General features: G+C 43.3%; 1 protein-coding gene across 1 annotated transcript; it reads left to right on the top strand.

Annotated features, from left to right (window-relative positions):
* Positions 1–37,903: 37,903 nt before the first annotated feature.
* ADRA1A (adrenoceptor alpha 1A) lies at positions 37,904–69,076 on the top strand. The gene is made up of 2 exons (XM_073324998.2): positions 37,904–38,819; positions 68,556–69,076. The coding sequence occupies exons 1-2, from the start codon at positions 37,937–37,939 to the stop codon at positions 69,074–69,076; spliced, it is 1,404 nt and encodes a 467-aa protein (XP_073181099.1). The 5' UTR covers positions 37,904–37,936.
* Positions 69,077–72,089: the final 3,013 nt, after the last annotated feature.

Here is a 72,089-nt window from a genome sequence, read left to right as displayed (position 1 = left end):
AATCAAAGACTATTTGAAGTTGAAAGACTAGCATCATTAAGTGATCAATATCCATTGATGGTCAGAACTTGTAGAAAAAAATAGTTCTCTTTGGTTTCTTCTTTCAGTGGTAAAAGTTTGAGCTGAGATGTGTAAAGTGATTTAGAGATGTTAGATAATCTGCCTCCTACATACAACTCAATCTGATCTCTCACAGTTAGAGATTGATTTAACTAGGGGCACCAGGGTTTAATAGCCCTTTGAAGATTTTTGTTATTATTTACAATAACCCTGAATCAGAACCAGTGCTGACACTATCCTCTGTGAAAAGAAAAAGTTAAACTATGAAGAATTAAATGTCACATATAATTTGTTTTCTTATATCACCGCCACGTTTGACTCAGCTGTCAAATATGTTAAAGAAGAATCAAGACCGCTCTGACATTATTTTTGGGAGACTGTCTGCTTCACTGGCGATGGGGTACAGTCTTTCACCTCCAAGGCTAATAGTTCAAACGTTCAAAGTTACAGCTATGGAAAGCTCAGGTTCTGTGGTCTAAATTTGCTTGTATTACTCCTGTGCTTTTTACTATCCCTCAGAAGCTTGTTTCTCTCACCAACAGAAGTTGGTCCAACAAAAGATATTATCTCACCCCCCTTGTCTCTCTAATATCCTGGGATCGATACAGCTACACTGCATACAAAATCTAAGTATAAGACAAGAAACTACAGGTGGATGGAACAAACAGTTGGGGGAAGCTCAAGGAAACAATACTGGTTATTGTTTGGACAGTGGTCATAGCACGCAACCTGTGTAATCATTATTGATTTTTTAGTAGGCATCGCAGCAGATGAAAGTTTTCAGGAGGGATTTAAAGGAAGACAATGAGGTGACCTTGTGGATGCCTCCCATGCACGGGGGTGGGGTGGCATAGGAAAAAGCACGAAGGTGCTTGTTTGAAAATATAATGGGAGCAATCAATACTGGCACGACTGGCTGATCCGAGACTACAGTTGACATCACAATAGCGTAGATAAGATGATAGGTAAGGCAGGGACCATACAAAAGGTGTTAAAAGCCAGTGAAATTGTTTGTAAAAAATCAGTAAGTGATAGGAAAAATCAGCCCTACCACATCCTATTCTTCACCGCTGATATGAATGAGAGTTTTGTCATTTATTTGGATGGGAGCAGGCTCCTAGATCTTGCCCCAAGGAGTTGACAAGCTACGACACTTGTTCAGAAAAGCATCCTTACTGAGGAAAGCATTTAAGTACGTGCTTATGTCAAAATGTTTTCAGCTGACATGAAGCATACACAAAAGTGCTTTTCTGAATTGGGGTCTAGTTTATCAGGTAATCTAGGTTTCAAAGCGGCACAGGAAATTGGTGGTGGAGAAATCCTGCTCAATCACCTTGCCCATCTCTCCAGTCAGATCAGCTTTTTTCCCCAAAAATGTATTCAAGTCCTTTTTAAGCCTAATTTTACAATAATAGGTAATAAAAAGAATTCTCACCAGTTTCAGGTATCGCTCACTTTCTCTCTCTGGATTTACGACATCATGTTATAGCCTCATTTGCTTCACATGTCTAATTAAACACTTTTTTCCCCTCCTCCAAGTATATCCACTCACTTCTCCATCCATGCCGGGAGTAAATAATCCAGCATGTCTTTCCTACCCACTCTCTCAGAAGAAAACGTCTTACAGGCCGACACCGCAGGGCTTGTTTATTCTGAAGGAGTTTGTTGTCGTGCAGTCGACTTGTTGTTGGACTTATAAATAGAAGTGGCCACGGTTCAAACCTGCAGTGTGAAACCTCAGATAAGAAGTAAAAAAAAATTCTCCATGTAAAACTGAATAAAAACTGTGTGTCTTGCAAAAGCCTCAGTCACGGACCAGGACTCCGTTTTGCTAGGTGCACAGAACAAAAAGACTGTCCTGGCCCCAAAGAGCTTACAATCTAAGTACAAAAAATCAGTTTGGTTACATTAAGCATTATAGATGATTAAATCAGCTTGCGACATACAGAGTAACAAGAAAACATTTTAAAAATCCATTAGAAGCAAGAGGAAAACCAGTGACAGGGAAGGCCCATTACACGATGAGGAGGGAAAGACAAGGACAGAAAATGCAGCAATGGCCAAAGTGTTAAATGCCATGTTTTGTTTTAGTTTTCACCAAAAAGGTTCGCAGCGATCAGATGAGTAACATAGCGAACGTCACTGTAAATAGGGTAGGATCTGAGGTTAAAATAGGGAACGAACAAGTGAAGAATAACTTAGGCAGAACATAAAAGGTTGTTATAAAGAGGAGGGTAATTAATTGTTCTCCTTATCCACCGAGGACAGTGCAAGAAGTAATGGGCTACAACTGCAGCAGGGGAGATTTAGATTAAAGATCTTAGAGACAGATTCTGTCCCCCAGTCCAGTCCCCCTGCACTGCCAGCTACAGAGCTGCAAACTGGCCAGGGAAGAGTGTCTCCAGCACAGCCCACAGCATAAGGTCATTGGAAGTGTCCCCCCACACGAGGGATGGCTCAGAGGCAGACCTGTGGCACTATCAGGAGTCTGGGCTGCGCAGCGTCCCATGATCAGCCTGAGACAGACTTAGCCATAATTTAGAGCAGACAAGGACTGCTCTGCCTTTGCTCATCTTGACCCCTAGAGCAGTCCAGAATCCAGAGGGTGCATCGGTAAGACATACGCCATCTTTGTCTCCTTTGTCAGCGGGCTTTGTCCTATATCTCCAGCAGGCAGTGGTTAGGGCACTAGCTTCAGTCTTAAGAGACCCAGGTTCAATTCCCTGCTCTGCCACAGCCCGTGAGACCTTCGGCAAATCACTTAGCTGCTCTGTGCCTCAGTTTGCCATCTGCACACTGGGGATAATTCCCTAACCGATTGGGGTGTTGTGCCTGAATGAAGAACTGATTCAATATAACAATGCCCATTATATCGTGCTTGTCATCAATATATCTCAAAGCACGTCAGTACCATTATCTCTGTTTTATAGATGGGGAAACTGAGGCACAGAGAGGTGAAGTGACTTGCCCAAAGTCACCAGCAGGCCAGTGCCAGAGCCAGTAATAGAACCGGGTCACTTGATTCTCAGTCCTGTGTTTTATCCGTTACACCACATTCTCTAAAGGGGAAGGTACTTATAACAGTGCAGGAATGGCGATTCCTCTCTTGGATTGCAACACTCATTAAAGTTTGCACTGCTCTGGCAGAGTAAATTCTTCCAAAGAGAATAAATGGCACTTACCCCCACTGTAATGCCTCTTTTCACTGCCAGAACAGTGTAAAGGGGGCCTTAATGTAAATCAGTGAGGCCCATAACATTCAAGTGTGACTTGAACATCAGAGGTTTAAAAGTTTTACTGGGTTTGTAAACAGGTGAATAAGATTGTCCCAACTTCACTTTGACTATTCTGCGTTGCCCTTTCATGTACCGCTCCATGATGCGCAGTTGTGACTCAACGCATCCAACACCAGCAGACACTCTGCAGCCAGACCCTCAGGCCTGTTGTACAGAAATCAGCAAACTCTTGCCCTCTAGAGACAGGAGACCTCCAACTCTGCTGAATAAAATATTTGCCACAAAGTCCTTTTGAAGCTGATGCTGCAAATGGGTACAGTTTGATTTTCCCCTAGGGCCCAGACAACCACCTTAACAGCGCATCAATATCTTCTCCCCCAGACCCTGAAGTCTAATTCACAAGAGAAGCAGCTTTCGCTTCCAAACCCTTCCAAACTGACAGATTATTTGGAGAATTGCTGAATAAAGCAGCTGCAGACAGTGGCATTGCTTCTTTAAGAATCTGGATAGTGCACTGGATTTGGGACTTGGGAGACTTGGGTTCAAGCTAGCAAACAAGACCAGCAAAGGAGAGATTTGTAAGGGAGTTCTCCAGATTAAGGAGGAGTGACTATGTGACTCTTGGAGTGAGATTGTTTGGTGTTGTGTGCTTGCTTGCTTACTTGCCATGTACCTGCTTGATTGACATTATAGTGAGGTCTGTTTGGGGGGGCTGTGTGCTGAGCCAAGCGATCTGCTAGGCAAGGCTGAGAGTTTCCTAACTCTAGCCTGCCGTCCTTTGGTCCCTAGTCCCTCGGCAAGGGAGCAGGACCAACTCAAGGAAAACAGGGTCTTAAAAAGACAGCTGCTAATTGACTAGAGGAGCTAGAGAACAGGGGAATTGTACAAGGGAGTTTGGAGAGGGACCATGAGAACCAGATGCATCTAACAAACATGTTCAAAACTTAACCCAAAATCACCCTCGCGTTCCCTCCCCCCCCAAAAAAAACCAACAATGAACAAACAAATGAACAAAAAAACCCTGCAAGAGTAAAAATAAATGCAGGTAGAAGCCCAGCAGCAGAGTGGGGACTATCCAGTTTATTGCACTGATTGCAACATGTACGATTACCTGCCTTGCGGGCAGGTGACATATGTCTGCATTTGTTGCAAGCAACTCATGGCCCTCAGAGACCAAATATGGGCTCTTAAAACCCAAGTGGCTGAACTGGAGGAGCTAATGGAGACAGAAAGGTACACAGTTGAGACCTCCAGGGACACAGCAAAGTGGTCCCACCCCCAGTCTGACAGCCTCGGTGTTGTTGAAAAGGATGAAAGTCTCGAAGGAGAACATCAAGCTGGAGCAGAGGGAAATGCCACCATGGTTGGGATCCTTCTTCCAGATGATGTCATGGTATCCTCTCACATTGAGGATATCCCTCCAGGGGAGGAGACCCCAGTTATTAGGAAGAGCCAGGTAATCATAATGAGTGACTCAATCATTAGAAATATAGATAGCTGGGTTTGTGATGACCGACAGAACCACATGGTGAATTGCCTGACAGGTACGAAGGCTGCAGACCTCTCGAGATATCTAGATAGTCTTATATGCACTGCTGGGGAGGAGCCACTTGTTGTGGCCCATGCAGGTACCATGGACATAGGGAAAGGGAAATCATGCCTCTCCAATCTATTAGAATTCTTTAAGGATGTCAACAAACATGGACAAAGTGATCTAGTCCTAGTGGATATAATGTACTTGGATTTTCAGAAAGCCTTTGACAAGGTCCATCACCAAAGGTTATTCAGGAAAGTAAGCAGCCCTGGGATAAGAGGGAAGGTCCTCTCATGGATCAGTAACTTGTTAAAAGATAGCAAACATCAGGTAAGAATAAAAGGTCAGTTTTCACAGCAGACAGAAGTAAATAACGGGGTCTGTACTGGGACCACTGCTGTTCAAGATATTCTTAAATGGTCTGGAAAAAGGGTTAAATAGCGAGGTGGAAAAATTTGAAGACCATACAAAATTACTCAAGATCGGTAAGTCTAAATCTGACCCTGAAGAGTTACAAAGGCATCTCCCTAAACTGGGTGACTGACAAGAAAATGGCAGAAGAAATTCAGTGTTGATAAATGCAAAGTAATGCACATTGGAAAACATAATCCCAACTATACATACAAAATGATGGGGTCTAAATTAGGAGTTACCACTCAAGAAAGAGAGCTTGGAGCCATTGTGGATAGTTCTCTGAAATCATTTGCTCAATATGCAGTTGCAGTCAAAAGAGCTAACACTGTTAGAAACTATTAGGAAGGGGATAGCTCATAAAACAGAAAATATCATGATGCCACGACCTAGATCCAGGGTACACCCACATCTTGAATACTGCGTGCAGTTGTTCTGGTCGCCCCATCTCAAAAAGACAGACTTGAAAAAAGTACAGAGACGAGCAACAAAGATGATTAGGGGCGTGGCACAGCTTCCATAGGAAGAGAGATTCAAAAAGACTAGGACTGTTCATCTTGGAAAAGAGACAACTGAGGGGAGAGACGATCGAAGTCATAGGCGCCGACTTCTGCTGGAGCCGGTGGGTGCTCGACCCCTCTCTGCCCCCAGGCCCCACCCCCAGCCCTGCCCCGCCCCCATTCCAACCCCTGCCCCAACCCTGCCTCTTCCCCACAACGCACGTTCCTGCTCCCCACGTTCCTGCTCCTTCCCCACGTTCCCCACGTTCCTGCTCCTTCCCCCTCCCCCCCACTGCCGGAGCTTGTTACGCCACGAAACAGCTGTTTAGCGGCGGCAAGCACTGGGAGGTAGATGGAGGAGCGGGGACGCAGCACGTTCAGGGGAGGAGGCGGAGGTGAGGTGGGGCAAGGGAGTGGGGTGGGGAGCTTGGCTGCTGGTGGGTGCAGAGCATCCACTAATTTTTCCCTGTGGGTGCTCCAGCCCCGGAGCACCCACGGAGTCGGCGCCTATGATAGAAGTCTGTAAAATCATGAATGGTACGGAACAAGTGACTAAGGAAGTGTTATTTACCCCTTCACATAACACAAGAAGCAGGGGGTCACCCCATGAAATTAATAGGCAGAAGGTTTAAAATAACCATAAGGAAGTACTTCTTCGCACTACACGCAGTCAGCTGTGGAACACATTACCAGGGGATGTTGTGAAGGCCAAAAGTATAACTGGGGTAAAAAAAGAACTAGATAATTCATGGAGGACAGGTCCATCAATGGCTATTAGCCAAGATGGTCAAGGATGCAACCCCATGCTCCGGGTGTCCCTAAGCCTCTGACTGCTAGAAGCTGGGACTATACAACAGGGGATGGATTACTGTTGTCATTATGAGTGTTCTGACCCAGTTTTGCCCACTCAAGAGGTGCGGAAAAGCATCCAGATGCTTACCTGAGTGAAATCTTTGAACATTTGGAGGTTTGCCCAGGACTAGTCTGTTGAATCAGCAGCAGAAAATAGTCCTAAATGCAGGAGAAGAAGCTGACAGCCACAGAATACTGCATTCCTCCAAAAGCAGGCAAGTTTTAGCTGACTGCTGTACCTGGCTAACGATCAGTAAAGCCTCAATCAATTCCCAGAGATACCAGTGGCCTGGGGGGAGGGGAGGGACTGGTTAAGCTGCAGTGAATTTGTGAAATTGAAAAATTGATTCATACTCTCATCTGGTAGATGCCTCAGGGACGTCATTTTAATCTGTTTCCCAAAGTGAAACCTGCTTTGGGAATCCAAAGGAATTACAAGTGCAGAGTCAAGTCTCCCTGTATCTTGCCATTATCAGGGTTCTGAAGGTGGAAAGATTTTTCACCCCGAAGGGCAATGTATCATAATATCCAACCCCTGTAACCAGTGACTAAAGGGATGAGGAGCATTCCTAGAGATGAATGCCTGCCCTTTCTCTCACAGCGTAATATCTACCTGGATAGCCAGCTCAGTAAAGGGAGGCTCAAACTATCTGGGAGGGAGATAGTAGTGGTGTGTGTTGTCCCTTCAAGGCAGAATAAATGCCCAGCATGGCCTTGGTCCTGACTGAATATTAGTGAGAAACTGCTGAAAAAAGGAGATCTATGAGACTGTGGTATTGTCTTCCAATGCAAGTGGTGGAAGCCCCATCTCTTCAGACACTTTAAGACGAGACTGGCCAGAGTAGTAGAGACTGGCCAGAGTAGTAGAAATTACAGGAGAGGAAACAATCTTATTTGCCAGAAGGATGCACTGGAACAGGCTAGGGAACCTAACAGAGCTCTTCTATTTCCATATCTAATGTACAGAGACTTTGTGACTACAGTTCCATGGCTTTGGAGGCAGCTGCTCAGTCTGAAAGGCTGATTTCCCCCTGGGTAGCAGCTGCACAGGAGCAGGTTAGGTAGACAGTAGGTTGTTTGTATGAGGAAAGCCAGCTCTGCTAGGCTGGTCCAGAGTCAGAATCATCGAATTCAAGGCCAGATGAAACCACTAGCGCATCTTGTCTGATCACCTGTGTATGACAGGCCACAGGACACCACCCAGCACCTAAACCCAACAACTGGAATTATGCCAAAGTATTACAGCCCTCTGGAGACTAAATTACTGTGTGCCACAGGCAGAAAACAGGGGACACAAGTTCATCTGTCTCCCTGCCTAACAGGGCCTTCCCCTGGAATTATTAAATCCATCAAGCCTACAGTAAATGCTTACAAGACAGACATACTTTGCTTGTATGGAACATCATACGTACTTAATGAATGTCTGAACCTGAAATACTGGAACAGAACTTACATTTGCATTTTTTCCTATTGATGTGTTTGAAATATTTTTGGTTCATTTTGGTTTTTCAATGGGCCTACAGTGAAATGTTGGCTAATTAGTTTTTCTTAGAGGATAAACTCTGGGAATAGATAAGGATCAACTAAGATCCAAGGGATTCACAAAGGTTATTTCTACGAGGGTGACTCATGAGATGTGAAACTGGCGTTCAGTACTGTACAGTTTGCTAACAATATAAATGTCTAGAGGCCGTAAGGACTGTATTTTTGCATCCTGCTCTCAGGCACCTTTAGTGATTTAAAAGCCTGAATCAGAACTACTAAATAATTATTGTTATTACCCAAATTACACTGTGTAGCTTTTGGCACAGTACCTCCAGGTATGCGGTCAAACACTCGTAAATCCTCACAGGAGGTCTATAAAATCTGATGCTGAAATACTGGGATGAAGAAGCAAATAGAGAGGAAGCTAGAGCTTAACAGAAAAAAAATATACAGAAATGTAAATAACACATTTGAATTATTATACAGAAAAATACTACTTAGCCCTTAGCATCAGAAGGTATGTTTTGTTTTGTTAATAATACTTGGCATCTGAGCACACTTCATAAACCTTTAATTTAGCCGAGGAGAACCCGTGTAAGAAACGTTCCACTTTCCCCATTTTAGGGATAAGGAAATTAAAGGCTAAAGACCTACCCAAGCTCACAAACTCTGAGGCAGAGCTGAGAAAAAACTTGTGTTTGCAGGGTTCCGGTCTAGTACCTTAACCATACAGCCATTTTCGCTCTTACAATGCTACTCTTGGTTTTAACCTTACCTCCCTGTAAATGTTGCATTGGCGAAAGATGCTGTAATAGTATAGGGTGACGTCTTCTATTCATCCAGAGGATAGGTATAGCATCAGCAGTGGAAGCTGCCCCGAACACATTACCAGTGTGCCCTCAACACTGATTTACACAGACACCATATTTATTTGTGACAGGGAAGTTCAGTCTACGTGGATCAAGCATCCTTGGCATCACTGACAGGGCTGTGGTATTAATGTTTGTGAGGCACTCCAGTACTGCAGTGACGGGGTGACATACAAATAACGAGGGCTACTGAATACTTTCACTTAAGTCACTGAATGGCTGGAAAGAGTGCAGTGACTTTAGGTCCTTATAACCCTGAGCCAGAATTGACCCAACCGTGGAAGGATCTGCATCCCATTATCAAAGCCCTGACCCATTCAATCCTCAAGTGGGATTCCTCTTTATAACACAGTGGCCTCCAAGGTCCTGATTTATTCCTGGTGCTCCTCATTCTTCTAAAGGAAAGGGACAATGAGAGGAGATATCGAGGGTCCTGGAAAACAACTGTATGAAGGGTAAGTGACCAATGAGGAGGATATTAAATGAATCCACTCAATGCGCTGTAGCTTTAGTATTCACAGCTCAAGGTGAGGGCCATTGTTCAAAGAATGGGACATATTTTCCTGGGTTAAGAAGTTAATTTCTAGGATTGCACCAGTTGGTTACAAAATTAGAAATAATCATACACTGACACAACAAAATGTGCCCTCAGTGGGTTATCTTCCTCAATTCCAATGCAGCAAAAAGGGAGCCACGGACGGATATTCTCGGTAGCGTGTTGTGTGCGGGTAAAACTGGAAAGTGATTAAAGGAGATGTTTCACAGAGGACGTGATGGACAAATGGATATAGGACAGGACCACAGGACATTTAAAAAGGATCCGTTATTGGCGCGTGCAGTACTTAACACAACAGGTTGTTAAAGGTAGATCATGGATAGTAACAGCCGGTCTGAGAGTGTTTTCAGTAAAGAGTGTCACAAAGGGGAACAATTCAATGCTAAATATGGCTGGTTTTCATACTCTGGCATTTGAAGACTGTTTAAAAAGTCCACTGAAGTCAATAAAGAGATTCTCGTTGATTGCAATGGACTTTGGATCAGCCCCTTAAGCTCCGATTTTTTTGCCCCTATCACACAGCCATCTCACTAGTACTTTTCCAGACTTGCACGGGCTTCCAGCGTGCTGGGACACAGACAAGTCTTTATTACTGAATAGCCTGCCATTCTGGCAAAACACCTTTGCGTAGCGATCCTGTCAGATGGTGAGAATTATGTTAGATCAAGCCACATCTGTGCTTCTTGATGGAGGACCTCTGTAGAGCCCCTAAATGTTGCATCGAGTAGCATCTGTGAATCAGTCAATGGCATTCTCTTTTCAAAGTCAAGTATTGAACTAATGGCCCAGCATGATATTAAGAGGCACCATCCTGCCAGATGCACCCTCTCAAGGGAGACATCATTGAAGATTCTAAGATACTTTCAGCAAGAAAAGGAATATGTTAGCCATGGTATCCTGTCAGATTCTGTGGTCCTGACTATCAGAAAGTCCTCCTGAAATTTCAGGACCTATGTGGTAATCTTCACTTCCTGTCCTAAACTGTTGTATAGTTGCTGTGCACCAGTGAGTACCTGCTTTGTTTCATGCCAGAAATTCCTGTATCATTTGTGTATCTTTTCCAGTTGAGAAAGCACTTTAGGATTATAGCTGATCAGAAAATGGATTTCCCATCCTGTGAAAAATATTGAGATTTAAAAACAAAACAAAACACCCTTTTGTATTGAATCAGGAAGAAAAGCCAAAAAATTTTCACAAAGCGTAATTCAATATATAGATAGATTTAGCTATATTTCAGGTCAACCAAAATGTATTGTTTCAATAATTGAAAATGTTTTGTTTTGATTTTGACCCTTTTTGTTTTTTTATTTCTATAAAATAAATCACAAAAAGAAAAGTTTCTTCAAAATGAAATCTTAAAATCTCAAAGTTTTTAAAAAAAATTGACGTGAAATCAATATGATTTTGCAAAAAAAAAAAAAGAGTTTAGTAGAAACAGCTTTTTCACATAGAAAACTGTTTTGACAAACATTTTGCAAGCAGCTCTAATTATTATTTTCATCATCATCATTTATGGGAAGTAGATGCTTTCCAGACATGCAATTAAGGGTTGGTGCCTCACCCAAAGAGCTCATGATACCATATATGCATAAGAGATTTAATGCCAGTAAAAAATAAATACACAACTCAAAGACTGATCTCCTCAGTGAGATATGGAGTACAAGCTTGATATGGTTTGAAAATGTTATGTATGAGAAAGCCGTGGATGTTGGCTAAAAGCATCCGGTTAGGTTACAGGGACCACAAGCTATAAGGAAAAGCACTGTGGTTTGCCTTGTATAGAAGTAAAAGGAGGATGTTTCCCAATGTGGCTGAATTGCTTAATAGCATGGAAATGGGGGAGCTAGCAAAAGCAGAGGAATTAAAATCAGGTCCATCTGCTTGGAATTAGCTTCACACTGGTAGGTTGTACTAAAGGAGAATGGGACTGCAGATGGGTGAATTCGAGCCATTTGGAACATTGTCAACTTAATTAAATTTCATCTAAATATGCTATTTTATAGAAGCCAAAACATTTCATGGAGACGTATCCGTTTTGACCAAGTTTTAATCAGGAAGAGGTGTTTGGTACAGGACTCTTTGATTCAGGTCGTCTTCTGTCTTTCTCTCATCAGAAGTAATCAGAAAGTTCAGGTTTTGATCCAACGGATGTTTTGATACAAATCCATTTTGTGAAAACCTTCAAAAAAAAAAAAAAGCTTGGTTTTCATTCCAATGTGGAAAACAAATTTTGAAATCTCAAAAGTTGCTGCAGAATGGAATAATCATTTGGAGACTTCTAGTGTGAATGTTCCAGGGCTTAGATTGTGGAAAGGATCACAAACTGATCTAGGTTTACATGGATATTGGAGATCAGCAAGCCCCTCCGGCTCTCTCAGCTAGTGCCCAGATCAGTAGGAAAACTAGGGACCTTAGATGTCTTCAGGGAGGCAGGTTTGGAGATTTGTGGGGGGAGGGTAGAGGAGAAGCAAGATGAGCCATCTCAGGGATAAGTGAGTGTTTTCACAGCTCTGCCTATGGTCAAACTTTCCCAAGCAAGGAGGTTCAAGAATATTTCACATAGCTTCATTAGAAGCCCAAATTTACCACTGCCTACTGCCTACATTGGAAAATAAATCAGTACCCAGAATAATTAACTGGGATAATTGGGACTTCTTTGCTCCGGAGGGAGAGGTGGTCTGAGTAAAGGGCTGGAAGCCGGGAAGTCCTGAGTTCTAATTCAGTTTCTGAACTTAAGCAAGTCATTCAATCTCTCTGTACCTTAGCTTCTCCCATGTAAACTATGGATCTTACTTTGTCTTGCAGATGTGTTGATTGTTTTGTAACGGATTATCACATAGGATCTACAGTGTTGGGTCTCAGCACCATTATCCATCGAATGAAAAACCCAAGGCTGGTTTTCTGGTATTCAGGCCTCGTTTAGAAGGTAGTGTGCTGTGCCAAACTGTTAGTTTCTGACAGAAATATTGCAGGAGTTAACAAAGTGCAGCTGGCATATCTTCCTCTTCAGATCAGACCCCAATTCTTTTCCACCATCTCTGAGCATCGCCTGTAATTCCGGGCCGCTCTAGTTACTCAAGGCTTGTGCCATAGGGAGCAGACGGGGAAGGGGGGAATCTCAAGGAGCGACTTGATTTCATTTCTAGCATCTATACCACAAAATCCCTTATAGTTCAGCATTGCTAATATAGTATCCCACCTCTTCCCCGCCCCCCCCCACAAAAAAAATGAAAAAAAACAAACCTCAGTTATCATCATCCAAAAGAAAATCATAATATAGCTTTCATTGCTAATACATAAAGAGATTGTGTTTTTATTGCAAGTGAATAGAAAGAACCTGCAGGAACCAATTAACTTTAAATGATACGATTGAAAGGAAAAGCTTTCCGTACTTATTAACCAAACCACAAAATTGCCGCGAGATGGTTTTTAACATCAGTTTAACATCTTGTGCGGTTGTTTTTAAATCCAGAAAGAGAACTTGGCCTTTGCCTAGTACCCGCTGTCTTGTGTGTTGCTTTTGTAAAGAAGAATAGTCTAAGAAAGTCACACTAGGTCATCATCATTGGCTTCTTGGGCAGATAAAGTAAATTAATATACCGCTTTTCTCATTAAGTTCCTCTTCTCCTCCTTGCCACCCTCCTTGCTAAAATGAGTCAGAGTTTAACACACAGTAGGATGGTAGCAAAATTAGCACCAGGTTCAATAATATTGTGCTACAGGATTAAAGAACCATAGTTATCGTTAGTTTTTCTCCTTAGCCTAAATTGCTCGAGTATCGACAACAAAGAATTGACTTGCTCTCCCACCTGCCACATACACGCCGTTTTGGGTTGGTAAATTAAACAGGAAGAACAAGAAAACCTTTCTGCCTCTATTTTTCCAAACTAAAATCTTTTCCTGATTGATCTCCCTCTTATTAGCCTCCTGGGACACTATGGCTCCATGCTGCAATGACTGATCTTAACTCAAAGTTCTCACATGGACACAGCACATTCTGTTTAGAGCCTGTCAAGGTTCTTTCCCCACTCTGAACTCTAGGGTACAGATGTAGGGACCTGCATGAAAGACTTCCTAAGCTTATTCTTACCAGCTTAGGTTAAGAACTTCCCCAAGGTACAAACTTTGCCTTGTCCTTGAACAGTATGCTGCCACCACCAAGCGTTTTAAACAAAGAACAGGGAAAGAGCGCACTTGGAGACGTCTTCCTACAAAATATCCCCCCTGCCCCACCCAGCCCTACACCCCCTTTCCTGGGGAAGGCTTGATAATAATCCTCACCAATTGATAGAGGTGAACACAGACCCAAACCCTTGGATCTTAAAAACAATGAAAAATCAATCAGGTTCTTAAGAAGATTTTTAATTTAAGAAAAGGTGAAAGAATCACCTCTGTAAAATCAGGATGGTAAATACCTTACAGGGTAATCAGATTCAAAACATAGAGAATCCCTCTCGGCAAAACCTTAAGTTACAAAAAGACACAAAAGCAGGAATATACATTCCCTCCAGCACATCTTATTTTACAAGCCATTAAACAAAAGAAAATCTAATGCATTTTCCAGCTAGCTTACTTACTAACTTTACAGGAGTTGTAAGGCTTGCATTCCTGATCTGTTCCCGGCAAAAGCATCATGCAGACAGACCAAACCCTTTGTTCCCCGCCCCCTCCAGATTTGAAAGAATCTTGTCCCCTCATTGGCCATTTTGGGTCAGGTGCCAGCAGGGTTATCTTAGCTTCTTAACCCTTTACAGGTGAAAGGATTTTGCCTCTGGCCAGGAGGGATTTTATAGCACTGTATGCAGAAAGGTGGTTACCCTTCCCTTTATATTTCTGAGAGCGCCATGGCAAACTTTTGTAACAAAATCCTAAAGTGCGCGTTGATTTTCTTGAAGCTTATGAGCTGGATCCAGTTTATGGTTTTTGCATGGAAAACATAAAAGTCAAACAAAACTCAACGACTGGCATTCGGCGGGTTTTTCAACTAGAACCTTATCCCAAGCCACAGAGTTCAGAGAAAATCTGGATCCAACTTACTTCCCCAAAGTTTGTGGATGTTCAGAAAGAGGGTTTTGGTTCAGGCTCATTTTTCAGTATAAAGAGAACTTTAAAATCCCACATCCCTGCCAAAAAAGGTGTCTGCACAGCCATCTCGCAAATCAAAGGCCCCGCTCTTACAAAAGGTTGAGCACACTCAACTCTTATTGAAATCTAATAGCAAGGTGATCGCTACATTAGAAATTCACAGGTACAGGCCCCTAAAATTGCTTGAGTTTTGCAAACTCTAGGGAGCAGGGATTTTCTAAGGCACAAATAACTCGAGTGCAATTAATTTGCGGAAACACCAGTAAACTGAATGGGTTTACAAACGCAATTCCCATTTTGATTGATCACTGTTGGCAGGTCAAGGGGGAATAATGGTTTCTACTCACAGGAAAAAGAAAAGGAGTACTTGTGGCACCTTAGAGACTAACCAATTTATTTGAGCATGAGCTTTCGTGAGCTACAGCTCACTTCATCGGATGCATACCGTGGAAACTGCAGCAGACTTTATATATACACAGAGAATATGAAACAACCTCCCCCCCCCCAGATGTTCTGGTTTAACTTGGATTTAAACTTGGAGAGTGGTCAGTTTGGATGAGCTATTACCAGCAGGAGAGTGAGTTTGTGTGTGTATGGGGGTGGGGGGGATGTGAGAAAACCTGGATTTGTGCAGGAAATAGCCCGACTTGATTGTCATGCACATTGTGTAAAGAGTTGTCACTTTGGATGGGCTATCACGAGCAGGAGAGTGAATTTGTGTGGGGGGGTGGAGGGTGAGAAAACCTGGATTTGTGCTGGAAATGGCCCACCTGATGATCACTTTAGATAAGCTATTACCAGCAGGACAGTGGGGTGGGAGGAGGTATTGTTTCATATTCTCTATGTATATATAAAGTCTGCTGCAGTTTCCACGGCATGCATCCGATGAAGTGAGCTGTAGCTCACGAAAGCTCATGCTCAAATAAATTGGTTAGTCTCTAAGGTGCCACAAGTACTCCTTTTCTTTTTGCGAATACAGACTAACACGGCTGTTACTCTGAAACCTACTCACAGGAAAACGCTCATCTCAATATGTCAAAAGACTTGACCAATATTAATTAATCTGTAGAACACCTCTGTGAAGTAGATACTTATGTCCTTTCTCTAAGGCACAGAGTCAAATATCAGTCACTGACAGAGCTGGGAGTAGAACATAGGAGTCTCGACTACTAGGCTCAGATCCACAAACAGATTTAGGCACCTAAACCCCACGACGATCCACAAAATAGCCAGGGCCCAGAGAGAGTAAGAATGACACTCTAGCATGGTGGCTTAGGGCACCCACCTGGGAGCAGAGGCACACCTGGATTCCTGGCTCCTGGTTCCAAATATAATTATTTAGACTAAATTATTTATTTAGCGTGTGCATCGTCGTCTAGCCAAGCGATGGCATCTTCAGTGGCGTGATGCAGTTCTTCTAGGCCACCGCTGAGCATAGTCAGCAGACATTCATCGACAACGTGCATCATCGTCTGTGTCATGCCATAGCTGCACAAAGGGCTGTCACGAAGGCCCCAGCGATACTGGTTGGCTGCACAGAGACCTTGCCCAGTCCGGAACCTGTTCAGCAGGGACCACTGGCGATGGGGCAAGTCAAAACCAGGCAGGCAAATTGTGGGGTCAGCAATGAGGGACTGGTTGGGGATTATAACAGCTATCCATTCCTCTTGCCAGAGTATTTCCGCCCTAACATCCGGGCGTGGCGGATGAGACCATAATGGACAATGTGACAGCAAACATGCACCCAGTGGCTTAAAATGAAACAGCTTCAACAGAAGAGATTGATTTCAGAGTAACAGCCGTGTTAGTCTGTATTCGCAAAAAGAAAAGGAGTACTTGTGGCACCTTAGAGACTAACCAATTTATTTGAGCATGAGCTTTCGTGAGCTACAGCTCACTTCATCGGATGCATATCCCGATGAAGTGAGCTGTAGCTCACAAAAGCTCATGCTCAAATAAATTGGTTAGTCTCTAAGGTGCCACAAGTCCTCCTTTTCTTTTTAGAAGAGATTGAGGGAGACTCACATCTGACTATCCCATAGTCCAGAGGTTAGGGCAGTGTCCTGAGAGATAGGAAATCCCTATTCAAATCTTTTCTCTTGCTCCTCCTGCATTTCTTGCAAGAACAGAGCTAAGGCCATCTGACTCTTGCAGACAGGTCCCCAGTTGTGGATCGCAAGCAGAGATAGGTGCCTGCCTGTAATCTGGATTTTGGCTCCTGAATCCCTAAGCGGGATGAGGTTTAGGACACACACCCCTTTTGTCGGCATCTTCCATTGCCTAGCTCAGGCAGCTCCCTGCCTAGCATGCTGGCTTTTGTGGATCCCATAGTAGGTGCCTATCTTTCCCCATGCATTGCGTCGGGAATCTAAGTGCCTAACTCCAGGTTTGTGGATCCCATTGTTGTTCCAGCTGTGCCGATGCCGTGTTTGAAGTGTAGACCTGCCCTCAGTGTCACAACGCTGAAGTCCTCTGTGGACCCTAGAGCCTGATTCTCCGTTGCCAGGCATCTTGTATTGCTACTTCCCCCTGTGCAGCGTCAGTGTAAAACAACGATGTGGTAGCATTTTACCGCAGCCACTTTGCACTTGCATTGCACAGTTGTAAATGACTACACAAAGAGAATCAGATCCCCATCCCGCTGCTCTAAGCACAAGGCACTCAGTACCTAGTAGATAATTCCCATTTGTTATCACTGTGAGTGGAAGACTGATTCCTTTTATATTTCTAATGGGCATTTAACATGTGGCCTGAACTTACAAGAGTTATTCCTTAGAAAGAATCTCTGAGCAACTAACTAAATTAATCAGCCTTTCCTCCATTGACGGAATAAGAGAATTCGTATTTCCTCCCTCTAATTGTGCCCTTAGTCCCTTCAGGAGCCAGCTATTTGTGATTATGGTTGGGTCCAGAGAGTGATAAATAGCACAATACATCATTCCTTCTTTATGAACTATATAATGCTTTTCCCACTGTAACAAACAGCCCATTTCTTTTCACTCCACTATAGCACGGGTAATATGCAATTTCAAATTTAAACTGCTTTGTAATCCATGTGACAATGGAAGTTGTTAGGAATAAATTGTGTTCTCCTGGACTTTCATTCGTTGGCAATAGAAGGAAAATGTTGCACATTTAACCATACCCTTTGGTATACAAGTTGACATTCCCAATGGTATTTGTTCTTCATGCTGATTAGTAGTATTACATTCAAAGTGTCACAGGAATATGAGAGACACGAGGTAGGTGAGATAATATCTTTTATCTAAGCAACTTCTTTTGGTGAGAGAGACAAGCTTTTGAGCTACACAGAACTCTTCTTTCGCTTTCACTGACAGACATTGGCCCGATAAAAGATAATATCTCAGCCACCTTGTCTCTCTCATATCCTGGGACCAACAGGGCTGCAACAACACTGCAAAAAATAAAGTAATTTAAGAAATCTATTAGAGCTTCCAGTCCTCTGTAAGGTCATCCCTGACAAGGACAGTGTTTTAGCATTTTCTATTGTTCTGTTCTGCTGGGTTTTAAACCACTTTCTGTTCCATACGACTTTCCAAAACAGACACGGATAGGCCCCATTTTCAAACTCTGGCATCTTACAAATCAACTCAGACTAAAGCACATACATGGTTTCAGAGTAACAGCCGTGTTAGTCTGTATTCGCAAAAAGAAAAGGAGTACTTGTGGCACCTTACAGAGACTAACCAATTTATTTGAGCATGAGCTTTCGTGAGCTACAGCTCACTTCATCAGATGCATACCGTGGAAACTGCAGCAGACATTATATACACACAGAGATCATGAAACAATACCTCCTCCCACCCCACTGTCCTGCTGGTAATAGCTTATCTAAAGTGATCATCAAGTTGGGCCATTTCCAGCACAAATCCAGGCACATACATGTCAGTTTTAGATGCTGATTTAAATGCCCAAATGTGGGATCTGGACATTCTCTGCTGGGGAAGGGCTTTGCAAAATAGACCCTGTGTATTTTACTGCTAGCTTCTTGAATTGCAAATGAACTTTAAACAGCAAAATACTTCAGGGCCCAAACTAGTTTCATTTGTGTCTTATCGAATGACAAGTACATTAACAAAGCAGGGATCAGATCCAATTACTAACACCCTCAAGGTTTAGGTGTGTTTGGATTCAGGGTTTTGCTTTAATCTATTATAGCGGTAGGGAACAAATGTAACATTTGGAAGTGGAGTTGGCATTTTTACAGCTGCGTACTCGTGAGTATAAAGTATCTCCGTGCGGCTAACCCACAATATTTAAAAAAGGTTTGAGCCGAGTCCAATTCTAGCAAAGGGTGAAGGTTGAAGGAGAAATCTTTTTTTCCCTTCTGAACTTTGTTTGCTCCTTCATTATGTAAACTATGTTTACTGGAGTGTTTTACAACAGATATATTTAAATATCCAATGTGCAGAGCTATAGATAAGATAGAATATTAAGGTTGGAAGAGACCTCAGGAGGTCATCTAGTGCAATCCCCGGCTCAAAGCAAGACCGCACCAACTAAATCATCCCAGCCAAGGTTTTGTCAAGTCAGACCTTAAAAACCTCTAAGGATGGTTTTTAAGATATGCACCCAGTCCAAAGAAAAGAGTCTAGGCACTACTCTTCCAGTAATTTACCTCTCCTTCTGGCGTCCACAAAACAGAAGCTAGAAATGAATAGCATCCTGTGATGAATGTGGGAATTTTAGTAATATTTTTGTGATTCGTGCATGCCTCAGTTTCCCCAGGTGTGTTGTATTGCTACGAAGGAGTGTAAAGGGAAAGCCCCAGGTGTTTGACTCACATAGCCACCTGATGGGAGACCAGCATTGAACTGAACAGAGGCTATGCATGTGCCTGGAGGAGCCAGAAGAGACAATGGAAACCCAGATGGCTGAAGGTTATCACCTGCAGAGGTAGCTGAGCATGTGACCACAGCATGGTGAAAAGGTGTCTGTGATAAAAGCTGGGCTCACAGAGGCACACCAGCTCCCTCCTGGGACTAAGAGAGAACGAGCTAGAGCCAAGAGAGATTCTACAGCAGCTTCGAGTGGTGGAACCCTGACTTTGGCCACTCTGAGATCTCTAAACCTCTGGCTTCTCTGTGCTAACCAAAGGACTTCTTGATGTTGTATTTCAGTTGACAAATAAACCCTACTCTGTTCTGAAAAGTCTGCACGGAGTCACTGCAGATACTTGCGAACATGCATTGATCCCTGAAAGGGCTAGAGTCTCTGAACAGGAGTCGGTGTCACTCAGACTCTCTGGGCAGAGCTCAAAGTGAAGAACAAGAGTGCTGGAGCCCAAAGGCTCAGCCTTGGAGGTGCTGAGGACACATGGCCTACCCTTGTGGAAGAGAGTGACCCCTTGGGAGACCATCTATGGTCCGGGACATAGCACAGATCCTGTAAATCCATGACGCCCCCTTGGTGTTGCAACATGCAGAATTAAGCTATGGGCTCCAGCTGCAAACTGAGGCTCCATATCTGGACTTTGAAGCTGTCTGCTCGCTCTATACCTCCATGTTCAGAGAGCTCCAGTGCTGGAGTTGGGTTTCAACCCTATATATATATAGGAGCTAGGTTTAGCTGCTGAATAACCCCCTCTCTGAACTCCCATAGAGCTTAAGGCGAGAAGGAAGCATTCATCTGACCTCCTGGGTACCACAAGCCATCTATTTTCACCCAGACACTCATGCATTAAGTCCAGATGCTGTGGTTCTACTAAAACATTTCAGCGCTTAGGCAATTGAACTGTGTGTCACAGGGAGAAAACAGGAGATACCGAGGCACCACCGGTCCCCCAGGCCCCTGCAAATGCAGGGAACTGATGAGATGCGATATACCCACCTGATCCGAGCAGAGAGCCAGGTCCCACGTACAGAGGAAGATGGAGAAAAACCCAAAGGTCCCAGCCAATCTGACGTCAGGAAAATGTCTGGGGGTGTTCAGATTTGCAGGCTTTGATTCAATTCCATTTGTATTCAGACAAAAAGGGACGAGGATAAAAAGCTGCTGTCGTCATCTGCTCATTAGAGCTGGCTAAGGCTGCACTTCAGGTCACTGCCATGTTTTAATTTTCTGTGTCACACTTACAATGGTACCAATTATCTACTGAAATAAGGAGACCACTTCTGCTTTGCAAGTCTCCTTGGGAAGAAATACTCTGAGCTTAGGAAAAATACACAGCACTGTTGCATTAAAGTCCCGGCTGGTGTCAAAACATTTTGCCTTTACAAATCTAATTAGTTGTTTTTGCCTGCTGAGGTTTTTAAGCAGAGTAGTTAAATATCATTCAGTCAGGAGGGTTGGTTATTTGCTTTGTTTTTCATGAAATGTTAATTTGCAGTAAATGGTATTACAGAAGCATAAGAATCTGGCTCTGAGGAAGGGAATTACTGATGTGCGTATTTGAGTAATAATGGCCAGAGAGCTGGAAAACCTAAGAACAGGAATACATTACTAAAATACTCACATCTTTCGGGAGAAGTCACAATTTGCTTTAAGGGTGTGAAGATGCGCATCAAGCCTGCCTCGAATCCCTGCAGCCACAAGTGTGCCACTGAGATGTAAATCACATTCATGTTTTTGATAAGCTTAAATACAGAACTGACCCAATGAGTTTGTAACAGCACTAGGAGTCTGGAAGTTGTTGATTAATTCTGCTTAGTGCCATTTGGGATCCTTACATGAAAGAGCTTATAGAAGTGAAAACAGTAAAGAACAATTATTTGGCATTTGTATTCTAGTGATACCTGAATATCCTAATCAGCACCTGACTTACTGTACAGAAATGAAGTAAAAGACAGCTCTTACCCCATATCGCTCCGGTTTGTGACAAAACACAATAGATAGATGAAGAAGCAAGCGGATGTCAGAAGAAAGAAGCAAGCTTTGCCCAAGTAGTCAAGACAGAATAATCACCGAGAGGATTTTGTTGGCAACACAGAGTTGAATCTGAAGGAGGATGAAGCAAGGTCTTTACAGATTTTTTTTTTTTTGAGCGGGGGGAGAGAGTTTTTCATGTAAAAGCCTCCATAAACCTGCTTTAAGTCTGTGTTGTCTAGTGGTTAGAGCAGAAGCCTGGGAGCTGTGCATATTCCCCCTGCATAATACCATTTGTGCTTTGAGATCTGTAGCGCTATAGAAGTGCTGAGAGCAAAGCTGCAAATCCCCATGAAATCCCAATAAAAACTCTCTAGTAGTTTAGGGCAGAGAGCTGAGAGCCACGATTGCTGGGTTGTGGGCGCTACAGAAGTGCAGAAGATTATAACAATAGAGAAAAATACGCTTAGGGCTCTCTTTAAAAAAGAAAAGCAGTTATGGGACTTCCTCTTGACCAATGCCACAGAGTGGGATGGGCGGGGGGGTGAGAAGAGAAGAGAGTCAGACTCTATATTTCCCCCTTGCTCTATTTCTTTATCACTGTGAGGAGGACGAGAAGGCTCCTGCCTCCTTGTCCTAATAAGCAGATCAGAACTGTAATGCACCTGGGATCGAACGCTTCTCTTCAAAAAGCTTGATGTCACAGGACCATCTCTAGCACCTTAACCTGGATGATACCAACAGGAGCCAACCTATCAGAAAAGCCTTGTCAATAAGGACAGTTGAAAATGTTCTGGTTCTCTCGCCTATTCATTGGAAAGGACTCCCAAGGGGTAAGACTAAATGAGAAAGCATCGCAGTGTTGATTGTTAATGAAGACCAGCAAGTGCAAACTCGTCTGTTTTTTCCCCGCTACAGCCATGTCAGAGGGGGTCATTTAATCAATGGGAATTATCATAGCGGTTGAAGGCGGGGATTGTGGATACATCTAACCCAAAATCCACAGAAATAAAATATCACATGTAGTCTAAACAGTGTGAGCAAAACTCCCCTGCTATTTTGGGATGATATTCCCCCTTCCTGTCCCCTCATCGACTCTCCGTCTCATCTGAAATCATTTACCTATGCTTTTTGTTCTCGCTTTGCTGTTTTTTACTATTTCACTGTATAAAATCATCAACGGGATAGAACTCAAATGCCAGGCTCTGTTCAAAATTAAGCTGTATTTGCCCCTTTAAGAAGGATTGCACTGTTGCCAACTCTTGCGCTGTTTCTCCTGAGCTTTGGGATATTTGTTGTTGGTTTCTTTTCAAGCCCCAACTTCTGGAGCCCTGTGATTATGTGAGACTCTCTGGAAGAAAGCTTGAAAAAGGTGAATCCTAACAACTGAAAAACCAGAAGGCAAGTTAAAAAGAACTCAATGTTTGTTTACAATGACGGGCCGGGGGGCAGTCCTGACTCATGATTTTTGAATGCTTGGGACTGGCAATACGGTATTGTGGCACATCACAAAGTCATCCTTTGATGTTGGTATTGAGCATGGCCTAGTGGATAGTGCACTGGACAGGACTTGCACTCCAGGTTCTCCTCCCAGCTTTGTCACTGGTCTGCCAGGTGACCTTGGACAAGTCACTTCCCCTCCCCATGCCTCAGTTTCTCCATCTGTAAAATGTGGATAACAACACTGACTTCTCCCCTGAAAAGCACTTTGAGATCCATGGATAATTTCCTAGCTTTTTATTTGTATTAGAGCTCTATTAGAGTATAATGGGCTGCAAGTGGGTGTGCTTTGAGAACGGCTTGGAGAATGGAAGTCGAAAAAGAAGTTATTCTTGGGTGTGCTGCTCCCTGTGTGTGGAGCAGCTGCTATTGTTATGCAAGAGCGCTGGGTGTGGCTGGAGAGTTCAAAGACAAAGTACTCTCAGCAGAGTTTCCAGGGTTCCAGATGTTGACTTCAATGGGTTTGGGGTCATATACTCCATCCAAGGGATCATGCTGCCATCAAAAAGTTGTACGCCACCAAAATGACTTACTGTTGTCATATTTCTTTTAAAGCTGCTGACTTTCATAGTCATCTGCTGGGTTCTTTTCTTGTTTATGAGAGTCTGGGACAAGATATATGGTCAGTAAATAATGGAAAAACATACTTCTGCAGAAAGACTGGTAAATCAGTTACACCATACATCCTTTTCACATCCCCTCTTAAACACCATTGTGCAATCTTGCTGGCAGAGAATCGCTGCCTGGAGGTTGCAGTGGGTAAAAAAAGCTCTGCATTTACCGTCTACAAAGTGCCGGGGGGGAGGTGGGAGGGGCCTCTAAATGAAAGGTCCTATCGATCAAATATAAGTTGTGGTTATGGTCTAAATTGCTTAGGAGGGAAATTCAGGCAAAAGTTGCTGTTCAAACACTACAGGGAGATAGGGACTTATAAGAGATGACAGAACAATATACTAAATTGCAGGGTAACCGAAATAGAGGATGGCAGCCCATGAAGCCCTGGCTCTAGAATGATGATCCCAGCAATCACTGTGACATGAGAGGATAGATAAAACTCAGACTGAATTGCAGCTCCAGGCAGCAAAAGGCATCTGTACAACCAGAAGAGAATTTCTTCCCAAAAAAGTATTCCAAGTTGTGATTATTTAACGCCATCAGGTGATTGTTGTTTTGGAGAGGAACGTAAAGTTGCAGACTTATAACGAACGGCCATAACACACCTAAAGCTAGTTCTGTATGGGGAGCTGATGAGTAATACATTATTATTTCTACTGCAGTATTGCTCAGAAGCCTGAGCTGCAATCAGGACCCCACTGTGCAAGGGGCTGTACATGTACATAATAAGAGAATAGTCTTTGCCCCAAAGAGATTTCAGGCCAAATGGACAAAACCAACAAGGGGGTGGGGGGTGGGGGGTAGAAAGCAGAGGTAAAGTGACTTGTTTACAGTACCAAAACAAATCAGAAGCAGAAACAGAACCCAGATCATGTAACTTTGTGTCTGGTATACTATGCACTGGGCCACACTGCTCCTTGATACATGTAAGTGACTGTGCAATATACAAATACCTCATTAAAGTGACCATTTTAAGATACATTTCTACAACGTATGGTGCTCTTTCCAGGTATGTATATATTCCCCCACACTAGAACAATTCTTTTAATATAATACCTTTGAGCCCAAAAGGATCCCAAAGTGCTTAACATACGGAAAGCTAAATTCAAGCTAGAGCAGAGAAAGTGGCACAGAACCCCACCTTCACTGTGAAACAACTTTGTAGAAAAGCCATGTTACTATTGCAGAGACATTGAAGCTGGAAACCTGGGCTAGACGCAGAAGATAAACAAGAAGGGGGGCGGGGGGAAGGGAGACACTGAGGTAGATTCTCAGCTCCTGATCGATGTGCTTCAGCAGTAGGTAAAAAAAAATCAATCTTCCTGAAGTTAGCAATAGGTCTCTCTGTGGTTGGATGTTACCAGATCATTTGAGTCGTAAGTTATGCCAAGAAATTCATTAAAGCTATTCTTCCTGAGTTCCACGCAAACAAACATAGACAAATATCTATTCGTCAACCTTCAGACCCACAGCCAACACATAATATCCTCTGGGCCAGCTCCTCAGCGGGTGGAAATTGACATAACTCCATTAATTTCAATGGCCCTCTGTCTCTAAATATATCTCCCCCAACCTCTTGTCCCTGTTAAATTAGGTAAGCAAAACCATTACAGGTCGGTGCTAGTGGCTCACTTCATTATTAACATTTCTAGGGTGTTCCACAGATGACTGGAAAATAAAAGTATTTTGCTAGCATGATTAGCTGTTTTAGAGATGAGGCCACAAATCAAGGGTTGTGTGTTAGACTTGAAAATGGACCAAGTTTGGAGGATGGACCCAGCTTTCCCAAAGGTGGAGCATGTTCCAATCCAGAGCTAGTCTCAAATTCTTTAACAGTGGGATTTTCCTAGGCACAAGTCCCATTGACTTACATTTTTGCCTATGCCATCTTGAACTCCAGGGCTGAGATTTTCAAACTCCCATTTCCCATTGGGGTGAAGAGGAGTTGGGCCTCCAAATCGAGGCTGCTTGGAAAATTTCAGCTCTCGTCTTTTATCAAAGACATTGGTAAAAATCCCATCATTGTTCATGTGAGTAATTTCCAGCACTAAGTGCTGCTGTCCCTCAGAGAGAATAACTCTAATCCGATTGCATTCAAACAGTCCACGTAGATCTGTTCACCAGTGTCTCTCCAGTATGTTATAACGCTTATAGTTAAAGCGACAAGGGGAAAACTAAGTCATCTGTAGTGAACACACATTACACAGTTCCAAGCCTCAGACCTCAGACAGCAGTACCCTCCAAGGCCCATGTATTCAATGATCATCTTCAGCGAATGAGCATCTGTAACCCACCAGCAGTGGCTCCTTTTTAAATACTCTGGAGTTGCAATTTACCTTCTACGAACCTCCAGCTTTCCTCATCTCTGGGGAAATCCTTTTCCTGTGGAATGGGAGAAAGGTTTCCTGAAGCACATTTAAATCATTTTGCTCATCGGTGGGTTTTTCCTTCTGACCCAGTGGTAAACTGAAAAACTTTCCTAAACCCTGGGGGCTGATTTCTCAAAGCAATACTTGCTATCACTTTGTTTTAACAAAGCCAATAACTTGATGGATAAGCTTGTCATGATTTGATTTTTATTGTTTATAGTATTGATGGATAATATCAATGTTGATTTTTAAGCATTTGTGTCTATTTTTATTGATTTAAATTTTCACAATTGTGGGAAATTATGGGGTTTAAGCACTTGTTTTTATTTTTTTTTATCAGTTTAAATGTTCACAGTTGTGAGAAATTATAGAGGCATCAGATGACAATTATTTGATGACAGTAGCCACTGAGATTTGAAAACTTAAATCACACTGTTCATGTTGAAGTTAAATTTGAACCATTAAAACACATGGTCAACATGACATCAAAATAAATATCCTGAAATCAATAAGTTTTCAAGCAGCATTTTTCTTACTTTCCCGATATGTAAAGTTCAATTATTGTTGATGGAAATCTTTTTTTCCTTGGTGCTGTGTGCATGGTGAAATTGACACTTACCAATGTTTACTAGTAAAAATCTAATACTTCTAAGCCTATTGAAAGGCATATCAAAGGGCTGGCATCTAAACCAAAGATTAATTTATATAGAACCCTAGCAGCATGTCATAGCTTATTTTTCAATTAACTCGTGGCTTTTTTCCCCCAAATATTTTGAGATGCATCTAAAAGACACGATTATCCTCTCACTTACAGTGGAGGGACTGTATTGACGCAAAGGTCCAAATTCACATTTATATTCGGGGTATGTGTCATGGTGCGGGACTCACCCCTGCGGCGCCTCCTGCTGGTCTCTCAGGGCATTACCTCTTCCAGCCTCCAGAGCACCCCCTGAAGGCCAGTGTCCCACTTGCCGCTGGCCCCCGTGCCCCTCCCAGACCCCCAGTGCCCCTTTTCCTGGGCTGCGTCCCCCTGGCAGTGCCCTCACAGATCCCCTTCCCTGGGGAACCCCCCACCCACTATCCCCACCTCACCTTAGTCTTTGGCTACTGACAGTCACCACTGAGCCCCCACACACTGGGGCGGACTGCAGTGTATAAGGCAATCATCACAGGCAAGGGGGGTTTGGACCTGCTGCCTCTACCTACCCTTGGGCTGCCCCCTGCAACCCCAGTACCCTTTTTGGCCTTCTGTCAGGCCAGCAGCCTGAGGCTTTTCCAATCTGGTGCCTCCCCGCTCCTCTGGCCTTCCCCCAACCCTGCTCCACTCCAGGTACCTTCTCAAGCTCCCCAGCAGCCAGGCCCATCTCCTTCCACAGCCAAAGGAGACTCTGTCCGCTCCTGGCCCACTGCCCTCTTATAAGGGCTAGCTGATCCCTGATTGGGGTGTGGCCACAGTTGAGCCTGCTTCCCCCAGTCAGCCTGGGCACTGCTGGCTCCCAGCCACAGCCCTCTCCTGGGCTGTTTTAGGCCCTTCAGGGCAGGAGCGGGCGACCGCTCTGCTGCAGTATGTCAGAGATGTGACTGCCGCACTGTAGCCACAAACAGGGCTACAGAGACGAAGGGCCAGCTCCACAAGGAGACTTAGGGAGGTCCTAAAGCCTAGATTTAGGCAACGAAATCCCAGTTTTAGGTGCCATTGTCGCGCACGAAGCCCTCCCCCCGCTTGGCTTGTCGGTGCCTCCACACATTCAGTGCCAAGTCAGCCTGCGTGGAGACCAGTGATTTTCAAGGCCCCTGAAAGTCCTTTTGTGGCTCCAGGCAGAAGCGACTTGCCAAGGATTGAACCCAATGTCTGGGGTAGAACCAAAAACTGAACCCACATCTCCTGAGTCCCGCGCCAGTGCCTTAATGCTGAGACCATCTTTCCCTCTATGAACTGACCCTGCTACGACCGAGACCATCTCCGCCTGATGATGTGACGAGGGGTAGGTCTGCCCTGCATTGCAAACTCAGATCTGGGGGACCCAGGTTGGTGTAGTCGGTGTTTCCTTGAGCATCCACACTGCGTTGTAAAACCTGGGTTAACAATTGCTAGGCCCAGGTCTCTCTGCCGTGCTAACGCATCTGTACGGCATTACACAGACCTGAGTCGCGTCTGCTGCTTGAGCTGCATCCACGCCTCAAGATCACAGGGGGACCCCCTAGCAGGGTCCTAGGACCTTGGCCCTGAGCACTTGCTGACCCAAGTCAGACTGATTCATGTGTGAATGGAAAAGGGGCTTGAGCTCAAATCTGAATCAGAGCCCTGGCTTAGTGTGCAAAGTAGACATGCCCTCTAATGGATAGACCATTGCTGGACTCCAGTAGCATCTTTCAAATAAGCATGTAACTGTCATTGTCAGCCACTCCTCTGACCTTGGCCTGCTCAATGGTCTCGCTGTATCCGTGAGCTCCTCACTGAAAATGAATTTATGTTTCTTTGTGGATTGTAACTGCAGTCTGGAACTGTCTCTCCAAAAAGGAGTGAAACAGAAGGGTGTCCAAGGACAAGGACATTAATCTTAAATAAGGTGATTCCTCCTGAGCGTGGCATTGATAAGTGCAGTCATGAATCTAAATTTCTTTTTAATTGTGCAATTAAGGGTGTGGAGTAAGCTTGCAGTGCAAGAAGGGTTGTACACATCTAGACCCCGACAGTGAGGAAACATCAGCTCCATTTAAAATCAGTCTCCCTTCAAAACCTCTTGCTCTTCTCGTTTTGTGACCATTGCCAGTACCTCCAATTCCCCGAACTCCTCAAAAGCTAGGTCTGAACCACTTTCCTTCATTACTCATGGAAATGAGGACATTGGTTCAAGTTGATGCCCAATGCAGATAGCCAGCGCAAGGCTATGAACCACTCAAATCCAACTTAAAACCTCGAAATAGACCCTAAATAGGCTCTGTTTGGCTCTCTGAATTTCACCCTGAGAGCACATCAACAAGCCATGCAAAAGCGATCATAGAATCATAGAATATCAGGGTTGGAAGGGACCTCAGGAGGTCATCTAGTCCAACCCCCTGCTCAAAGCAGGACCAATCATTTTTATTAAACTTTATTTACACCAATGAGAAAATCATGTTCTGATCTACAAGAGCGTACATGACAGATGTATATTTCTCAGCATGCGTTTATTGCAAAATACCAAAGACGTGTCTTTAATAGAGTTTGTTGGAAAATACCACTTGTTTTTTATAAGAAATTGTGTAGAACTTTTTTTTTTTCTAAGCTTCCCTCAAGAACATTTTGGATTTTCCACGAAAAACTGAAACTGCAATTTTTTTCTAATTGTGGTATTTTGATTTGCCTCCTTTCTCCCCCTATTCCCCCGCCCCCAGCACCAGTTTTCCAGTGGCAAAGCTTTCTTCATATTTTTGTTTTCAATTTTTCATCAAGAAACTGGAAAACTTCAACAGAAATAAAAAAATTCCACAAAACTGGTTTCCATTGAAAACCAATTCTAGTCTTGATCTGTGAACAAAACAACAGCTTTTGATAGTGCCTATCATAGAATCCTAAAAGATTAGGGTTGGAAGAGACCTCAGGAGGGCATCTAGTCCAACCCCCTGCTAAAAGGAGGAACAACACCAACTAAATCATCCCAGCCAGGGCTTTGTCAAGCCAGGCCCTAAAAACTTCTAAGGATGGAGATTCCACCACCTCCCTCGGTAACCCATTCCAGTGCTTCACCACCCTCCTCCTGACATAGTGTTTCCTAATATCCAACCTAGACCTCCCCCACTGCAACTTGAGACCATTGCTCCTTGTTCTGTCATCTGCCACCACTGAGAACAGCCGAGCTCCATCCTCTTTGGAATCCCCCTTCAGGTAGTTGAAGGCTGCTATCAAATCCCCCCTCGCTCTTCTCTTCTGCAGACTAAACAAGCCCAGTTCCCTCAGCCACTCCTCGTAAGTCATGTACCCTACACCCTGATCATTTCAGTTGCCCTCTGCTGGACTCTCTCCAATTTGTCCACATCCTTTCTGTAGTGGGGGAGCCCAAAACTGGACGCAATACTCCAGATGTGGCCTCACCAGTGCCGAATAGAGGGGAATAATCACTTCCCTCCATCTGCTGGCAATGCTCCTACTAATGCAGCCCAATACGCTGTTAGCCTTCCTGGTAACAAGGGCACACTGCTGACTCATATCCAGCTTCTCGTCCACTGTAATCCCCAGGTCCTTAGCCAGTCGGTCCCCAGCCTGTAGCAGTGCCTGGGATTCTTCCATCCTCAGTGCAGGACTCTGCACTTATCCTTGTTGAACCTCATCCGATTTCTTTTGGCCCAATCCTCCAATTTGTCTAGGTCACTCTGGACCTTATTCCTACCCTCCAGTGTATCTACCTCTCCCCTCAGCTTAGTGTCATCTTCATTTGACTTTTCTCTTCACTCCAAATGCCAACTCATCACACTGAATGCTCATTCCGGTGAATGGCTAGGTCTTGGCAAACGTTGCAAATTCTACTCACTGTAAGAATATCTCTTGAACAAGCATTTTCTGGTTGTGAAATGAAAACCCATGACACTTCAGGACTCTGAGACACTGAGATCTCCTATGAAAAACTGAGTAGCATGATCATTTTAGTAATAATGCCTCCTTTCTCCCATTTTTGGCTGTCTTCTCTAATTGGTTGTCTCTCACTATTTGTTTGTACTGCACCGAGGGCGCCAAGCAGAGTTGGAGCCTCTGGGCACTCGAGAGTATTACAAATAAGAAATACTACCTTTAAAATACCTAGCAGGGATGAATGGGCAAACCTCAGAAGTTCGAGCATTTGTGAACCTCTTGACCTATTTTTGAGGTTTGCGAGGTTTGAAAAAACTCTTCCCGTCTCAGCTCTTTTTCTTCTGTAATTTACTCCCATGGGATTTTTTGTTTTCAAACTAAGACGGCAAATAAGGAGTAACTGTTACTGTCATAAGATGAGGATGGATAATTTTTTCAAACTCATTCCCAAATCAAAACATTTGGGATCTTCTCAACTTTTTTTGCTGTTCGGTTGCACTTTTCTTGCCCGCAGTAAAGGCCAGCAGGTGATTGAGAGCCGTATAAAGCTGTGAGAGCGTGGGGTCTCGGAGTCAGAGCTTCTAATAGTCTCAGCTCTGCAATTGATTTTCTCCTTGCTAACTTGATGAGCACTCAAACCTTGCTTTGCCACACTTCACCAGTCTTTAAAATGAATACTACTCCCCGAAATCCAGATCTTTAGTGACTTCACATGAGTGTTGTGAGACTAAAGGAATTCATGTTTGTAAAATACTTTGGGATCATTTCCATATTAATGTCTAGTATCTATATCATCATTGCTGCTTCCCATAGGTTTGATGAGAAATTCTATTGGTATCATTTATCTCACGATAATGTACACAGATTGGATTCTTTAGGAAAGAGCAATGAGATTTTAAGTGGCATTGAGATACATATAGGGGCAGATTGTCAGCTGGTGTAAATTGGCTGATGACATTAATGGAGCTATGCTGATTTACACCAGTCTGGCCCATAATGGTCCCTGTGCATTTTCAGTGCTGAAGCCTGCAAGGTGTGCTTTGCTTCTTGACCACTGTGCCACACAAACATTGAATCCACTCTCAATTAAGTGCATGGAATGGAAAATCCAGACCAGTTTCGATTTTCATATCATAACCTTTGATAATGCTTCAGACCCTTAGGAAAACACTGTTTTCCCCCCTACCTCATAGGGAATTATTCACAAATAGAGCTGTGCACGTGCATACGCGTACACACACACACACACACACACACAAATCAACCCCTCCTCGGCTGTATAGATTTCAGCTTCATTGCGTATTCAGTATTCAGGGCAGGTTTGTCAAAGCACTGTGACTAATCCTTTTGTGAAACCACACATGTGACTGAGGCACTGCTCAGAGCTGGGCCTCATTTAAGCAATGATTTGGAGCTCAGTTCTGAGACCACATCAAGGAAAGGGGATGATCCTGAAAACATTTTCATCAAATTTCTACCACATTGGGTCCGAATAAGAGCTGATTTTTTTGGTTTGCTGGCAATTCTGAAAAGCTGGTTGGGGGGGATCCTTTTGGGTGGAACAAAACATTTTTTGGACCCAAAATGAAATGTTTCTTTTCAGTTTTGAGCTTTTTATTCATGTTTCATTTTTTAAATTAAGTTGAAGGGAATTTCTGAACAAAAAGTTGTTTTGAATTGCAAAATCAAAATGTTTCGTTTTGAAAACATTGAGTGAAACGGTTTGATGCGGGGGGAGGAGGGAGGATTTTTGCTTATTTTCTCAAACTGAAACAACTCAGTGAATTCTACATGACTCTGTGAAATGTTTAGTGTGACCTGTCATGGGGTGGTCCCCTTGACAGGCCTTAATCACAGACCCCACCACTTCAGGTCTCCTTCACCACCACCATGTTTGATTGTGTTCTTTCAGCAAGCCTCTGTCTGTAGTGCAATTTATATGTCTTTACAGTCCTCCAGCCAGCAACCCCACTTGCTTCTCGAGAAGGGAACAGAACAAATAGCAGTCAGTCCTGCCTACCTTTGCCTTCCATCAGCATCTCATCTCTCCCCCCAGTACTTCCTTCCTAGCAATTTACATGCTCCCAGCTGCTGGGGTTGCTTCCCCCTCAAATTAGCCCCTCAGCTCTGGCTGTATTCAGTTAACTGATCTTTCATTTAAGTCCCATTTGACCTATACTGGGGAGGATTTGAGTGACGGGTGCTGAGTCAGCTCTTGACTCAGCACACCCTGCTACAGACCCAGATCTTCATTTTTCTGCAGAAAAAAGAGTTTCGTTAAAAATGTCCACCCAGTTCTAGTCAAAATTTCATGAGTTTGCCTACTAGAGAAAAGAAAGATGGTCCAGTGGTTATGGTGCTAGTCAAGAACTGAGAAAAACTGACTATAGATTCCCTTGGACAAGTCACTTAGTCTCTATGTTAATACAATGGGGATAATAGCACTGGGGTGTTGTGAGGAGAGATACATGAAAAGTCACGAGGTGGATGAATAGTACAGGAGTATCACCAGCAGGAGAGTGAATTTGTGTGGGGGGGGTGGAGGGTGAGAAAATCTGGATTTGTGCTGGAAATGGCCCACCTGATGATCACTTTAGATAAGCTATTACCAGCAGGACAGTGGGGTGGGAGGAGGTATTGTTTCATATTCTCTGTGTATATATAAAGTCTGCTGCAGTTTCCACGATATGCATCTGAGGAAGTGAGCTGTAGCTCACGAAAGCTTATGCTCTAATAAATTGGTTAGTCTCTAAGGTGCCACAAGTACTCCTTTTCTTAGTACAGGAGTGGCGGCCAGATTAGTACCTTAGATGGATTGGGCATACTAGTTGTATTGTAAGACTGCCTAGCGGTCATCATTTAAGGATCAAGGACCTGTTGTGCTAGGCACTGTACTGTCATGCAGCAAAAGGATCATCTTTACCCCAAAGAGCTGACAATCCCATTGTGACAAAATGCAACAGGTAGATCAGGCAAACAAATGCGGAGGAAGGGATATGGGAACAGAGAAGCAAAGTATCATACAAGGAGGAGTCACAGCTCCCAACCTGTCTAACCATTGACGATAACTTAAAACGTGATTATAACGATTGGAGGATTGCACCATTGTCTCATCAACAGCATCTTATATAAATAGTATTTAGGTCTAATCTGTCTCTTTTCCATCGAGTACTACTTAATTCCCCAGAGACAATTGCACTTTATCTCACATCTCTCTCTCCCCCTTTCTCTACCTCTACATAATTTTTAGGCAGGTTGTTATGTTTCTTGCCTTGATGTTCAAGTCTTGGGAAGATAATTAAAATAGCCAACAATGTTTTGGCCAGCCAGAATCACATTTTGTACTCTGTCATTCCAACTCAAAAAGGGAAACACCTCATTAGCCCATTGTTTGAGCTTTTTTGTTTCAATGGTCTGACCGACAGATGAAATTTTTCCACATACTGTCGTGAGCGGTTGTCAGTGGTTTCTTGCAGTGCCGTCAGTGAAAGCAATCCAATAATCAGTGATTTGCTATGTTCTGTGGTGTCTGTCAATGCTGGTCCATAAGGCTGTTCCTCCTTTCTCTCTCTTTCCCTGTGCGGCTGTCTAATAGGTGCTCCTTACATGCTGTTATACAGGGAGGGATTTTAATTCCAGGATAATATTGTGCAAGGATCATGCTAATAATAATTCCTTGCACTTCTCTGGCACCTTCCAAAGCACTTTGCAAACGTCAGTGAATTCAGTCTCACAGCACCCCATTATTCCCACTATACATGGAGGCAAAAAGAGTCACGAGTCATGCTCAGCCAGCATGCAAACCAACTGTGCCTCTTATGTTTCCTCCTTCCACTGAAATCCAGGGAACTGTGGGGCACCTGATTGCATAGACTCATAGATATTAAGGTCAGAAGGGACCATTATGATCATCTAGTCTGACCTCCTGCACAACGCAGGCCACAGAATCTCACCCGCCCACTCCTGCAATAAACCTCTCACCTGTGTCTGAGCTATTGATGTCCTCAAATCGTGGTTTAAAGACTTCAAGGTGCAGAGAATCCTCCATGTTAATATAAGACCAAGGTGGCTCTGCCACATTGGAATAAACCAATGACACATCTAGCCCAGTATCCTGTCTCAGACTACGGCGACTGGAGTCCATATAAAAGTCCAACTCTTTTCATCCTTCTCCCTGTAGGCATCCAATCTGAAGGCAGCTTTTCACAGATACGCACACGCAGTTTTGTGACTCAGTATTTTTCTATTCTCTTGTTAGTTGATACTGATACAGCACAAAACCGAAAGGCAGATGTTCAATAGGACAAAAGAGCCAGAAGCAAAAGGTCAGCCCTCACAATTTATTATCTAAATACAAGATTCTCATGCTTCACTTTCCTGAACTTCTTCCTAAACCAGACACTATTTCCTGATGCAATTCCCCAACCATTTAGTTAAGCTCCACTCCATCTTCCCCCTCTCCAGGGAAAACCTGGGAAAAGAGGAGGATCATTGCAACGTGGACCAAATGGGGAAAGCAGGCAATAACTGTCTGTCTTTCTTGAGCTATGGTATGTGTGTATATAGGAATATTTGTCAGTCCTTGTTATTTTCTTCATGCTCATTTTATCTGGCAAGCACTGCACGTTTTATATTCCAACAGAGTTGTGTGAGACTCATGGGATTTTTTTCCTCCCCCATGTAATTTCAGGTGATATTTTGCCAATTCATTTTCAGGCAATTATCAACCCCATAAATTCTGTGCATGTGACATTTCTGCCAACTAGGTATCTTTCGCGTTTGAAAAATACACTTTCTGAATTCTCTCACTCCTTTCCCATGCAAAACCCAGTAAATCAGCGCAAAAGACAATTGGGCATCCCATGAGTGCTCTTTGTTTCTGAGCAATACGGCAGCGGCTGGAGATTACGGTAATGGCAGGGGATACTGCCTGCTACAGCAGCTTCTTGACAGTGTGGGGCTGAACATTGCAAGTGGGAGAGGGCGGAGAAGCTGGCCCCGAGCCCCTCTGCCATTGGGACATAGGGCATTACTGTAATTGTGAGTCATCAAAACACAAGGGGAGTTAAAAAGGGAGGAAAGGCTGGTGGAATCTCCGGCCGAGTGCCCCATCCCTGCATGCAGAGAGGAGACTGCAGTGCTGTGCTATGGGCTGTCTATGAATGTCCTTCCCAGATGCTCAGCAACAGGAGCTGTGCAGCCTTCCAGGAGGTGAGTGTGGGTGAAGGGCAGAGGTAGGGCAGAATCTCCCGAGACCTCTAGCATGCAGGCTGAGGGTCGGGTCAGATGTTGGGCTGTTTGGAGCATATATGTATCATACCTCCTTCCTTTCCTGCCTCGCTTACCGTTTTTCTGCCTTCTCCTTTCCTTTACTTGCTGGGAAGTTTTATTCATGCACTTGGGAATGAAGTTTGATCATTTAATTCCCTGTTCCATCATCAGACTTATAATAAATAAAATAATAATAATAATATCAGAAGATGCTTAAAACTATGGGGGTTTCATTTTTCATTTATGTGCTTATTCAAAACCTTCCTTTTTCCTGGAGTAACTCGGGGTCTCATTCCCTCCTGTGGAAAGACAAATGTAAATGTAGCATTGGAAGGAAGGCAAATACCCACCGTGGAAAAAAAAGAGACCCGTGCATCTGAGTTGGGCATCTACAGGTGCTAAAATAAGAATTTTATTTTTATTTCCATCCCTGTAGAAAAATACACACTCCTGGGATTTGCAGATGAGTTGATTTTTGCTGCTGGATTGTTGGGAGTGTGTTTAATCGGACGGGAGAGTTAATTTGCAAGACATAATACAGTGAGCTTGCCCATAAGAATTTACGGAGGTTCTTCTTATCTGGGAACTGAGGTCTGTGTCGCTATTGATGGCCTTTCAAATATCTGATCAGTGCTTGAACAGGAAATCTAGACCATCCCTAGCATTATAAGAGATGATTAGCTGTCACTTATAACTAACCTTCCTGCCCTTTTTGCCTCAAATTCCTATCCTCAGTCTCGCATTTCTATCTTTTTTCCATCTTTATTTGGCTGAGGAGGAATTTGGCCTCCAGATGTTTTGAAATGCTATTCCAGCCAGTAAAACCTCCTTCTTTCTGCAACACCCCATACATTTCACAAGTCACTTTCCCCTGTAGCTTTCTAAAATGTGTGGCTTATCCTAACTAATGAGCAGTTTGATCTGCAAGGGAGTCACTTTGGGAGATTGTGAACTAAATCTGGAATTGAGTCTAGAATCAGTTTCTAGTTCTGATTTCTGTCCCTTTGTATCTTTAATAAATGGTCCCTGTAGGGAAGCTAATAAACAGGGTTGATTGCTTTACCCTCAGGTCAATGGACGGCAGGCTTGTGCTGAATATATAATATTGTTTCTTAGCTGGGGGTGTGGAGAGGTGGTCAGAAAAATTGATCAGGCAACAAAAATTCATATTGGTCTGTGTTGTCTGGAGCAACTTCGGCCAAATAGCAGGGCTTCCACTGGGTGGAAGGGACTGGGATATAAATCTAATATCGTAGCTGATGGGGAAGGTTCACTAAAATAGATTCCCAGGCTCCAGAAAATATTTCTGCTTGGGAAACCACAGCAGCAGGTAGCCATGAGCTGTCTGAATCATGTTGTCCATGTCTCTTTACCTCTCTTAGGCGGGCACCATGTCACGGAAGAGCACAGCATCAAGGTGTCTTTGACAAGGCAAACCTCCCCTTTCCTTCTGAGCCTACAACAAGCTAGTGTTAATCAGCCCAGATCCTGAGCCCAGGGGACCAAGTGACAAGACAACAATTTTCCCAGAGGTTCAGAAACTTTTGATCAACCCATCAAGACTATGAAGCCTGCTACGGATGAGCATCCTTCAGCTGGAAAATCACAGAGCTGACGGAGCATCGTTACCACTGCCGAGGTTTCTACAACTCCAGGTGCGAAATAAAATTTCAACACAGAGAAGGCCAGCGAAAGTGTCACCAACTTCCTTTGAGGAGGAATCCAAATTAAGACACTGGGGATTTTTACATTATTCCCTTCACCTTTGCGAACTGAGTCTTACTGTCTCTAAAAAGCAGGAATGATTTTAGCACTGCAGCTCCATTTCCCCTGAGACAGTTATCCTGGAAAGTAGGAGAAATGTTCTCATTGGTGCCCCTACTTTACACCATACAGCTGAGGCCCCCTCGTCCCAGGAAGAATCCAAAGGAGGCCAGACTTGGAAAGTCTTCAAAACTGGGGCTATGTTGCTAATTGGCTGCCAAAAGCAACCAGAAGAGCAGAAGCTTAGAGAGGATTTTCCAGGATGTTTCTGGATCAGTTACTTATCCTGGTTCTGTGTTTCTAAGGCATTATTATTGTTGTTATTATAATACCTTTTACCAACGGAGCTGGGCAAATGTTGCCTGCAAAACCTTCAAAGAGTTGATCTCAGCACTTTAAGCAGTAGAAAGTTGAGTGGAGCACAAGAGCTGGATGAACTTTATCTGCCAGCGACAATGGTTTTCCTCCCTGGAAATTCCTCTGACTGTTCAAATTGCACCCAGACTGTAGGGATAGTGAACAATTTTAAGGCCATATTATTAGGGGTTATTTTAGGGGGGCTGATTATATTTGGGGTGCTGGGTAATATTCTGGTTATCTTATCAGTAGCCTGCCACAGACACCTTCAGAGTGTGACCCATTACTACATAATCAACCTGGCTGTTGCGGACTTCCTCTTAACTTCCACTGTCCTGCCTTTCTCAGCAATCTTTGAGATTTCGGGCTACTGGGTCTTTGGAAGGATCTTCTGCAACATCTGGGCAGCTGTCGATGTCCTATGCTGTACGGCTTCCATCATGAGCCTATGTATCATCTCTATAGACAGATACATTGGGGTGAGCTACCCACTGAGATATCCAGCTATAGTGACGGAAAAGAGGGGACTCCTAGCTCTGCTAAGCGTCTGGGCTTTGTCTCTGGTGATCTCCATTGGACCTCTCTTTGGCTGGAAGGAGCCAGCTCCAGAAGATGAGACCATCTGTCAAATCACTGAAGAGCCTGGCTATGTACTGTTCTCTGCTTTTGGCTCCTTCTACCTCCCCTTGACCATCATCTTGGTGATGTACTGTAGAGTGTATGTGGTGGCCAAAAGGGAAAGCAAAGGCCTGACTTCTGGCTTGAAAACGGAGAAATCTCATTCTGAAGAGGTGACCCTCCGGATCCATCGCAAAAACACCTCGGTAGGGAGCAGATCTACATCCTGCACAAAGAACAAAACCCACTTCTCAGTGCGTCTCCTGAAGTTCTCCAGGGAAAAGAAAGCAGCCAAGACCCTGGGAATAGTGGTGGGGTGCTTCATATTGTGCTGGCTTCCTTTCTTTATAGTCATGCCTATTGGTAAGTAAAGCAAAACACCTTAACCTTTTATAAGAACTTCCCGGGGTTGGGAGGGGATCTCTTTTTGCCTTGCTGTGGGTTAGAGCTGGTCTGCAAAACTTCGACAGAACCATTTTCCGTTGGAAAACGCAGTTCCCTCAAAATTGAAACACGTCTCAAAATCATGTCAATTTCACCAATAATTTGTTTAGTAAAAACTCATGGGGAAATTTTTTTTCCCACAGTGTTGAAAAATCTCATTTTGCCATTATTGGAATGAAACGGTTTGATTTTTCATTTTGAAAGGACGGTTTGTTTCGATTTTTTATTATACATTTGTAAAAAGTGGCAACTGAAACAAAACACTTTTATTGAGCTGAAATAAAAACTTCAAACTCAATCAGAATTTTCCTTTGCAGAGCATGTCAGGTTTTGTGACAGTTTGGAAGGAAGCCAGTTGTGAATTCCTCCACCAAATGGAATTGTTGTCCTCTGGCCACCTTTACAGACATTATGGGCCAAATCCTTAGCAGGCGTAAAGGACACAAGCACCGTTAACTTCAACACCAACGTTTCTCTTTGCAAAATTACGGCTGGATTTTCAAAGAAGCCCAGGGGCCAGACTTTCAATTGCTCAGTACCCACAATCAGGTCCGGATTTTCCATAGTGCTCCCATTGTGACATTTATGGGCAGATTTTCCAGAGCTAAGCACTCAACAAGCATCTAAAGTGCTGAGATCTGTTGAAAACCTGGCAATTTATTTTGGTGCCTAAATGAGAACTGAGCTTTTGATCATCTGCCCTTTAGGACTTGATCCAAAGCCTGCTGAAACCAGTGAAAAGGCTGCCATTGACTTCAGTGGGTTTTGGATGAGGTCTTTATTGCAAAAGAATTATTTTAGCTTCCCTGGATTTTGTTGCAAAGGTGACCATTTTTTTAAAAAAAAACACAGCGAGTGCAAATATATTTCCCTTTGAAAAGAATGATTAACTCAGCTGTTTGCTATTTGCAAATGATGGAATGACACACAGTTTCAAAATTTGAATGCATCCCTTTAAAAAAAACTTACTCTGCATTTTAACAATGTCTGTGATGTAGCACAAGAGTCTGGGTGTAGGTAATAGCTGGATTAGCAGACCAAATGGAAAACAAGAATAAACCACTCAAATTCTAGTGGGTTATGCTCATGATTATGTTTATTGTGGTTTTTAAATCCAAGGGCCAAGGAGGTGTTGGGAATCAGTATCAGTGTTTCTATTGTTACAGATTTAGCAAACTTCAGCATTGGAAGGTTTGTTTAGAGAAAATTATTTTAATACAGAATTACTTATCCACTGCAATAAAATCCAGGATTCCACATGAATTTCTGGTTTAGATGCCTGCAGAGCTTTATTCCCCTCTATTTTGCGGATACAAGTAAAACACATATGAAAGAAAAACAGGCTATAGTTTATAAACTGCAGTTATTAAATTAGTTCTTGTCCAAACTCGTTAAATCATCCTAACCATCAGCAAACTGATCTCTTTGCAGCAGCGGCCAGTTTATGCCAGAAAAAGCTTAAACAAGAGCTTTGAAATTGTGCCCTTATGGGAAAGCCTTATACAACTTCAGAAGCATGAAACCAATAAAGGATCTATGGCATCTAATGGAAATTTCCCTAAAAACCTGCAGAGTGAAATGGAAAATGATCTCCTTTCTTCGATAGCTGCTTTGTACCATTCTATAGGACTCTAGAATAGGGATAGGTTTCAGAGTAGCAGCCGTGTTAGTCTGTATCTGCAAAAAGAAAAGGAGTACTTGTGGCACCTTAGAGATTAACAAATTTATTTGAGCATAAGCTTTCGTGAACTACAGCTTATGATCAAATAAATCTGTTAGTCTCTAAGGTGCTACAAGTACTCCTTTAGGATAGGGATATAATTCTCAATGAAATGCGAAGGGAAAGTGTTAAAAAAATAACTTAGAAAGGTGACCATTTTCAATTAACTTCTATAGGATTCCAACAGAATATTTCACTAAATCCTTTAGCTGTTGTTGCCTCATGAAAGTCAATGGCTGCAGAATCTATCTAATTCTGTCATCTGAAATGCTGGGCAATACTGGAAAAGTGTCTGAGTAAAGACTTAGTCATTGCATAAGGAAAAACCCTGGGAGGGACTGGCTCTTTCTGCTCTGAGTGTCATTCTGTTGGAATGTTTGTTGCCAAGATGTCCCAAACATACCCAAAAAGGGTTTGAGAGCACATTACACGCACTTTGGTAAAAAAAAATCCTCAAATGTGGCTGCCCACCCAGAGCTGCTGCTGCTGTTGATCCATTTGGTTTAGGTTGAAGAAAACGTCCTTATTCAACACTGGACTTTGAATCTTTGATCCCTTATAAGGAAAGTTTGCTAAGGTTAGTTTCCCTATCTTCACATGGTTTCTCTGTTATTTTAGAATCATTTTTCCAAAAATCTGTTTGCCCTTTTTGTTAAAGGAAAAAAGAGTGCTAAACAGAAATGCAGCACGAAGACACGTATATTATGCAAAACCACTGGTACGTCTCGATCCAGGCTGTTTTCCTATCTATTTTGTATCACAGACCCATAATGCTTCGCTTTTTTATACAGGGCTTCTCATCCATAGATTACAAAGCGCTTTGCAAGCATCATTATCCCCATTTTGCAGATGGGAAAACTCTGGCCCAGTGAGAGAAAGTGACTTGCTCAAGGTCACAAAGGTGGTTAGTGGCAGAGCAAGCGAAGCACCCAGGGGCCAGATTTCAGACGTGTTGAGCATTAACGATGCTAGTTGAAGTTAAGGGGAGCTGCGGGGTCTCAACAGTGCTGACTAGAAAACAAGAATTCCATTACATGAAAAGTTTTGAAGTTCCACAGTTAGTCTGTACAGCACCTAACACCACGGAGTCATGGTTCATGACTGGGCTCCTGGGCATTACTGCAATACAAATAATTATAATAAAAACATTTCCCAACCCATTCTATTTGAAACCTTTGACGCATTATGCAAACATATACAAATCAGAATAATCCTCCAAATACCCGTTGGAGGGATGTGGAAGTAACCATCAGCGTAAGCCCATATCAGTGATGTTGTGAAGTTTGTGAGAAAATAAATGCAATGCTGATTCCTTTAGCAGGATACGCAGATTTAAAATATTGAACATCCAAAAGAAAGAGAGCCAACAACAGACCCTTGACACCTATTGCAATCTTGCCCTTTTATGGAATAAAACAACTCCATGAAGAACTGCTAAACAATGTTAATGGAGGGGTCTGTTCCCATGTAGATAGCTCAGTGCAAACTGGGGTCCACAGGTCTATCATCATAGGCAAAGGCAAGGTATAGTCAGGAGAGCACAGCAAGTCTCTGGACGTAAGGAGAGCATGTCTGGGAAAGCCTAGTGGTGCTAGATTCTCTGGCCGCTGTGTAAAGTGCATGTCAGCCCGGTTCAGACAGACCAGGTAGGGTGCAAAGCCATCAGAACAGGGGGTAAAGCAAAGCTGAGTCAGCAATCAGAACAAGATCATAAGGAAGGCATCCAGCAGCCTGCACGACGTGTTGTTCAGTGACTGATCAATGATGGGCAAAGAGATTCAAGGGAGAAACTTTCTTCTCTCTGTGTTAGTAACCAATGTGTCCATAACAACCGTGTCTATATCAGTGACCTGTGCCTGGACTGGAAGAGGGACACTCGCAGGACCAGTGTAGACATTCCACTTGCATGCCTGCTCTCAGGGTGTACGCAGGAATTCAAACATACCCAGGCTTTACGTTGGGGGAGCATGTTCTTGTGAGCTACAGGTAGATCATTTCATCAGCCACAAGTTGCCATATGTGCCCTCTCAAATACCTTCGGCAGAGAGAGCCCTCCAAAGTCGTTCAAGACCAGCCTCTGAATGGAGAGTGCTAGACAATCTAGGTGAAATTAACACATATAGGTGACAATCAGGAGGGGTTGGTTTAAAATCTGGGTAGGTAATGCCCTCCCAACCTTTTCTAAGGATCTTCCACTGCATGGGCACTCTTTCATTTTTGGCAGAGCTTTTAGGAGCCTTATCCCCAGGATAGATAGCTGTGGAATAGGTATTAAGCCCATTTTATCCCCTTCTGGCTTGGTTGAGATGCTGTTTAGTAGAGCTAGGGTGACCAGATGTCCTGATTTTATAGGGACAGTCCCGATTTTTGGGTCTTTTTCTTATTTAGGCTCCTATTAACCCCACACACACACACGCACACACACACCCTGTCCCAATTGTTCACACTTGCTGTCTGGTCACCCTAAGTAGAGCTGGCTGGAGAACAACAATTCTGTTTTGTGACAGCTTCAGAGCTTTTGGAAGAAACTTTGGATGCATTACACATTGGAACTAAAAAAAAAAATCCCCTTTTGAACGTTTTGGTCAAAGGGGATAGTGTCAAACGCTGTTTATTTTCTATGCAAAAAGGTCTGGTTTTTTAATCCCCTTGCGCTCTCTGTCTCTGTCTCTCAAATTGACCAGAGAGTCCATCCTGGACCTTGCCAGCAAAAAGCTCATCAAAATCAATATGTCTCCACAAAACATTTTCACTTTGATGAAAACAGCAGGTCTGGAAAACAAAATTATCAAAAATATTCCAGCCAGCTCTACTGTTAAGGTTTGCACACCCCCTTCCCGGACAACTCTCAGCTTTTCCCTGAATGTATGTGCCCAGTGCACGGCAGCAGTATTGTTTCCCTTTCCATGGTTGCTTAGTCCAGGCCAGGACTAAAGGAGACCCAAATAGAGATTGTCTCTCAGCAGCACAAACTAAATTTAACCTGGAACCAGGAAGAACCACAAGGTACTTTGTGTCCAGCAGGAACCTCTACAAATAGTTTCTATTATTAATACACCTAAATGTCCTGTCTCTTGTCTGCCACAAGGGAAACTAGAGTTTGATGGTGCAAATGCCCTTTATAGGATATTTGCACCCTCTTTTGAACTGCTTAAGTCCTTGGACAAACCCTTGACCCACTGCAGGAATTGATCCATTTTGGAGAAATTCTGCCTGGCTTCACCTATGCTCCCCAGTGAACGTCACTGCACAGGAGTGACTGAGGACCAGCCTTTGGGCCCTAACGTTTATGGTGTCCACATTTGGTTGTGAAGGATGGAAGAACAATGTCCATGTAAGTGCAGCCGTGATCCTAATACATGAATTGTGAGTCTGTAGTGGGTCTTCATGGGCCACTTCTTTCTCATGGGCCAGATTGAATCTGGGCTGCGATGGCATAAGTGGGGGGAGAACCAGGATCAAAGAACCTTCCTCCATGTTTCACTCCTGTGGAGAGGCCAACAAGGACTGCTTTGAGGCTGCTAGCATTGGCTACCCTGTGAACTCACCCAGTGAGCCAAGGCAGGCATGGAAATCCAACTTGCACCCTGTGGTGGGGCTGCAGCTCCCAGCATGTGCTGTCCTGGAGCTCACAGAAGAATGTGAGCTGAGTCAATCAGAATTCCCAGCTCCTGCTGCACTTCCCCCACAATGCAAGCTGGGGCTTAAAGCTTGCAGTCCAGCATTATGGGGGGTGGAGGGGGAAAGCAGGTAGGGATATGAGGTGCGAGGGGGGCAATGACTGCCTTTAGAATGGCTTGCTTTTTTCCCTCTTAGAAACTCTGCAGTATTTTCACTCTCTGCCTTTCCACTGACATGGACTGGAGGCTGCTCCTGATTAGAAATTACCAGGAGACCAGCGACCTCTCCAAGTACAGTTGATTCTTTCACAGGAGGTGGCTAGGAAGAAGCTTTTCACTGCCCAGGCTGGGGGTGTGCTCTCACATGCCGTCTCTCAGTGCAAAGTTTCCCACTGACCTCCCTCCCCTGGACAGCAGGCTCTTGGCCTGATGGCCTCTCTAATCCCAGCCGTTCTCTCCCTTCCCCTGTGGTTAGTCACTTACATTGCACCTGCCAGTGTCGGGTTAGCTTCCCCATGTTGTTTACCTCCATTACAATCCTGCTGGGTGCTGATAACAGCTATAAATGCTTTTAATACCCGCCCTCCACACCATGGCTGGTCTGTGATTGACCAGTTGATGATGTAGCTACATTCTGGCATTCTGTTCAAATGGAGGTGATGAGTGCAGGTTGTGTATCAATTAGCCAGGGATTATGGAATGTGCATTGATTTACATAAACAAAAATGCAGTGCCTAATTAAGGAAGGACGGTCTGGTGGCTACAACACAGGACGGGGAGTCTGGAGATCTGGATTCTCTTCCCAGTTCCGCGGTAGCCTTCTTTTCACAAATCTGGGCCAATTTCTTAACATCCGTGTGTCTCAATTTCCCTGTCTGTAAAAAGGAGATCATAATTCCCTGCGTTGCAGAAGCTTCAAGTTTTATTCAGCTACTTTGAGCTCCCTGGATAGAAAGTACTATAGAAGTGTAAAGTAGCACTGATCATTTCTGCTCTTAAATATTTGAAAATATTTGATATTGGTCTCTTCAATCTGTTAGCCAAAGGTCTAACGTGAGCCTTTGGGTGGAAGCTGAAGCAAGACAAATTCAGACTGGAAATAAGGCATACATTTTTTAACAGTGAGGATAATTAACCACTGGAACACCAAGGGCCCTGGTGGATTCTCATTATGGGAAAGGTTTAAAATCAAGATGGGATGATTTTCTAAAAAATCAGCTCCAGGAATTGTTTTGGGGAAAGTTCTCTGGCCTGCGTTACGCAGGAGCTCAACCTAGATGATCACAGTGGTCCCTTCCAGCCTTAAACTCTATGAGCAATAGCTAATGTAGCTCTGTTCTGGAGTTAGGATTAACAATTCTAGATCACAATAGGTGAATTTCATTCCTCCAGAGCTTGGTTCAGATGACCACATACAAACCTGGATGCTTATCAAAACTGAAGTTGTACAGCTGAGCCAGAAACCTCAGAAGAACAGGTGTCCTGGCAGACTCTGCAACGTATCTGCATCTGCTTCTGAATGGGCATGCCATCGGAACGGCCTGCCTCAATGCAGGCTCCTCCTCCTGTTTGTCTCTGCCAGAAACTGCAAGGGAAATGTAGGAATATCTCCAAATTTGAGAGCTTGAGTTAGGTTCTCGAAACGGAGGAAGGTTTGATATGTTCACAACTGTGGTGGAACCAGTCTGGAGATGATGCAGAGCAGGAGATCACACTATGGTATGTCAAAACTTACTGCAGGGCTGGAGAATGCTGGAGGTGGTAATTCATAGCAGTCTCTAGGAGCCTCCTTCTGGTGGGAGCTATTGAGAGATATCTCAGGCTCTCCTCAGGCAAAGCGATAACACAGGACCTTTCGGGAAGGGGGTCACAGTAGGCTCCTTAGGTACAGACTAAGTTGAGATCCTTGGGAACCAGCTCCACAGAAGCAGAGCAGCACAACTGATTGCTGGACACCTACTGTGGAAGACTGGACTGTATTTACTGGGACATAACTGTTGCCTCAAGGAACTGGAGAACAACACGGGACCATCCAGTCGGCTGAGGATGGATATGATCATGGGGACAGGGCACTACACTGGAAGGAAATTGCCCTAGGAGAGCACTAATCCTTCCTTGTTCTTAGGACACAGCGAGCAGAGCAGAGGATATCCGAGGGGGTATTTGTGTTTGTCAAATAGTAGTAAATGAATCTTGGGAACTGGCACAAATACTTTGGAGGGAACCATCAGTTGCTGCCTACATGCCTCTCGGCAGCAGGATTCTAATTACTGTTTTGTTGTTGTCGTGTCCGAAGCCCAAGAGAACAACAGCTTGCAAATGTCACCAGCGCTAAACCAAAAAACTTCAGCTGCATCCTTCTGGAGCATGAGAAGCCAAGTGCTCTCTGTGCTGTTGATGGGATGTCACAAGTAGCCACAGGGAGGAGTGTAGTGACAGCCACAAAGCCTGAGGTGGCTATGGATTTGTGGGTGGTCGTATTTTTCTTTTGGGTTTGCTTTGGCTGAATATAACGCGTCGTGTCCTTCAAAGCTGCAGATTAGGGCCTTTGCAGGCTTCCCCCCTCCCTCTGGCCATTTCACAGAGAGGCCAATGGACTTGCAGAATGGAATTCCCAAAGGCCATGCCGAAAACAACTCGTCCCATCTGTGCTACAGGAGAGAAATCCGCCCGTGGCTTGATATTTCTCTTTAAACAGGAATATCGGAAGATTTGACCTGGGTCTGTCTCGTGGGAGAATCCTGTCCCTTGGGAGCAATTTTTGGCGAGCCTAAACATTTGAAAATCAGTTAATTCAGTCACCCATCCCTTACCTTTCACCCCACTGACTTACTCTACTCCATTACCGCTCACGCTCTGTAATGGTGGCCACTGAAGGATTGTGCTGTGTCTCGTAGCTCACGAAAGCTTATGCTCAAATAAATTGGTTAGTCTCTAAAGTGCCACAAGTCCTCCTTTTCTTTTTGCGAACACAGACTAACACGGCTGTTACTCTGAAACCTGTCATAGATAAAACCATAAATGCTCTTGCTGGAAGGTTGCAACATAACACGACTTTATTCCTTAGAATTCAGAACAATAACACACAACTGCAGAGACGCACAAGGCCGGCTGCTCCCTAAGGCAGGGTTCACCACACCTGTGTCTCTTTCCAGGCTGACTAGTGTCTGCTGGCATGTTTTGCTACAGAGCCCCGTCCCCAGCAAGTAGGACCAGGAATGTCCACCCTCTCTCTTAGTTGGCTATTCCAACATAGTCCTCAGTAGACCCACATGGATCACATGACTGGGGGTAGGAAGCTAGTCTGGTTTCTTGCCAGTGCCCCTACTGCCTTGCTGTTTACACCACACCTCTGCCATTAGTCCTGCGTCCTACCCACCGAGTACATCTGGGCACTGGTGACCTGATGGGTGGAGCCTGGAAGTACGATTTTTCAATAATGCAAACAGCCAAAGGCATTGGGAGCAATTGAAACAGGATGTTTAGGCACCTAAAGCGAGTGTTATGACTTCAATCACCCTGATATCTGCTGGGAGAGCAATACAGCGGTGCACAGACAATCCAAGACGTTTTTGGAAAAGGTAGGGGACAATTTCCTGGTGCAAGTGCTGGAGGAACCAACTAGAGGCAGAGCTCTTCTTGACCTGCTGCTCACAAACCAGGAAGAATTAGTAGGGGAAGCTAAAGTGGATGGGAACCTGGGAGGCAGTGACCATGAGATGGTCGAGTTCAGGATACTGACACAGGGAAGAAAGGAGAGCAGCAGAATACGGACCCTGGACTTCAGAAAAGCAGACTTTGACTCCCCCAGGGAACTGATGGGCAGGATCTCCTGGGAGAATAACATGAGGGGGAAAGGAGTCCAGGAGAGCTGGCTGTATTTTAAAGAATCCTTATTGAGGTTACAGGGACAAACTATCCCGATGTGTAGAAAGAATAGTAAATATGGCAGGCGACCAGCTTGGCTTAACAGTGAAATCCTTGATGATCTTGAACACAAAAAAGAAGCTGACAAGAAGTGGAAGATTGGACAAATGGCCAGGGAAGAGTATAAAAATATTGCTCAGGGATGCAGGAGTGAAATCAGGAGGGCCAAATCACACCTGGAGTTGCAGCTAGCAAGAGATGTTCAGAGTAACATGAAGGGTTTCTTCAGGTATGTTAGGAACAAGAAGAAAGTCAAGGAAAGGGTGGGCCCCTTCCTGAATGATGGAGGCAACCTAGTGACAGAGGATGTGGAAAAAGCTAATGTACTCAATGCTTTTTTTGCCTCTGTCTTCACGAACAAGGTCAGCTCCCAGACTACTGCACTGGGCAGCACAGCACGGGGAGGAGGTGACCAGTTCTCTGTGGAGAAAGAAGTGGTTCGGGACGATTTAGAAAAGCTGGACGAGCACAAGTCCATGGGGCTGGATGCGCTGCATCCGAGAGTGCTAAAGGAGTTGGCGGATGTGATTGCAGAGCCATTGGCCATTTTCTTTGAAAACTCATGGCAGTCCGGGGAAGTCCCGGACGACTGGAAAAAGGCTAATGTAGTGCCCATCTTTAAAAAAGGAAAGGAGGAGGATCCTGGGAACTACAGGCCAGTCAGCCTCACCTCAGTCCCTGGAAAAATCATGGAGCAGGTCCTCAAGGAATCAATTCTGAAGCACTTAGAGGAGAGGAAAGTGATCAGGAACAGTTAGCATGGATTCACCAAGGGCAAGTCATGCCTGACTAATCTAATTGCCTTCTATGACGAGATAACTGGCTCTGTGGATGAGGGGAAAGCGGTGGACGCGTTGTTCCTTGACTTTAGCAAAGCTTTTGACACGGTCTCCCACAGTATTCTTGCCAGCAAGTTAAAGAAGTATGGGCTGGATGAATGGACTATAAGGTGGATAGAAAGTTGGCTAGATTGTCGGGCTCAACGGGTAGTGATCAATGGCTCCGTGTCTAGTTGGCAGCTGGTATCAAGTTGAGTGCCCCAAGGGTCGGTCCTCGGGCCGGTTTTGTTCAATATCTTCATAAATGATCTGGAGGATGGTGTGGATTGCACCCTCAGCAAGTTTGCAGATGACACTAAACTGGGAGGAGAGGTAGATACGCTGGAGGATAGGGATAGGATACAGAGGGCCCTAGACAAATTGGAGGATTGGGCCAAAAGAAATCTGATGAGGTTCAACAAGGACAAGTGCAGAGTCCTGCACTTAGGACGGAAGAACTCCATGCACCGCTACAGACTAGGGACCAAATGGCTCGGCAGCAGTTCTTCAGAAAAAGACCTAGGGGTTACAGTGGACGAGAAGCTGGATATGAGCCAACAGCATGCCCTTGTTGCCAAAAAGACCAATGGCATTTTGGGATGTATAAGTAGGGGCATTGCCAGCAGATCGAGGGACGGGATCGTTCCCTTCTATTCGACATTGGTGAGGCCTCATCTGGAGTACTGTGTCCAGTTTTGGGCCTCACACTGCAAGAAGGATGTGGAAAAATTGGAAAACGTCCAGCGGAGGGCAACAAAAATGATTAGGGGACTGGAACACATCACTTATTAGGAGAGGCTGAGGGAACTGGGATTGTTTAGTCTGCGGAAAAGAAGAATGAGGGGGGATTTGATAGCTGCTTTCAACTACCTGAAAGGGGGTTCCAAAGAGGATGGATCTAGACTGTTCTCAGTGGTAGCTGATGACAGAACAAGGAGTAATGGTCTCAAGTTGCAGTGGTTTGGTCTCAAGTTGCAGGGGGAGGTTTAGGTTGCATATTAGGAAAAACTTTTTCACTAGGAGGGTGGCGAAACACTACCTAGGGAGGTGGTAGAATCGCCTTCCTTAGATATTTTTAAGGTCAGGCTTGACAAAGCCCTGGCTGGGATAATTTAGTTGGGGATTGGTCCTGCTTTGAGCAGGGGGTTGGACTAGATGACCTCCTGAGGTCCCTTCCAACCCTGATATTCTATGATTCTATGACTTTGCACAAAGGGAAACACCAAGAGGCATGAAGCTGTCAATTCATCCACCTTGCATGGCATAACCAGCAAGTCAATGGTAGTTGCCATGCCATAAGAGATTAATGGGCCCAGCTAATCTGTGATCTCTCGCCAACACTGGTCAATGCTAGCTGCTCCATAAGAAGGCATAAATCCAAAATCTAATTTTTCAAGAGGCCTTTATTTTATGATCATGATACTTTGCACTGGTCACAGAATCCCAAAGCCCTCTGAATGAAAGGACCCGCCGAGTCCTTTTGTGAGGTAAGGGTGGTTGTTCCCACTTTGCAGATGGGGAAACTGAGGCACAGAGCAGTGACATGACTAGAACAACTTTTCACAGTGAGTCAGCAGTAGAACCAGGGACAGAATGCAACAGTCCAGACTCCCAGTCTCCTGAGAACACTGCCTTCCCATGTACTCATGGACAGAAATAACAAGTGGGAAAACTTGAACGCTGAGATTTTTCCACATTTTTTCACTTCAGGTGCTGTGAAATCCTGGGGTGATTTAGGAATGGATCTAAATAGCAAACCTCTCATTCTCCTCATGAAATCACGGCAAGAAAATCAGTGACAATGAAGAAGGGAATAAAGAACAGAAACAACCATATATTTTAATTGGGGCAGTGTAGCACTGGACTGGGAGTCAAAAGACTTGTATTCTATTTCTGGCTCTTCCACTAACCCCCTTAGTCATGCCACGGCCCACTCTGTGCCTCGGTTTTTCCATCTGTAAAAGGGGGATAATGATACTGACCTCCTTAGTAAAGTGCTTTGAGGTCTATGAATGAAAAGCACTCTATAAGAGCTGGATATTATTGTTAACAATAATAACTTAATATATGTGCTAAACTAAATATTAGGTATGGAACATCCAAAATCCTTGCATGAGGGTTCTATCCCATCTACCTGGGTGGTGGAATGGTCTGGAAACTTTTCCTGAATTATTCTTTTGTCTCATGTAATTTCAATGTCCTCACATTTTGCTTTGCCACAAAGTGGTGTCTAAAGGGTTGGGTTTTTTTTTTCCACATCAGATATGTACAAAATTTCCAACCTGAGACCTTTTTGAATGTTGCAGTTTGGAATTGGGCCTGATGGTGCTGACATTTTTTGGCAACACCAATATTTTTGAGCTCATCACAAAATGCAAGAATTTCTGTACCCCAAATAATTTCACTTGTGTTGCATATCTATCTGTCTGTTGCACTTGTCACCTCCCACCACCATGGTATCTGAGCACCTCACAAGAGCCTGTGTGGTAAGGAAGTGCTCTTATCCCTATTTCACAGAGGGGGAATTAAGACACTGAACAAGGAAGGGCCAGACTTTCAAAGGAATTTAGGCACCTAACTCCCATTGATTTTAATTGGAATTAGTTGCTTAAATACCTCTAACGTGCTAGCCCTAAGTGACTTGACTAAGGTCACACAAGAAGTCTTTGGCAAGGCAGGGATTTGAACCCACGTTTCCTATGTCCCAGACGAGCATCTTAGCTACATGGCACGGATCAGCATTAAAAGCCATCGTAGTTATTGCTAGTTTAACTGACAGCATGGGACAAATATAAGTGCAGCAGTGAAGAAAACATGATGGCTTGAGATTAGAAGTTAATGTGAACCTTTATTCTCATTTCACGTCCCTCGGCGCCACATCCTTGGAGTTTCCCGAGGAGTGAAACTCGACTGACACTGCTGTGTTTTGTTTGAGTGGGAGTCACCCAAGTTCACTTGAACAGGGCTCAAGCTCAATCAATATATTGCCTCCAATTCTGAGTAAGACCAGCCACAGTACATTTTACCTGCTTTGAGGTTTCATTATGAGCACGTTTCACCCAGCTCTGGCGATCACTCTATTCCCATAGGAAAAGGCTGTTTCCCTTTTTTGAAATTTACGATGGTTGTCAGGAGAACGTGCGTGTCGTATAATAAGAATCTAAACCCAACATAGAAAACCATGACTGCCAAAGCTTGCGGGAAGTCATAAAATGACTAGCAGCGGTGACATCGGTGTGCTTGGTTTATATTTTATTCCTATTCTACAAAATACCATAGGAGCCTCTTCTTTTTCTGAAATATACCATATCACATCAGGAGAGCCTTCCGCTTTATAAGCACTATCAATTTAATGCCAGATTCTATGACCCTTTTTCATGGTGAGTAGTATCTTAAGTATCTGATATCGCTGTTTAGATGGGAATCTCCTCAGGGCAGGGACTGTCGCTCAGTATGGTGATGTTTGTACAATGATCCTATCTCACTTGTGGCCTCTCAGTGTTATGGTCATATCATTAATAATGGTTCCGAACTGAGTTATAAACTGAGATTCCGGATTAAATTAAATTCTGGTGGAATTATGCAAAGAGCTCAGGTAGAAGGATTGGTGGCTGATATAATAATTAATAATTGCCCAGGACTGTGCTCGGAATTTGACCAAGACAATAAAGACCCATGATGTGAGCCTGGCTGTGCAGAGCTGACAATCGAGGGTCAGATGTGACTCAACGGAGTGGAATAAAGGAGACACAAGGACTGAGTATAGGACTGGGTGGCTAGTTATTTATGTGCATGCACCTCTTAATTGCATCGTTTTTCTTTGCAGTAGGATAGCCCTAGTATAAAGTGGTCATCCAGGAGCTAACTGGGTTAATCAGAGTGTTATGTGCTGGAGCCACCCATCCCTTACTGAATGTTTAGTTAGTAGCTGACTCTGGGGTGGCGTGTAAAAGCAACCAGAGAATGACATGGGACTTTCTCCTCTGCTCCCTGTTTACACCAGGGAGGGAGTGAAATATTTTGCCCCTTTTCATGCAACAGCCCCCTCTCTCCTGTATATCCTGCCATCTGCTCTGACCAACAACTAACCTGGTGGAACCAGGGGTCCCCCCGCTCCATGCCCTCTCCGCCCCTTCTGGCTTGCCAGTTACTCCCTGCTCTGCAAGTAGCCTATGCTCTCCCCCAGCCTAGCAGATGTCACAATCTAAGCAGGGCTGTGCAGAGAAGAAAGGAGGAGACCTTCCTCCCCCCTTGATCCCCTGCACAGCGGAATAAAGGCTAAGACTATCCAGCCCTAAATGGTGTCCATGTCGGAAAATACTAAATGTGGGCCCCAGAGACAGCATTCGGATCGAGACTCCTTCTGTTAACATCTCAGCATGTTCCGTAATGACAGAGAAGCACTGCAGCAAAGCAGGGTGGCAGCCGGTCAGTGAGAGGGAGCACATTTGTATGCAACAAGATCTGGAAGGTACATGTGCATGAGTGTGGAGCCGTTGAATATAAAGAAAATAAAACCAAGAAGAACAGCAGCTGGAATATCTCTTTGGAGTGTTTCTTCAACACAAGGGGAATCTGCCATACACATGGATTGCAAAGTCCTTGTTAGTTTTGGGATGAAATCCTGGCCACATTGAACACAAGGGCAAAAGTCCCCCAAGTCATATTCCAGCCAGTTTGACCTAAAAATGAAAGAAGAGATTTTTAAACAACGTTTGCCTTTTACACGGTAGTGACTTATGCTCTGCATGTATGGCTTTCCTGGCTGATTTACCTGTCAAATGGGAAGATTTCCCTCCCAATAAAAATGTTCTTGTCTTCTACAGGGATGATTTCAAGTCACCACTTTTATGCCCCTAGAGTACGTGAGCGAGGAGGAATGGCATTTTCCACTCAAAAAGATGTCAGAGTGCTTTTTATGCATCATGCATCAAGAGGTGGGAATGGGTGATCCACAAAAGTTTGGATTCAGTTCAGAAGTTTAAGGGACATAGATTATTCATTTGCACTGGGGTGCGAATCCCAGTATTGCCAACCCCAAATGTTCAAAAATCATATTAGCTGCCCCCACTCCCCGAGTGGCTTGGAAATAATGAGATTTTTTCTTTAAAAAAATGTTGGGCTCTTTTTATTTGCCTTCTGGGTTTTGAGCCTTTAGGGTTCATGTTTTCAAGCTTTTTCTTCTGAAACCATGAGGACTACTTTTTTAATAAAAGCTGGGAGTCTCCTTTAGTCACATGACTCCAAGAGCTGGAGCCTTTAGGGAAAACATAAATATCATGATAGAATCACAAGGGTTGCAATACTGGTATCCCAAGTAATTTCACTGTAACCAGTTTTTTGGTTTGTTTCTTTTCTTGGAATTTCATCAATAATGGAGTTGATCTATCAGTTGCTCCAGATTTACAATGGTGTAACTTGGAGCAAAATTTGGCTCCAAGTGTTTAGCTGAACATTCTGAGTCTGCAGATCCAGGCTGCAAATCTGGCAGTTACTGGCTTGCATATGTGATATTTGGTGTTTGTTTCTTATGCCAGAAATATTTATTTTATGTATATAACTGGCACTTATCATAACTAGACACATAGAACATAACATAAAATACCCCTTTAAAAAATCCCAACAGAGCACCCAGAGCCAGGGACACCTGTAGATTGTAACAAATATTTCCAATTCCAACACCCAGCCCAGCCTCCTCCACTCACTCAATCAATCCAATCCATCAAATGCCTTCCCCTACACTGTGTAGCAAAAGTGGTGGGGAAATAGATGAGTTCTACTGCATGATCTAGTGATCCTTGAATTCAAAGTCTGGTGCATGAGAGCAGCTTTTCTCTTGCTATTTTGGCATTTCCGACATGCAAAGAATTGGAAGGGTAATAAGAATGAACAACTTATCCAAAACATTCCAGAATCCTAGGCACTGAGGTTTATCCATTCTGCATGCCCACTGGTATTAAGAAATAAACCGCCCTTCTGTATTTGGTACATTAATTTAATGCTACAAAAATCTGGCACATTTCCTACTTTTCAAAGCTTATTTGATCCTATATTTGTTCCCACTAAAGATTCTTTCCATGGAAGAGGGCTGGGTGACACTTGCTTCAGGGCAGTAGAAGTACAGAGCACAGCCGTGATCACTCTGAAGAAGTAAGATATGTATATTTCTATTTGATCTGAAAATAAGGAACAGTGTAGGTAGAGTGGTCACATGGAATAAAAATCCAGTGCAAACTCCAAGCTTGGGAGCAAGGGCAAAAATGGGTTTAACCATGTTTGGTGACCTCCATCTCGCAAACTGCCTCACTTTAGGTGTAGAAAGCCATAGATAATACAGGGCCAATCTGCCTGAGGGAATGTCTGCTGCTCAGCCTTCTGTCTTCATGCTTTTTAATTTGTTTTAATTTGTGTTTCCACTGGAGCCCTCAGACACCTTCAGATGCAACCCCCCGATCAAATAACAATAATAAGCCTCATTTGTTTCTGTCTTCTCAGAATGTGTTTATGAACCACTGCACTTTACTGGATGGAATGTGGCCATTGGTGTGTTTGTGATTGTCTCCCACTCGTCACTGCGTCTTGCGTCTAAAACCCTAATATTTCTACACAAGCATGAATATTTCACAGGTTACTGCTTGCTCCTTCGATCACCCCTGTGCTCTTATTCCACCACTGGACTTTGAACACATATACGGAAGAAACGAAGTGGGGAACATAACCTTGAAAATGATGTTGTCTAACATCCATGATTCATAGTCCTCTGCGTGTTTTCAGAATATTCACCAATATACCGTTCCTACAAAATTCCTAAGGACACAAAGACTTAAGGGTTACTATCCTCATGCTGCTTCCTATAATATGGAAGGCCAGAAACCTGTACAGTTTGGGGACTCCATATGCCATGTGCTTTCCATTAACACATGCATACTTGACATCTGTACTGATTTTTGAATACACTGTAATCAAGCAACTCCATAACTTCCAAGTAATTGATTTACAGAGAAATCAGAGAGTGCCTTTGCGCCTGTCTTGGCATTTAATCAGCAGCAGGATGTGGAAAACATACAGCTGTTGGCTTCAGAAAACAAAGTTGGCAAACACAAAAATAAAAGCTTATATTGGGAAAAACAAAATCCTCACACGTTGGGGGAGGGGAAGGAGGAAGGGTAAATGATGGGAAATGTTTAATCTGGAAAGCAAATTAAAAGAACTGACAACACTAATAACAAATTTTATTTCTGAATAAGAGGGGACTGAATCATGCTAATGACTCTCTTAATAAAACGTATCCGTTCGAATGCACAACATAAATCAAGGATCATTTAACCAATCTACAATGCACAGGAATTAAAAATTGACTTAATTTTTCTTTCCTGGTTGTCAGCACGACATGGTGGGCATTTAGGTATACCGGCATGATATGCACATGGAAAAGCTTGGAGCCTGATTCTCTCGTGCCTTGTACTTTGTGTAGTCATTTACACACTTGAAAAGTGAGTGCAGAGTGAGTGTAAAACACAACTGGTGTGAATGGAGAATTCTGTTTTGGTAACATTTTTTCACTCCCTTTGCACAGAAGTAAATAACTCCTCAAGAAGGAAGGAAATGAACAGTGGTGTTTACCGGGATTTCACCTTTTACTTCTGCAAAAGAAATACGAGCTAAGACATAAGAGTCCTTGAGGGTTAGACTGAATTGGATTTGTTAGGAGATGTAAAGCCTTTCCTGGCTTGAACGCTGGTGGTGATCCAATCTATGTCAGCAGTCACTTGAAAAATGGTTGATACCGACAGCTTTTTTGGCCGGCCTACGTCAAACAAATTAGCGTTCTCAGCCCAGGCTGCTAGTGGGTGAAATGTTCAAACCAAAATTGTGACTAATTGGCAGACCCAACTGGGGGCCAAGGACCGAATGAATCTGGACTCTGAACTCCCTCCTCACCTCCAGGGAAGATGATCCATCCAGAACAGGGTCGCAGCACAGTGACAAGAAGCTTGCTCTGCCATTGCTCAAGTTGTATCTTGTTCTATGCTCAGAGTTCAACAGAACCCAGAGGATTTTAAAAAAGAACAGGACGACTTGTGGCACCTTAGAGACTAACAAATTTATTAGAGCATAAGCTTTCATGGGCTACAGCCCACCTCATCGGATGCATAGAATGGAATGTAGAGTAAGAAGATATATATATATATACAGAGAAGGTGGAATTTGCCATACAAACTGTAAGAGGCTAATTAATTAAGATGAGCTATTATCAGCAGGAGAAAAAAAAACTTCTGTCGTGATAATCAAGATGGCCCATTTAGACAGTTGACAAGAAGGTGTGAGGATACTTAATTTAAGGAAATAGATTCAATATGGGTAATGACCCAGCCACTCCCAGTCTCTATTCAAACCCAAGTTAATGGTTTCTAGTTTGCATATTAATTCAAGCTCAGCAATTTCTCCTTGGAGTCTGTTTCTGAAGCTTTTCTGTTGCAGCATTGCCACCCTTAAGTCTTTTACTGAGTGGCCAGAGAGGATGAAGCATTCTCCTTCCGGTTTTTGAATGTTATGATTCCTGATGTCAGATTTGGGTCCGTTTATTCTTTTGCGTAGAGACTGTCCGGTTTGGCCAATGTACATGGCAGAGGGGCATTGCTGGCACTTGATGGCATAGATCCCATTGTAGTAGCAGTTATCCTTTCTTAACTCTCCGCTCGCTGCTTCTCCCATCCTTTAGCTCTGCTAGGAAACTTTGCAAGTGCACTGTGGAGCACTCACATATGCTGAGCAGTAGCAGCCACAGTATGGGGAACTAAGTAATTAACCAGATGATGAGGAGGAAAGTGGATGAACAATTCAAAGTGAATCATTTATTTAACACTCTTTTTTTTTCCTGTCTGTGAATTATCCTTAAGCAGACTTTGATTTTTACTGATTCATTTATTATCCATAATTGTTTCATGGATTCAGTTTTCACAGGCCGAAAGGGCCATTAGATCATTTAGTCTGACCTCCTGTATAAGGCAGGCCAGAGAATTTCACACAACTGCCACTGACCACCAACTAGATTGTATGCAGGATCAGTCCAGGTTGGGTTTACAGGATGAACAAGCCATTGACAGGAATGAATGGTGACACTGTATTGCTCCCTGTGTCTGCAAAGATGCCCTGGGATGAAGAGAAGATAACCCAGTATTGAGCCCATTAATTTGTGTTTGGCTAAAGCATATCTTCCGGAAAGGTAGTCTGTTTTGATCTGAAGACATCAAGTGATGGTTTGTTCAATGATTAATCATCCTCATTGTTTAAAAAGGGTATTACAGTAAAAGCTGTGTTATCCGGCACTTTACCAACCGGAAAACTCTATCAACTGGCATTTCTGATATCTCCCAACACAAATCTTCAGTCTCGTAACCGGGACGAGTGTACAGCCCAGGAGGTTATGCAATTACACATTCTGCACTCTGTGTTTATGCAAAAGAGGCAGAAGACAAGTAAGCAAGCAAGCTGGTATCAGGGATTTATTCAAAAAAGCAGCTTCCAGGGTGTGTCGTAGGGTCGTTACAGATTCAGCCCAGTCTTCTACACCTTCCACATCTACAATGATGATTGATGTTGATAATGATGATCCTGAGGCACTGCAAGATCCCGAAGCGCCTCCTGAATCATCAAAGATTCAATTATGTTCAGTATAGTTTTAGCGTTACGTGTATTTTTAGTGATCTGGGTGATATGAAGTGTCATAAGATAACCTACTGTATAGAAAACTTTACCTGTATACACCTAAGTGCTTTCAAGAAACCAACCACTCTTCAGCGACGTACTACTACTGGATTGGTGAGTCCCTGTAAACTATTTGATACTTTATCCATTTTATTGAATTCTAATTCTTTGAAAAGTGGTATTCCATTGTTAAATGTAACTCTTAGTTAACCAGAATTTTTGATTAACCGGCACCTCCCATACCTCCCTCATGCTGGATAACAAAGCTTTTACTGTTTTTCTAACTTGAATTTGTCTTGCTTTAACTTCCAGCCATTGGTTCTTGTTATGCCTTCAAATGCTCTGAATGAAATACCTTCAGATACGTCTTACCACCACCAGTTAACAATAACTTCCATTCAGCACTGAATGCATTCACCTCTGGTCTTAAACACATCACGGGCTTAAATGCATACAGTGACTCTGCACAATATTAAAGGACTGGAAGAAAAATACCATATCCAGTGGGTTCTCAAGGTGGAGGTCATGAACTCCACTGGTATCACCCTGCCCAACCCATTCAGCTAGATGGGAAGGGAGTGTAGGGATGTGGAGAAGTCTCATGGTATGGAAGATGTTGATAACTACTGCCATAACCAGTTGAAACTGCTGAGACAGTATAATAGGCAGAATGTAATTGCCCTGTGTTGGTGTTTGTGCAGTATGTCAGGGCTAACACATTTATTGTTGCAGAATGTACCATGGCTCTACAATGACCAGAAATAATGAAGCCCTTGAAATGAAGCTCTATATGAAGGTTTCATAACTCAGTTGAACAACTCCAAATTTTTAGAGCTGAGCAGGAACTGCAATTTCTTGTTTTGTGGGACATTCCACCATTTCCGAATATATTTTTGTTCCAAATCAGGGGAAAGTGGTGAATTTTGGAAACTTAACATTTTAGGTCAGTTAAAACATCTTGTTTTGATTAAAATCAGAACATTTCATTTCAATGTAGACTTTTTATTTAATTTTTAATGTTTTTATCATATGCAATTAAATTTCAAAACGAAAAGTCATTTCTAAATTAACATTCTGTACTAAAAATGTCTAAATGGAGCACTTCTACATTACAATTAAAATTATTAGCTTTTTAATGAACATTTTATCAAAATAACACTTTCCACAGAAAGTTTCGGTTTGAACAAAACAGTATTTTCGACAGACTAGAATGTTTCTCCGGGTTTTTTTAAAGGATGCGTACGTACACTGCATATCATATTCTTTTGTAAATTATTATGCTTTTCAACCAAATTCCTATATATTTGCCCTCATGTTTTTTACACAGTAGCATTATGGAATAAGAGCCAATGCTATTATAGTCTTTGAGCACTCTGTGTGTTCATTTCTCATATTCATGGTGCTATTTTTGGACAGAGGATTGGGCCTTTATATTTATTGGTAATGAGTTGATATAAATCATCAAATAAGTGCCATAGTCAGTGGGATTCCTGTCTAGATTTTTCCAAGCAATGTGATTTTGATTCACTCTTTCAAGGGCAGACAGTACAGCACAATCGTGGCAGGAGATTACATGAGTCATGTCAAGCCTTCACTTGGTGCAGAATAAAAATTATACTGTTTTTGCACTTCATTACCCTTCGCTGCTTTGAGCACACTAAAGTGGCAAAGGATGTCATACCTCACAGTTGGCATATTTCTCCTTGTTTCACAGAGCAGGCGGGTGTAATACAGTGACAGACTCGTGAACTGGTAAAATCACACTGTAGAATGTAAGATTTGTAAATGCTGTATGGGGGATGGTTTTGTGATGAAGGCATAGGATGGGGAACCTGTAGATCTGGGTTCAATTCCAGATTTTGTGAGTAACCGGGGAAATTCACCTAAACTCTGTGTACTTTAGTTTCCCCAGCAATACAGTGGAAATAATTTTTGTGTCATAGGGGTCTTATGAGGGTTCATTCATTAATATCTGTAAAGTGCTTTGAAACTCATGGATGAAAGATAAATAAAATGTCTTTCCGTCCACAGAAGATACATCAAAACATTGCATTCTCCTATCACTCACGTCAATTGACATCACTAGGGACCTTAGGGCTTCTGTCTGTATTAGCTGGGGTGTAATAATAGTAACTTGACATGGACATGAGCACCAGCCCAGATCTCGGTAACAGGACAATCTAAAATGTTGGCTCAAAATATATCCCTAGCTTTGGGGTGAGTAAAGTTCTGGCTTCAAGTTCTGCAGCATGAGATTAACATTTTATAGCCACAAAGCACTACACAAACACTAATTACACCAATAGTCTTGTATTATGTCCATTATACAGACGAGACACAGAGCTTAAAAGGTCTTGCCCAGACCACACAGTGGTTTAGAGTGTAAGTATCCTCAGTGCAGTTTACCATTGCTCTGCCCTTGTGCAAGCCATTTACACTGGTGTAAAGAGGGTGAAATATGCTACTGTTTTGATTGGGACAAATTTTACATTCCCTTTGACCTGATGTAAATGATGCCCGTGCAACACCACTGAAGTAGACATACCAGATCTTCGGTTGGTGTCAATTTGCAAAGCTGCATTGATGCCCGGCCCAGTCCATGTATGTGAAAGCACAATTTTGTCTAAAATGTGCAAGTTGCATCTACCATGGGAATGAAAGAGTTAAGAAAGGAAGATGGTGGATTCTACAGATGGCAACCCATGTTTACGGTTAAAGCTACTCTGTGTCCTTTTCATGTACAATGTGCTGTTCCTAGATAGGAAGTTGCTACATTGATCAACCAAAAAGGTTATATTAATAAATTAGCATACAAATCCCCCCACCCACCCAGAAAAGCAGGAACCTGGCTTTGACGCTGGCTATTTTCTATTTTTAACAGTCTTTGGCAGAGCGTTAGCATTCCATTTAAAATGAGCCAAAAGTCACAGCAAACAATTTTTTTTCACCCACTACTACATTTGGCTTCATAGAGCACTTCCTGGACTTGGATTTCATTTACCTTTTGCATTGAAACAAAAGGGGAAAAGAATGGACAAACTGATGTCACATTAATTCAATGGAATTGGGGCATCGTGGTCTCCTTAGGTGCCTTTGAAATTCCCAACCAAAAAGAATCTGTCAGAGAGATAATGAACAGTTGTAGGGCATTTTGTTATTACAGGGAAATAGCATTTGTATACTAAGAAATGTCTGGCATAGTCACGAAGAAAAATCATGAAATACTGATCTGATTTCTTTTGTACAACAGTTTGGATGAGTCACTTGGCAAAGAATTAAAATATTATCAGTGTTACATTGAATAGGAAAGGTATTTTCAATCAAAAAAGGCACATTCACACGGGCAAATGACTGTAATGTGCAATGCACGAGTAGCCGTTGTGATCCACAGCCAGACGTCTACCTGTTTGAAAATAAAGAGCAAGGTTCTCTGCTGTGCCTAGCCTGACTGTCAGGGAATCAGCTACAACTCTCTCATATGCTGCCTCAGTCATAGCCTGGGGCATCTTAAAGCAGCCTAGTGGCTGCTCTAATTTGCACCAATTGGCTGTGGTCCCTAAGAGACCTTGCACCAACTGAAGATAACTAGATTACACTGCACTCTGGCCACATGTCCCATTCCTCACTTGCCCCTAAGGTACTTCCTGTGCCCATCATTTCAGCTCAGAAAGTGAGGGTTTGTGTCATGGTGGGTAGACATCACTTTGCATCTGACAATAGGGATTGAAATCAGCAGAAGCAGCATGAGAGTCATTAATCATTCTCATCATTTGTGTGTCCAGTTCAGGCAATATCCTGATACCTTCTCACTCACACATTAACCCAGAAAAACTCTTTTCAGTGCATGCAGCTTAAATAACTTTTCTGAACTTTCTAAGTTTCAGTTTGAACACGTATCCAGAAGCAGTTGAGTTCAGATCCTACAGATGAACCCATACATTCCCCTACATTTTCAAAAGTCGCCTTGTCTTAGGCTCCCCTGAGACCAGAATGAAACACTGTAGTGTTCAGGAACTGCTTTCTGGCATGGTTCAAGAGCAGAGAAGCATTAATGCAATGAATCCAAACTTCTTCAGCTTGGGGGGTTTGGTTGGGCACACAAAGGTCAGGGGGGTGATCTGAACTTCCCCAAAGTTCAGTTCAATTTGAGATCTTTTGTCTTCATTCAGGCCCATGTCTCTAACAGTATCATTGTATGTATGATTTTGGAGAACAAAAATTATGAATGTTTGTTTTCTGGCGAACTTCATGTGTTGTGCAAATAAGTACAACAATATCCCTATCAATCTAGGCATGTTTATGATTTCACAGGGCGGGGGGGATATGTCAATGATAAAAGAGCTATTGATCAAAATCTTGGCTGTAAAGACCCAAACAAGCAAATTGTGTTTTCTGGGAAGTTGGGATGATGTTTATATCCAAGATATGTTGTCCAAAGTAATCACAGATTTTGGAACGATCGGGTCACATTATTGGAGGCAAGTACTTTGAAAGCATAATAATGAACGATCTTTCCCTCAAAAACCTGTTAAGGATTTCATGCGATGGTGGATCTGCAGCAGAAAGTGGTCCTAGAGGCTTTATTATTTACCATGGGCCCCCAGAACAGGCAATATTTTGACAGCATGGAATCCAGTTCTCTGTTTCATTCACAGCCAGACGGCACTGTTTTCATTTCCAAGAAACTTGAGCGTCTGAGCGAAGGCACTGTGGGATCTTATTACAGGCGAATTTCTAGTGTTATTCTGGAACCGCTAACCGGCAGCGTTGTAAACAATTCTCCACAAGCATCAGTGTGCCATCTTCGGTATCCTAGCGGCGTTTCTATATTTTGGTCATTATGGCCCTGATTCAGCAAATCACTTAGGCACGTGCCTCTCTTCATGTTACAAGCATCATTTGAATAACGTCGGTAAGCTTTCTTACTATAACTAACGTTTATGGGTGAAGTGTACCGTCATGTAGCAGGCCAGTCTGAAGCCTATGCACCACTTACATCCTCGGAATGAAAGAATGCCACACATTCTAGCAACACTTTCAGCCACTTTGCTTAAGTGGGACATGCCGGATGCGTAGGTGTTGTGCTGGGCCTCTGCCCAAGAATGCATCTTACTCTACAAGCGCCAAGCAGAATTATTAGTAAGGGTGGCTACAAACAACACTAGAACATGTGACATCCCTGGCAAGAAAACACCAATATTGATAAAAAAAAAAAAAAAACGAGGAGTCCGGTGGCACCTTAAAGACTAACAAATTTATTTGGGCGTAAGCTTTCTTGGGTAAAAAACCCACTTGGCATTTTGCCCATGAAAGCTTGTAGCAAAATAAATGTACTAGTCTTTAAGGTGCCACCGGACTGCTCGTTGTTTTTGTGGATACAGACTAACACGGCCACCCCGCTGATACTTGACAAATATTTATGAATTAATTAGTTAATTCATTAGTGACTTGGGTAATGGAATGGACGGTATGTTTATAATATTTGCAGAATACACCAAGCTGGGAAGGGTTGCGAGCACTTTGGAGGACAGGATTAGTATTCAAAACAACCTGGACAAATTAAAGAATTGGTTTGAAATGAACAAAATGCAATTCAGTAACGACAAGTGCCAAGTACTTCACTTAGGAAGGAAAAACAAATGCACAGCTAAAAAATGGGGAATTGGCTAGGCGGTGGTGGCCTCACAAATTGAATGTGAGTCAACAATGTGATGCAATTACAAAAACGGCTAATATTCTGAGGTGCATTAATGGGAATGTTATCCTGAGCTACTTGGCACTGGTGAGGCGTCAGCTGGAGAATCGTCTCCAATCCTGGGCACCTCACTTTAGGAAAGATGTGGACAGATTTGAGAGAGTCCAGAGGAGAGCTAAAAAATAATAAAAGGTTTAAAAAACCTGATCTATGGGGAAGAGTTTAAAAAATTGAGCAACTTTAGTATTTAAATAAGGCTGAGGAAAGCTCTGATAGTCTTTAAATACGTTAAGGGCTCTTATAAAGAGGATGGTGATCAATTGTTCTCCATGTCCACGAGAAGGTAGGACAAGAAGTAGTGGGCTTATGCTGCTGCAAAGGAGATTTAGGGTAGATATTAGGAAAATCTTTCTAATTATCAGGGTAGTTAAGCACCGGAGCAGGCTTCCAAAGGACGTTGTAGAATCCCCATTATTGGAAGTTTTTAAGAAGAAGCTGGACAAACACCTGTCAGGGATGGTCTAGGTTTACATTCTTCTGCCTCAGCGCAGGGGACTGGACTTGATTTCTCGAGCCTGGCATTTCTAGGATTCTATGTCAAGCTGGTTGAAAAAACAGTTTAAAAAAAATCACTGGCTTTGATAAACCTTTTTTACTGTTTGGTTTTTTTTAATTTCAACAAAAAAATCTGAAAATCAAAAAAATTTATCCAGCGCTACCCCGGCTAAATAACTTTTTTTTTTTTTTAAGTGGTGACTTTTTTGAAGGGGTAGAGGTGGCATCAGTCAAAATCTGAATTTTTGGCCATTTTAAAAATTTTGAACCGCTCCAGTAGGAACATACTCAGGCTAATCTTTCTGCTCATGGGATAAAATCTTTTAAAATGGAAAAGTTACAGTAAGAATTTTATGTTAAGTACGTTTGGAATAGCTGCTTTTACAATAAGGTGAAAAGACTGCCTTCTGCCAAAGAGCTGCGTCTCAAAGATTAGAGGAATGTAGTGAAATGCAGTGAAAACAGCATAACTCCATGGTCATTTAGAGACTACACAATTGTCCTCCTTCATGACCGTTCAGAGCCTCAGAGCAACAGCTGGGATAGACCACGCAGCTCCTGGCGCTTATGCTAAAGGAAAGTATCTAGTAGGTATTTGCAGTACAGGGTTTAAGATACACATGCAAGCAGTTCTGGTTCCAGCCTGGAAAATGACAGGGGTAGGTACCCACACAAGCCAGTCCATTACAGTAGATGTCCCGTGCTATTAGTCAAAAACAAATTGCTGGCGTGCTTTGTGGCTTTTGTAAATCTGTGGGGACAGAGCGTACCCCAAACGGCTGGCTACTTTCTTTGATAGGAGAAGGTTTCTTAAAAATCAATAAATTCATTGAACAATTGCTTTTTTTTTTTTTTTTGGTACAGAGTGTTAACCAAGCAGGGAGATTTTTAGGTCGGCCTGTGTCTTGCACACATATCCATACATTTCCCCACGTTGCAGGCGAGCTGGAGCCCACGGTTATTAAGCAGAGGGAGACGGGTCATGTGATCCCTTCAAAAAATGATACCTGTACTGGCTTTGCACTTACAATCAGTGTTCCCTGTAGCCGACTACAGTTGAACAAAGTATCGGCCCGTTTTGGCTTTGAGCCACCCTTTCCCTTCCCTTTTTAATTAGCTCCATGAGAAACAGCCTTACCATTCTAGCAACTTCAGTTAACCACTGCTAAGCACTCCCACTGCAGGATAGTAAAGACATTTTGCAACTCCTACGGTTTATACAGCTATTGCTCAAGGGCCTGGTCTGTGCTTGTTGCAAACAATGGGAACCTTTCCATTGGCTTTTGTGAATTTTGGCTTCGGCGCATGATGCTGAAAAATCTGTGGGCTGGGATTTTTGAAGGATCCTAAGTGAGGGAGGCATCCAGGTCCTTTAGGATCCTTTAAAAATTCCTGTGTGAACGTGGTCATTGGGCTGCCCATTAGCTGGGATCCCAGAGGTGGCCATTTCAAATCCCATTAAGTTGTCTCCTTGCTTATCCGAGCAGTCTGGTGCATGAGCTCCTGGGAGAAAGTAATTTCCTTTTGTCACCTCCTTTCACCAAACTATGGACTCTGTAGAACCTAAAATATGAAATTACTGCTGCATCTGTAACTGAACAGATAGGGTCCCCTGGGACAGTTATTACATACTGTCATAAATATAAAGGGAAGGGTAAACCCCTTTGAAATCCCTCCTGGCCAGGGGAAAGCTCCTCTCACCTGTAAAGGGTTAAGAAGCTAAAGGTAACCTCGCTGGCACCTGACCAAAATGACCAATGAGGAGACAAGATACTTTCAAAAGCTGGGAGGAGGGAGAGAAACAAAGGGTCTGTGTGTCTGTCTGTATGCTGCTTTTGCCAGGGACAGAACAGGAATGGAGTCTTAGAACTTTTAGTAAGTAATCTAGCTAGGTATGTGTTAGATTATGATTTCTTTAAATGGCTGAGAAAAGAATTGTGCTGAATAGAATAACTATTTCTGTCTGTGTATCTTTTTTGTAACTTAAGGTTTTGCCTAGAGGGGTTCTCTATGTTTTTGAATCTAATTACCCTGTAAGATATCTACCATCCTGATTTTACAGGGGGGATTTCTTTATTTCTATTTACTTCTATTTTTTATTAAAAGTCTTCTTGTAAAAAACTGAATGCTTTTTCATTGTTCTCAGATCCAAGGGTTTGGGTCTGTGGTCACCTATGCAAATTGGTGAGGCTTTTTATCCAACATTTCCCAGGAAAAGGGGGGTGCAAGTGTTGGGAGGATTGTTCATTGTTCTTAAGATCCAAGGGTCTGGGTCTGTAGTCACCTAGGCAAATTGGTGAGGCTTTTTACCAAACCTTGTCCAGGAAGTGGGGTGCAAGGTTTTGGGAAGTATTTTGGGGGGAAGGACACGTCCAAACAGCACTTCCCCAGTAACCAGTATTAGTTTGGTGGTGGTAGCGGCCAGTCCAAGGATAACGGGTGGAATATTTTGTACCTTGGGGAAGTTTTGACCTAAGCTGGTAAAGATAAGCTTAGGAGAGGAGGAGCTGGTAAAGATAAGCTTACATCTGTATGTGGGGACCTGCATGAAAAACCTCCTAAGCTTATCTTTACCAGCTTAGGTCAAAACTTCCCCAAGGTACAAAATATTACACCCATTGTCCTTGGACTGGCCGCTACCACCACCAAACTAATACTGGTTACTGGGGAAGTGCTGTTTGGACGCGTCCTTCCCCCCAAAATACTTCCCAAAACCTTGCACCCCACTTCCTGGACAAGGTTTGGTAAAAAGCCTCACCAATTTGCCTAGGTGACTACAGACCCAGACCCTTGGATCTTAAGAACAATGAACAATCCTCCCAACACTTGCACCCCCCTTTTCCTGGGAAATGTTGGATAAAAAGCTTCACCAATTTGCATAGGTGACCACAGACGCAAACCCTTGGATCTGAGAACAATGAAAAAGCATTCAGTTTTTTACAAGAAGACTTTTAATAAAAAATAGAAGTAAATAGAAATAAAGAAATCCCCCCTGTAAAATCAGGATGGTAGATATCTTACAGGGTAATTAGATTCAAAAACATAGAGAACCCCTCTAGGCAAAACCTTAAGTTACAAAAAAGATACACAGACAGAAATAGTTATTCTATTCAGCACAATTCTTTTCTCAGCCATTTAAAGAAATCATAATCTAACACATACCTAGCTAGATTACTTACTAAAAGTTCTAAGACTCCATTCCTGTTCTGTCCCTGGCAAAAGCAGCATACAGACAGACACACAGACCCTTTGTTTCTCTCCCTCCTCCCAGCTTTTGAAAGTATCTTGTCTCCTCATTGGTCATTTTGGTCAGGTGCCAGCGAGGTTACCTTTAGCTTCTTAACCCTTTACAGGTGAGAGGAGCTTTCCCCTGGCCAGGAGGGATTTCAAAGGGGTTTACCCTTCCCTTTATATTTATGACACATACTGTCTATGTAATTGTAGAGCACCATACATTCAGAAATGTTCTCTTCCCCAGGAGGAATGAGTCTGTTTTCGGAGCATCCAAAAATCATGAACTTGACTTGTTTTCATTGTTATCTCTCTTACACTTTGACTATCTGCAATTTCTCGCCAGTTTTGTCTTAACACTCCCTGTATTTTCCATTCCAGGCGTTTTCTTTCCTGCACTCAAGCCCTCAGACACGGTTTTTAAAATAACGTTTTGGCTTGGGTATTTGAACAGCTGCATCAACCCGATCATCTACCCGTGCTCGAGTCAAGAGTTTAAAAAAGCCTTCCAGAATGTCCTGCGAGCCCAATGTCTCACAAGGAAGCAAGCAGCCAACAAGCATTCCCTTAGCTTCAGTCTGAACCAGCCAGCTAGGCCCAGTATGGACAGTGCCAAGGATGTTGTCTGTATCCCTGTAGGGTCAGGGGAAACCTTCTATAGGATTTCCAAGTCCCATGGGGTCTGCGAGTGGAAGATTTTCTCCACCATGCAAAGCATGTCTACAAAAAGTGCAATCTCTAAAGACAAGTCCAGCTGCACCAGAGCCAAAGTGAAGAGCAAAGGTTTCCTGAGGACATGCTGCTGTGCTGGCCCATCAAGGAGCATCGCTCGGGAGAACCGTAACGTGCCGACCATTAAAATACACACTATCTCCCTCGGTGAAAACGGGGAGAATGTCTAAAGGTTCGAAATCTCTAATGGGATTGGGGAGGAGGGGGGATCTTTACATGCAACTTTTCAGCTCCGGCAACCCTGCTCTGCTGGAATAGTTCTGCTAGCAGGAAGTTGTTCTTTTTAATGGGAAGTAGGGTCGGATACTGAAGTAGGGGGAGTGACCTGAATCAAAGGAGCAGCACATCTTAACACAGTGTGGATCAAAGCTTTTTAAAACTGAAGTCTTTGAGAGTTGTGGACTTGATTCAAAGCCCATTGAAGTCAATGGGAATCTTTCCATTTATTTTAATGGGCATTGAAGCCCCAAAGCACCTTTAAGCACTGGCCCCTTGAAATGACTGTAACATCATTTCCCTACCGTTTAAAAGGCTTGATTTTCACTGTCTCTTCTTTTTAAAGCTCCGGCGATTCTGATTTTGAAGTGCAATGGGGTGAAGGGAAGGGGACAAGAACATCTAATGCATCTTGCGAGAGAGAATTATAAATATACCGTGGTGGTTTCAGCATGGGTACATTCGGAGAGCTCAAACGTTAAAGCCACTTCATGATATAACCTTTTTTTTTACAGCTGGACCGGTTGATCCAACAGCAACAGAAGTTAAGGGAAATGGGGAAAGAAAGCATTCATTGTAATATTATGTATCTCTGAATGGTCTCAGTGAAGCGAGTTCTGACATGAAGACTTTTCAACTTCAGATCACCTCTGCTGCTCAGTTAAGGTCCAGTCCTGAGAGGCTGTGAGCACCCTAGATTCCTGCTGATGCAAATAGAGAGTTGACAACACATTGGGTCAGGTCCACAGTTGGTGCAGATCAGTGTAGTTCCATTGACTTCAGTGCCCATGGAACTACGTTAATCTACACCAGCTGGGGATCTGGCCCTCTGTAACTTGCAGAAGTCCCCTGACCCCAAAGCTGTCTGAAGTTCAGTGGGTTCGGCTTTCAGGGCTTGGTGAGGCTAGTCCCTTCCGCTTTGTGTTTTAGAATCTAGTAAATTCCATCTCAAGGAAACACTTGATGAAAGGGGGGGTGAATTTCACCTCGTTTCAGAAACTTGCCACAATATTCTTTTCTTTTTTAAACACACTGGTCATCCCAGACTCATTCAAAATGTTTCTGAGCCTTACTGCTTTTATAACAAAACTCGAAACCAGGCAAGATGTGTGTATCCTGGGGTTTCCAGGAGACCTTTGTACTCAGTCATATTTTCCAGTCTCTAGAAGGTCCAGGGGGGGCCATTTAAAAGTTCAAGACTTCCTGCTCCAGCTACTTGCCAGAGCCACAAAATCTTCCTATAATGTAGCACACAAGAGTTGCAGATGTGAGGCTGCCCTGCTGTGTATTTGTACTGCATTCTCTTCTTGATGCCTTCTCTGCAATGTAGTGAGCCTCTCACACGGTTTTGAGCACCAGGCCCTTCATTCCTGTTCAGATCAATGGGAGTTACATGCACAAATGTGTTAAGGATGCACCCCCAAGGAGAATGGGCCCTCCCTTGTAGATGTGGGTGAAAAAAGCATTTGGGAGCCTGTTGTATTTTCCCTTAGCTATTCAAACAAATAAACAATTCAGGATCTGAAAGAAACAGTGGGAGAAATTATTTGCACAACATCAGATATAAGCAGCGCATAACATAATTACCCACTGAGCCTGCCAAGTAATAACGCAGCTTCCTTGGCATGAAGCATAGACGTCTTTCCCAGTATGGAAGGGCCCGTTACTGTGAGGCACTGAATGCCTAGTGATCTGAATGGGAATTATAGGTGTCCAGCACATCGAGAGGACATTTGGAATTTTGCAGGGCAAGGCTTTGAAAAGGCCCCTGAATAATATCGATGAGGCATCATTATTCATTCTCTCATTCAATAATAATTCCAACATTTGGCAGGGTTTGATCCCCACTGCATGTCTTTCATTTGTGCATCCCTGAGACACTTGTTTGCTTCTGAGAACCCATGCAGCACCATCAGGTCCTTACGAATTGTCTTGGAGACTTTGCAAAACTAGAATTTACAAGGTCGCTTCACATAGTTCTGGCAGCGTAAAGCAGCCTTGAGGTGAGTGTAAATGTAATTTGCACCCACGCTGAGGCTCCTTTACACAGCCAGAGTGGTATAAACAGACCGAGTGTAAATGCGAATCGAGCCCAAAGTAAACAAGCAGTAAAAAGAGCTAAATAGGAATAGCGTTTTCTGTTCAATAAACTTCCAATCAAACCGTCACCACACCTTGGGGACAGGTTCACAAAGGTATTTAGGCACCGAAAGATGCAGATTGGCACCTAGTGGGAGTTATAAAAATACCTAAGTGAGTTAGATGCTTAACTTCCATTGACTTTAGGTACCTAATCAGCTAAGAGCACTTCTGTAAAATCTAGTAGGGGCCCATCTGCATATTTAGGCATCTAAATCTGGCCTTTGGTGTCTAACCGTCAGAGGTCAGATTCCAAGTGTACTCACAACAAGCTTGCTCACAAACGATCTAGAAGCCATGAACGATTTGCCCAAATGAAATCATTTTTGAATGATGAATTCAAGAAAATTTGCAGACAGTTCACAAACAGAGGCAAAATTGTCCAACTAAAATTTTCCCTAAATTTTTACTCTGCTCTACTCTAAATGCATTAAAATCGTTGTTTTAGGTTATTGAAATCACAGTTGTTAACACAATACAAAGTGCCCAATCCCATTGAGGCAAGATCCTTGCTACCGATCTCAAAAGGGATCAAAAGCGAAATCTGTAAAAGGAAGGCGGGGGGAGGGGAGAGGAATGTGCTTGTTTGCAGATCCAATTGCTGCTATCATGCCAGTGTGATTCAAAGATTTCACAAAGGTGGAGAGGCATGAACCATCTTGAGAAGCGAGCTTTTTCTTTCCTTTATAACAATCAAGAGCACTTTAGGCCCTCTATGGGTGCCTGTCATTTTCCTCACAACTGTGATTGCCTCAGATAAGTGTTTTGTGTGAGTTTACAGGCACTGAAAGAATACCATGTGTTCACGGCAAATTTGCAAGGTGGCAG

Source organism: Lepidochelys kempii, chromosome 26, assembly GCF_965140285.1.
Source record: "Lepidochelys kempii isolate rLepKem1 chromosome 26, rLepKem1.hap1, whole genome shotgun sequence".
NCBI classification, from domain to species: domain Eukaryota; kingdom Metazoa; phylum Chordata; order Testudines; family Cheloniidae; genus Lepidochelys; species Lepidochelys kempii.
The sequence above is the reverse complement of the archived record's forward strand: the minus strand, read 5'-3'. Positions and strand labels throughout refer to the sequence as shown.

Excerpts from the sequence above, each read along its gene's own strand:
- ADRA1A (XM_073324998.2), top strand. The coding sequence starts at position 37,937 with ATGGTTTTCCTCCCTGGAAATTCCTCTGACTGTTCAAATTGCACCCAG. Across the intron at positions 38,820-68,555 it reads CTTTATAGTCATGCCTATTG|GCGTTTTCTTTCCTGCACTC; the intron begins GTAAGTAAAGCA and ends TTTCCATTCCAG.